Source organism: Gossypium arboreum, chromosome 8 (assembly GCF_025698485.1).
Source record: "Gossypium arboreum isolate Shixiya-1 chromosome 8, ASM2569848v2, whole genome shotgun sequence".
Classification (NCBI taxonomy): Eukaryota; Viridiplantae; Streptophyta; class Magnoliopsida; order Malvales; family Malvaceae; genus Gossypium; species Gossypium arboreum.
Genome location: NC_069077.1, coordinates 36,277,234 through 36,349,322, shown reverse-complemented (window position 1 = coordinate 36,349,322; position 72,089 = coordinate 36,277,234).

Genomic DNA, 72,089 nt, shown 5'->3' with positions numbered 1-72,089 from the left:
AAAAAGTAGAGCTTCGCCAACTTCTGAAGAGAATAATTGGTCCTAACCAGAATGAAGTGTGCAGACTTGGTTAATTGGTCCAGGATGACCCCAAACAGAATCCTTCTTTTTGGGTTTTAGAGGCAACCCACTAACGAAGTCCATCGTTACTCGCTCCCACTTCCATAGTGGAATTTTAACCGGCTGCAGCAAACTCAAAGGTAACTGATACTTAGCCTTAACCTACTGGCACGTTAGACATCATGCCACAAAATAAGTAACCTCCCGTTTCAACCCAGGCCACCAGTACAGTTCTCAAAGATCTCGGTACATCTTATTCCCACTAGGATGCATAACATAAGGCTACTATACGCCTCTCTCAGAATAGACTGCGTCAGATCAGTATCATTCAGTATACAAATCTGACCACTGAAATAGAGTAACCCCATCATTATTCAGCCCAAAGTCCGTAGTGCTGCCACTTTCAACCTGACTGTTTCAAAGACCCAACGATTCATCCTCTAATTGCTGATCGCGTGATTTCATGATAGGTTTTAAATATTTATAATTAATCATTCTTGAAACTAACTATTATCGCGATGTAGGCAAGTGTACCTATCGAACAGTAGTAAAGTTTTAGCAAGACCAGATTGTCGAACCCAAAAGAATTGTCGAACTCATAGAGAATAGAATTGGGGAATTGCTTTTGGGAAAATCGATTGAATTAAGACAATACCTAAGGAAAAATCCACCTAGACTGTACTTGTTATTCTGTCTTCGAATCAGACGATTTATTCGTTTAACTTGTTCTGTAGAGATCCCTAAGTTATGTTATTATCCCTATTCAAGACTAATAACGTCTAATCCCTAGATTGAATAATTGAGACCTTTCTCTAATTAACACCCTAGGGTTACATTAACTCAATTTAGGGATCCCCTTATTAGGTTTCACCCTGATCCGGCAAAATCTTGTCACCCTATGTCTAGGCGCGCAATCAACTCCGCTTAATTATGACAAATGTACTCTTAGACAGGGTCTATTCCTCCTCTGAATAAGAGTTTATCTTGAATCAGTATCTTGGGATATCAAAACAATAATTAAGAACACATAATTAAGATCAAGTTAAATATTTATCATACAATTCAGAAAATAATAACAAGATTCGTTTTAGGTTTCATTCCCCTTAGGTATTTAGGGGTTTTAGTTCATAACTAAATAAGAAAACATCTCAGAAAAATAAATAATACTAAACATAAAGAAAACCCAAAACTCCTGAAGGGGAAATTGAGGAGAGATCTTCAGTCTTGATAGTGAATCCGGCTTCTGAGATGGATCAATTGGCTTTATTGGAGTAATTCCTTACTCCCTATTATGTGCTCCCCTTTCTTTCCTCCTCTAGGGTGTATTTATAGGCTTTGGAATGCCTAAGAGCCCTCAAAATTAGCATTTTTTGAATTATACTAAACTTGGACTCAGCAGGAACACGCCCGTGTGACACGCCCGTGTGCGATTGCTTAAGGCCGTGGTCAAGCCTGTTAAATAGGCACGGGCGTGTGGTCCACCTATGTGAGTCGTGCTTTGATTCTGCCAAATTGACAGGGCCGTGTGGTTTGCCCGTGTGAGGAGGTCCAGGCCGTGTTGATTTCGTACTTTGGCCTATTTTCTCTAGTTTTGGCCCGTTTCTCGTTCCTTTCGCTCTCCTATGCTCTCCTAAGTATAAAACATGAAATTAAACCATTAGGAGCATCGAATTCACCAATTCTAATAGGAAATCATCCATAAAATGCGTTAAACATGGGGTAAAAATATGTATAAATTACGGTTTATCAACTGCCTATCCCGAATTTGTCCTATCCAAGTCGGTTTAACCTGCAGCTCAACCAACAAACTTTTATCATCGAACAAACTAAGTCGAGAGAACATTGCTCTTAGATTGGTCATTGCCCTACGGCTCAACGCATTGGACACCAGATTGGCCTTGTTAGGATGGTACTTAATAGTATAGTCATAGTTTTTAAGCACCTCAATCCATCTACACTGCCTAAGATTCAACTCCTTTTGAGTCAGGAGGTACTTGAGGCTTTTGTGATCAGTGTAGATAATGCACTTCTCACCGTACAGATAGTGCCTCTAGATTTTCAAGGCAAAAACTACTGCAGCCAACTTGAGATCATGTGTCAGATAGTTTACCTTATACATCATGAACTGATGAGACACATATGCCACAACCTTACCATCCTGTATCAGAACACAACCCAAACCCACATGTGACGCATCATAGTAAACCACAAACTCCTTTCCAGGTTTAGGCTGTATCAGAACAGGAGCTTTAGTCAGAATAGTCTTGAGCTTCTCGAAGCTCTCCTACTACACATCAGTCCAAACAAATGGAACACCCTTATGTAGCAGTATAGTTAAGGGCGCTACAATCTGTGAGAAACCTTCCACAAACCGTCGATAATAACCCGCTAGACCTAGAAAACTATGGATCTCAAACACATTTTTAAGCTATTTCCAATCTAGTACAGCCTTGATCTTTCGAGGATCAACTCGAATCCCCTCAGCAGAAACTACGTGCCGCAGGAAAGTGGCTTCACGAATCCAGAACTCACACTTACTAGATTTAGCGTAGAACTACTTCTTATGCAGAATCTGAAGCACAACTCTAAGATACTCATCATGCTCATCTTTAGTCTTAGAGTATACCAGAATGTCGTCGATGAAGACCACGATGAACTGATCCAGATAAGGCTGAAATACTCGGTTCATCAGATCTATAAATGCAGCCGGAGTATTAGCCAACCCGAAAGGCATGACCAGGAACTCATAATGTCCATAACAAGTCCTAAATACTACCTTATGCACATCCACCTCCTTAACCCTCAACTGGTGATACCCTGAATAAAGATCGATCTTAAAGAACACAGAATCCCTTTGGAACTGATCAAATAAGTCATCGATCCTTGGAAGCAAATACTTGTTCTTAATAGTCAGCTTGTTCACCTACCGATAGTCTATACACATCCTCATGGTTCCATCTTTTTTCTTAACGAACAGCACTGGTGCTCCCCACGGATGGATGAAACCACGGTCCAAAAGTTCCTGTAGTTGAGCCTTAAGCTCTGTAAGCTCGTTCGGTGCCATACGGTAGAGGCGATAGACACCAAAGTTCTACCAGGAAGAAGCTTAATCCCAAATTCCACTTCTCGATTCGGAGGTAAACCTGGTAGCTCCTTAGGAAAAATGTCTAGAAAATCCCTTACAGTTCTGATATCCTTTATAGTAGAGTCCCTATAAACAGAAACACTTGCCCTGATGAACCACTTTCTCAGCCACCATTGTAGAGATCACATTAGCCAAATAATTTTGACATTCTCCAATCATGACTACCTCAATATCCTCTTCTGTTCTCAAGTCGACCCTTTTAGTCATACAGTCTACACTGACATGGTGCTTGACCAACCAGTCCATACCTAGAATCAGGTAGAACTCCCCAAACGGTAGCTCTATCAGATTAGCCAGAAATACCGACCCTTGAACCTCTAGCGAAACATCTTTATACAGTTTGCTAACCCGAACCGATTGCCCCAGTGGAATCAGTACAGTCACCTTACTAGAAGTACTCTCAATCGAAATCCCCAAGTTTTTAGACACAGTACTAGCTACATAGGAATGTGTGGAACCCATGTCTATCAAAGCAAAGTAAGGTACATCATAAATTAAGAATGTACCGATAATGACGTCAGGAGTATCTCTGTCCAATCGACGGCGAGCAGTATAAACAAGAGTAGGCTACCTTTCCTCAGTTTGTCCAACACCTCTGCCAAGTGCCCTTTGTCTGCGGCCTATATCGTTACCACCTCTAGCCTGACCACGACCCCTAGGTGGCTGTTGAACTACCCTCTATGGCTATGCAGCACCAGAACCTGAAACTTGCACCTGATCGGCCCTCAACAGATACTCTCGAATGCAGTGTTCTAATGACCCACACCTTAGACACGTCTTAGTGCTCCTCCAACACTTGCCCTGATGGTATCTATCACAATTTCTACATAGCTGTAATCCAGTAGGAGCAACAGGGGGCCCAACTCTAATCGGCCATCAGTCTTGGCCTTTTTCTTAGGCCTCTATACTAAACTCAAAGGCTTCGACTCCCTCTTGTTCCTACTCCTCTCACAATCTCTATTTTTGCGCTCAGCGCACTTAACCTCTTCGACGATCTTCGCCTTCTCTACCAGAACAGAGAACTCTCTCTCCCTCTACGGAGCTATCAATACCCTTAAATTATCTCTAAGGTTATCCTCAAAATAGACACATCTCTCATATTCAGACGCCACTATACATCGCTTATAGCGGCCCAGTCTTAGAAATTCGGCCTCACACACGGCCACTGATCGGTCTCCCTAGGTGGGGCTCAAAAACTCACGCCTACGAGCATCAATGTAACTGACTCCCACATACTTCCCTTGAAAAGCAGACTTAAAGAACTCCCAAGACAGACAATCGGGCTGTGTGCCCTCCTTAATAGTCAGCCACCACTGATAGGCTTCATCGCTAAGCAATAAGACTGCACCTTTCAATTTTTTCTCAGGGGTACATTCTAAATCATCCATTATCCTCTCAGTAGCCTCTATCTAGTACCTAGCCACATTAGGGGCGAGTCCAGTGACACCTCTAAAAATTTTAGCTCCATTGGACCGGAGTCATTTCGTAAGTGACCCTTGGCCCCCGGATCCAGTGTTGGGCCCAACGATTCTCTCTAGTATCCTTAACATAGCCTAGGGCAATGCGTCGTCCCCAGCCATGCGATCTTGAGACCTAGTCTCAATAGCGGGTGACACCGGTGTCTTACTCGTATCAAAGCTCGGCATGCTACCCAGAGAAGAGGATTTAGCTCGAACCCCTCTACGACCTCTACCTCGGCCTCTAGTACCACGTCCATAGATACCTTGTGTGCTCTTATCTATTCGGATTTATCTATACTATGAATTTTATAAATAAGTTATAGTTTTAGTATTTATTAATAGATGTTTTATATGAAGTAGTAGCATAAATTCAGAGCTTGTTTTTCGCACATACAGTCTCTATCAGTTTTAGTTTCACTACAGTTTCAGTATACCCTAACTACAGTGTTTTTATAACAAACTACCAATATTATCACAGCAGTTTATTAGAATACTTACAGGATCGACGTCGAAGACTCGGCGTAGCACATTCTTAGTCAAATCATTTCAATCATTTGAAAATCACTCTTAAAAGCCAAGTTTTGAAAACCCTAAATCCACAGTCGAGTTTTGTAACTCTACTCTGATACCAATAAATATAACACCCTAAACCTGATGATCTGTCTAAGTTTGGGGATTAACTGCACAGATAAACAAAAAGGGGTGAGTTTACATAAACTTAGTGTGTAATCCCCATAGATGGCATGCATACAGTCAAACAATAGTGATCGGTCAAATGTAGTCTAGGACTAAGCCTATTACAGATTCAGATGCAATTTAGGCCTTAGCCCATTCAGATACAGTTTCAAATATAAATTAGGGCCTTAGCCCATCTCAGATACAGTTGCATACAGTAACAGAAATCAGTATCCTACCCACTAGCCTCTACACACCATCTCAGACCATCCCTACACACCATGTGGTGTTTAAAACTCCCACCCAGCCCTACACACCAAGTCGTACCGAATGTGACACATATTAGTAACATTGTAGCTGAGCTGCCAGATAATAGGCATGAAAGCCTTTCAGTACACTTCCTCCAATAACCAATCATCCCACCCCAATGTAGATGCAACTAAACATGCTTACTGCAAACATACCAAAATACATGCTTACATGTTAAAATTCAATTATAAGTCATACATATAGATCAGTAAACATGCTTAATTCATACATTGTATATTCAGATCACACACTTTAGGGTCTATGTAGCACTTACCGACCCTACAGTAGGTTTATAGTCTAAACAATTTTTGCCAAAATGATTAATGAAAAGAGAAAAAATACTGTGTTAGAAAAAGAAAAAGAAGAAAAACGGCAAAGGGAAAGAAAGAACGTAAAAAATTCTAAGCAGAATTTTGATAGGAGAGAAAAACAGGATTTTTTTGAAACAAAAGATAAAAACTAATTTTGATTAGTCCCCATTAATCACTCATCCTCAACCACCCACTACTCAGAATCCTACTACCACTAGAACTCCTAAACAAAGCTGAACAAAAATATAACTCCCTTGCTTGCGAAGGAATTCAAGCCCAGAACCTCCAACAAACCAACACTCCACCTAACCACCAAACCAGCAGGCCCATTCTGATATGTTTCTACAATTAATTTATTATAGGCCCATTGAATAGGTATATGGCTTAAGTCAGAAAAATACCAAAATTTTCCATAGATAAGGCTTGAACTTGGGGTCTCTCACACATGCCCAGAACACTTAACCATTGAAGAAAACAAATATTTGTCACATCTTAAGAGAATCAAAAATAAGAATTTTGGGGCGTTACATATAAATTTTCTCATTGTTAACCAAACATCTTTTATTTTAGCAGTTTGTAAGAATTTTAAGTCAAACATACTCTAGTCATCATTAAAACAAGCTAAACACTCATCAATCGAACTTAAAACAAAAGTTAAACATGCTTTTAAATCACAAAAAAAATTGAATTAATCATGTAGGTAACGATACTGAACCAATGGTATCGATAATACTCATGGATGGTATCGATTCCACTGTGAAAAGTGGTACCAAATTAGCATTCTATTTTTCGCTTAAAACCAAATCCCAATAATTTATCGATACATTTCAAAAAGTGTCTATTTTATTTCCTCGAGTATCAATACTGGTGATATGGTATCGATACCAAATTATGTTACTAACTGCCTATATATTCGAAATATCAAAATGTATCATTTTTAAATCCCGAATATCGATACCTCTGCTCCAGACAACAAAAATACAACATAATAAGGCATTTAGTTCATTCTAACTAATAACTATTCACCATTCATCGATTACCTCATCAAACCATCGACAAAATGACCAAAATGACCAAAATGACACTTCAAAACATCAAAAATATATCTGAGCAATAATCAACCTGACAGGGTCCAAGTCCTTAAATCCCAAGAGCAAATAAGTTTCAAAAATATTCAATACATCATGGCAAAGTTCAGCTAAAGCATCATGGTAGTGAACAACCTACAATTCTACCACATTATCATAATCCCACAATTCAAAATAATAATTATAATTCACCTATTCAAATTCTAACTACTTAGATCAGTTCCTTGGAATACTCTACACCATTCACATTACAACACTATCAACCTGCAAAGGTTTAAAAAAAAATGGATGAGTTTTACAAGCTTTGTGAATGGTCAGAATAACCACCATGTAAACATGAAGTCATACATTAAAAGAACATGACAAAGGCACATTCACATACTAAGACCATATCAATATACTATAGAATTCATGCAATATCTAATACCTTATTCAACATTATGACCACACATTTATGCATACATCACATTTTATAGTATTACATTTAATGATACATTAACACTTGAGGTTATGAAACATAAGAGTGGACTCTATCACCACACATCAGATACACAGATATCCAACACACCAAATGCCTCATTGAGTCGAAGATATCCCAAAAGTGTAGCACATAGCTAACACTTTCCAACACACCATACATGTTCCAGCGAATAGAGCTTAGTTAACATTCCTTTATCTCTCGAAACTATCCAGGGCCTTAGCACCCCAAAACAAGACACAAATATGAGTACTCATAATACTATGGCATGCAAACTATATACAATGGTCCCATAGAATCACAAGGCCAAAGTATCCACAATAAACCACAAAATCAGTTACCATTTTTTTGCACATTCTCATTACCTATTCACATTATAAACATAACATTATCTCTATCAATTGACAAGTACAACTATAACATCCTGGTTTTAGAGGTTAGAAGGATTTAGGTTGCAAATAAGTCAATCATTTCATATAAAATTTTTATGTTTTCTTTGCTGTTTGGGAATAGATTAAGTTTGTTGGTTCAGTGGTTGTGGCTTCGTTAATTTTCCTTTGAGTTCCGGGTTTGATTCCTCATGTGTATTAATGAGGAATTGATTTCATTCTTGTTTTGTTTTGTTTTGTTTTACAATTTTAATTAATTACTTTTATTTTTATTTTTATTTTTATTTAAAAATATAAAGTTTTTGAAATTCTGATCTTTTGCTTCTGAAAATTTTGTTCTCTTCTTGCCAATTTAGTGTCATTTGCGGTACTCAATTTTTGTTTCTTGTTCGCCAATTTGTTTTACACTTTCATTCCAATGTACTACAAACATTATGTTCTAATGGGTTTTTTTGTGCGTGTTATATTGAGGTTCAAATTGAGGTTATTGTGGTGCATCGGTCAATTTTTGGTTGTTTTATATCGCGTATCAGGTGTTTGTCTGAATTTAAAGTGGTTAGGGGTTGATTAGATGGTAAAATGCATGATCTCTAATTAATTTTGGTGTGTGTTTTTAGTACTATTGATGTTAGAAATTGATTCGTTTGGGAAATTTACGATTTTTAGCCTATATTGGTGTGGTCTTATGGCTACACACGCGGCCTTGTGACACTGTAAAATTAGGGTTTTTGACATTTTCCAGTGCCATATGGGCGTGTACCATGGACATGCGATTGTGTTTCTTAGCACACAGGTGTGTGAGATTGCTACACGGTCGTGTCAACACTGCTTCTTAATTTTTCTAATTTTTGCACAATTACATAGTGAGTTACATGGGCTATTCACACGGCTATGTAACTCATTCACACAGGTGTGTGCCTCTTTTTCATATTCGTGTAGACCCCCACATGGTTTGAATTCTTCCACACGGCCTAGGCACACAGTCATGTGGCTCTATTTTGCAGATTTTTGTTTTGTGTTGTAAATTGACTCATTTTATATTTTTGTGTAATCTGACTCTCGATTAAGCCTTGGTAAGTGTGTTTGGGACTCCGTTATAACTTGGATTCAAGTACGTGTGTGTTTGTGTGAGATGCGTTTAAATAATAGGGAAATGTACTAATATGAGATGATGAATGAGCTTGAAATACTTCCTTATTCGTACTTATTAAATGTGTACAAGCGTTGTTAATTCTAAATCTGTCCGACTGAGTATGAATCACTGTTTCTTTGAGTCTGTTAGTGAACTATGTGTATTCCTCATTGCATAAAATTTTAGGATATTGGCTGTGAAGAAAAGGAAGACTGAATTGGCAATTTAACTGCATTGTTTCTGTACAGCAGTTTACCACACTAATTTATACATATGTGTATTCCTCATTGCATAAAATTTTAGGATATTGTTATCGGAGTGACTTAGTTCCACATATTATGGTGTGCAGGGTGGTTGAAGTGTGTTTAGTTGGTTGGGTAGGTTTTTCATTCGTTGCATTCATTACATAACTAAGTATATGTTTGTCTAACGAAATGTTGGAATAATATAATTGTGTTGTTAATGTAAAAACTTAGTATATCATATTACCGGTTTGTGATTTTCGTATGTTATTTGTGTACATATACTTTTCTAGAATATTCGATGTGCTACTCCGACTTTTTCCATTTGCTTATGTTTCAGACTCACACTAAGCTCGCGTAGCTCACCCCCTCTCAGTTTCTTTCCTTTCAAGTAAAAAACATGGTTAAGCTCTAGATTTGGTACATTAGAAGTCTCAGAAAGTTTTGGTTTGGTTCATTTTAGTTAAAATTTTCATAAGTTTAATACGATTGGTTTTAAGATTATGTGTAAAGCGATTATATAAACCGTGGTATGGGTTAGGGTTTGAACTCTTCGTTAAACTATGTGTTTTCAATTTTCAACAACATTTCAAAAGTTTCACACATGGTTTTTAATAGGTTTTTTGCTATTGTTTCAAAGTTCATACGTATTTGAGAAAACAATAAATTTTTCGCACAATTTCTTATTTAAAATTTCGAGTTACAATTGACAAAATTGATATATTTTGAAACTGTACAACAAACGTCAATTTGATTTATTTCTAATTATTTTTAACACAAATTAAATACAGTTTGAAAATATAACTAAGATTTAGCTAACTTACTAAGATTATGGCATATTAGTTTAGCAAAAAAAAATTTCTATGATTATATCTGACTGTATATTTCCACCATTTTGGGTGGCCAATGTAACCTCCAAAATTTGGTCTAAACTTCTAGGTCGAGTTTTGAGGTGTTTCATTTAGTGGTATCAGAGCTAGATTTGCAAAAACTCGGCCAGTGTTTTTACGTGTCCAAATACGTACGTGTTAAAAATATTTTTGACAAAACATACACAGTCCTTTGAAAATAATTTGTGTTTTGGAAATGTGTTATGAAAATGAAATGTCTGAGACTTTGATGCTAGTCCATGTGAAACTCTGAGATTGTAATATTAGTTCTGTAAGAATAAAACTGTGATGTTTATATATTTATTTTTGTGTTCGATTTTGGAATTGTAGATATTTTAAGTTTAGTTAAAAGACCGATATGGATTCTATAAATAAGCAAGGTCGTGAAGATCAGCCTAGTGTGACTCTTAATAGGTCATCTGCTTCTCTGGGACTTGTGTCTACTCAGGAGTCAGAGGGTGCCGTACTGATGCCAACTATGGGTAACGATAACTTGGAGGTTGGAACGAAGGTGTTGACTCGGGTAGTGAGATAAGTTTTAGAGAAATTTTTTGAGGCTAGTTTAGAGAGAACCAGAGTAATGGTGTTAGGTAGGTGTGTGGAGTGGGAAGAAAAGGGATCGTAGTCCTTCGATTTTAGAGCCTCAAACTGCAAAGCGTGTGACATCTCAGCTGAATGTTAACAAAGGTGGGGTTATAGGTTCTGTTAGTGCCGTGGATGATTTAATTTATGGGCATTGTAAGAAAAGCTATCCGAACGATTGTCAGAAAAATTCGGAAGCGTGTTACAGATGTGGGTCCTTGGAGCATTGGATTAGGGAGTGTCCTTGTCGACATTGAGACAGGTTTGTAGGGTAATTGGATTTTTGTGTTGTGTTGCCTTTGTTGTGATTGGATTTTTCGTAGATAGTGTGGTGATCGCATGGTAATAGAATGGATTATAAGCGTAAGGTTAGGAATTTATTCGATAAGTGCTATGTGTATGTGATAGAAAAGTAAATTGATTTGGTCTAATAGTTAAGTGTATGTGTATGTGTATGCGTCAAGACGCGCAGCGGAAGCATGGTAGCGAGTCCGATGTTTAGGCAACTGTTCAGTTAGTAGGAAATTTTAGGGATTAAATTTCTTTAAGGAGGGGTGAGTTGTAACATCTCGGTTTTAGGGGTTAGAAGGATTTAGGTTTGCAAATAAGGCAATGGTTTCGTATAGAATTTTTATGTTTTCCTTGTTGTTTGGGAATAGATTGAGTCTGTTGGTTCAGTGGTTGTGGGTGTGTTAGTTTACCTTTGAGCCCAGGTTCGAGTCCTCATGTGTGTTAATGAGGAATTGATTTTATTCTTTTTTTGTTTTGCTTTACATTTTTAAATAATTAATTTTTTATTTTTTTTTATTTTTATTTGAAAATAGGAAGTTTTCTCAAAAGGAAAAAAATTATCACGTTCTATTTTTCTCACATCTCCTATTCTTACGTTTCTGTTTTCTCTCCATCAATTTGAAATTCTGGTCTTTTTCCTCTAAAAATTTTGTTCCCTTGTTGCCAATTTAGTGTCCTTTGCGATACTCAATTTCTGTTTCTTGTTCGTTAATTTGTTTTACACTTTCATCGACAAAAGTTTTTCTGGTAAGCATGGCTTTGAGTTATGTATCGCTTTACTTTCATTCCAATTGGTACTGTAAACTTTATATTCTGATGAGTTTTTGTGTGCATGTTAGACTGAGGTTCAGATTGAGGTTATTGTGACGCATCGGTTGATTTTTAGGTGCTTTATATCATAAATCAGGTGTGTTTCTAAAATTAAAGTGGTTAGGGTTTGATTAGATGCTGAAATGCATTATCTCCAATTAATTTCAGTGTGTGTTTTCAATATTATTGATGTTAGGAATAAATTTGTTAGGGAAATTCATGATGTTCAACCTGTATCGGTGTGGTCTCGTGACCACACGGGTGGCAACACGGGCGTGTGCATCACACAGGTGGTCCACACGGTCGTGTGACACTGTGAAATTAGCATTTTTGACATTTTTCAGTGCCACATGGTTGTGGGGCTACTATTTGGGGATTTTGTCAATTTTCACATGAGCATGTGCCTTGGACACACAACCATGTTTCTTAGCCCCACGGGTGTGTGAGTTTACCACACGGCCGTGTCAACACTACTTTTTAATTTTGCTAATTTTTGCACAATTGAACTGTGAATTACACGGGCTACTCACACGGCAATGCAACTCCGTCACACAGGCATGTATCTCTGCCACACTGCCATGTACCTCTTTCACACAGCTATGTAGATCTCCTCACAGTTTGAACTCTTCCACACAGCTCTGTGGCTCTATTTTGCATATTTTTGTTCTGTGTTGTAAATTGACTCGTTTTATGTTTTTGTGTAATTCGACTATAGGTTAAGCCTTGGTAAGTGTGTTTGGGACTCTGCTACAACTTGGATTCAAGTACATGTGTGTTTGTGTGAAATGAGTTTAAATAATTGAGAAATGTACTAATATGAGATGATGAATTAGCTTGAAATGCCGCATTGTTCGTACTTGTTAAATATGTACAATTGTTATTAATTCTAAATCTGTCCGACTAAGTATGAATCACTGTTTCTATGAGTCTGTTAGCGAATTGTGTGCATTCCTTCATTTGCATAAAATTTTAGGATATTGGCTGTGAAAAGAAGGAAGACTAAATTGGCAGTTTAACTGTATTGTTTCTGTACAGCAATTTACCGCACTAATTTGGGTGGCCAATGTAACCTCCGAAATTCAATCTAAACTTATAGGTCGGGTTTGGAGGTGTTACAACAACATGCCCACAATTATCACTTTCGCAATAGCTATCACAATCATATTTCACATGTCACAATATCACATTATAATTCTTATTACACAACACATAATTAGGAAATATAAGAAAGCTTTTACTCGAAACTTAGAGTAGGGCTTTAGGCTACTCTTGAGTTCCCAATTAACATAATTATCTGCGTCTACAAGTAGCGATTCCAAACACTCACCGTTCACCCTTTCTCCTAGTCGCCAAAAGCTCGAACTAACATTTCCTTACCTTTTTCTTTACTCGTAGAAGGTCTTAACGAATCTGAAGCTTCAACAAAGTAAATCACACAATAACACAATCAACATTCAATCAAAGACTCTCCTAAATCAGTAAAAAACACAAGTCTAAGCTAAATTCTCTTGAAATTGAAACTTTCGACATAGCAAAATTAAAACCCCATTATATCAGTCTAGACTTAATATTTTTGCCTAAAACAGATTTCGTTCATCTAATTATTCACCTACGACTGATTCTCAACCTTTTAAGTTATGCAATTCATGATATTAAAATTTTTAGACATGTTATGGCAATTTTCACGAAAATTCATTAAATCCTTAAAAAAAATTCAATTAAACTTGAAAGTGAGTTTAGAATCCTTCTAACCACTTCAAAATTAATTAAAAACTACTTTGAAACCATATTTTTACACAATATCCCTAAATCCACCATTAACGACCCAAATTTTGGCTTTTATTCAAAACATGTGATTTAATGGCTAAATACTCAGTTTAAAAGACTAGATAACATCTAAAACTAATATAAAGATGAATTGTTATTTTTGATGGAAGAAAAACAGAGGTTTAGTCAGAAATCCGAAAATCCCACAAGCTTGAAAGATAACAAATTCAATGGTGTCTTGGGTGTTTTTCTTAAAATTCTATGAAAGTTTAATGTTGTGAGAGTGAAAGAAATCAAGGGAATTGAGTTTGGGAATCAAAATTTGAATAGAAAGAGCTTGGGAGAGCAAGGGACGACAAACAAAATAAAAGAGAGAAAACTATCACGAAATCTACAGATGGGGGGAAGATATTAGGATTTTAATGTTTTGGTTTAACTGCCTTTTAAACACTCAAAATTTGGCCCCTTTTACAGATAAATTATTATTTAAAAATTAATTATATTTTACATACCATTTTCAAAAATTGATTTAATTTTATAAAAGCCGTAGATGAAAACATTTTTGGTTACCATGCCTACAAAATTCTCGAGCACACTAAAGTTAAAACCCCTAAAATTTTTGGTCACTTATTGATACTAGGGAAAGCTCACATGAAGTGTGCCTTTACATATAATCGTAACTTTTCCTTTACATCATTTCTCACACGAGCTGTGAAATGGGCCTGTTCACAGGAGCTGTGGGTTGGAATGTAAGCTACACGATGCTGCACACACAAGCTATGGAGAACCTGCAACAAATGCAAGACCTCAGCCATCAGTAGGGCATTCAAAACCAGCACCCGAAACATGAAATTCCTAATGATATGTCATTCATATCTTAAGAATTCCTAAGGGTCAACCAAGACTCGATATCCGTAAATTCTTCATAGTATTGATAGGTTTATGATCGATCATTTACATTATAAATAACATAGAAACTAATCAATTTAGCTAACATAAAAACGATCATAGTTCATACGAACTTACCTCGATAACTAAAGGCGTAGAAGTTAAATCAAGCTAAGTCTGAACCTTTTGCCTTTCCTCAATTTAGGTCCAGTTCAGATTTATCTTGACCTAAATAGATAATTATATTCAATTAAATACTTCAACTGACCTGAAACGTACAATTCAATCCATATTTCTTATTTATGCAAAATTACCAATTTGCCCCTAACATTTTAATTTTTTCGCAATTTAGTCCTTAAGCTTATAACTTAAAATCTAACCATTTTAATCTAATTCCATATTTACCAAACATGCAAGGGACCTTGAAAATTCTCATATTTATCATCATGTTACAATAAAACCCTAGAATTTATACCTTTAACAGTTTAGTCCCTAATTTCGAAATTTACTAAAAACCACTTAACAAACTTATTTATTTTTCAACAAAAGTTCATAATCTATCATTTAACATGAAAAACCATTTAATAACATTCATAGCATAACCCTCAACCTTTAACAATTTTACAAATTAACCCTTGGGCTAGCTAGATTAAGCTATAACGAACTCAACAACATAAAAATCATTAAAAACGAAACGAAAAACACATACCATGTACTATAAGCCAAATGAAGCATTCATCTATGGAGGTTTTCTTCCCTAAAATCGATTTAGGGATAAAAAAATAAAAAGATGATACCTTGTAACACCCCAAACCCGGCCTAGACGTTATGGTTGAATCTAGTGTGTCACATTGAAATGTTTTTAGAAAACCATCTCAGAATCAATATCAGTTAGGCCTAGCCCATTTTAGAATCAATATCAGTTGGGCCTAGCCCATTTCAGAATCAATATCTGTTGGGCCTAGCCCATTTCCATATCAAACCCATATAAATAATGCTTGAGAACTCATCAAACCCTGCACTTGCCTCCGTCAAACCCTGCACTACCTATAGGGAATAAATCACCCACGCCATCCCTACACTTATAGTGTTAGCACCAATTGCGGCACTAACTAGAATCGCAACAAAGCTGCTAATATCAGAATATGTGGCATAGCCAGCAATACGGTTTCTTCCTCCATAAAAATATCCCAATCCCAAGTGGTATGTCATGTATGTAGAATGTCATACACAAAATCCGTCATACAAATACAGACAAATCAATCATTTACCATTGAGAGGCAAAATAGTCATTTTACCCTTTAGGGGTATTTTGATCATTTTACTAATTTTGGGCTCCCAGTACAGATTACGACCTCATAGATGGTCTGCTGTCGCCTTGAGTGACTCAAGTAACCTAGATTTCCAAAACGGTGAAAATGGGCCCATGGCCCATAACTCGGCCCAAGTGGGCCCATACGCTCGTGTGGCCCATTTAGCCCAATTTCAGTCACGACTATGCGAACACCGTAGCCTAGTTTATTATTTACTTATCGCAGATTTTATCAATGTGGGGCCCACAAGCCCATTGGGCCCACACGGCCCACTTCGGCCCAATGTACCTAGAACGGCCTATACCATGTACACAACATGACAAACCCAACTACTTCTCACATATAGTTAAATTTTCACAAGCGGGCCCACATGCCCATCAGGCCCATTCGGCCCATCGAGGTCCAAGTCCATAAGAGCCCTCGTGGCGGCCTCTACAGCCTATCGCCCAGGCTTTGTGGGTTCAGATTGTAACACCCCTATCCTGTAACCGTCGCCAGAATAGGATGAGGCGTTACCAGAAATTAGGAATAAGATCGGAAGAATAAAATTTTAAACTCCCTTCTTTAATGTTGTTTTTTTTTTTTTTGAAATAACGAACATTCATTTAGATAAGTACTAAACACAGCCAGGGATAAAATCTAAACTTCTATAAGTAAGCGTCCAACAGATGCCATTTTCGTATGGCTTATATACAATAGTCATAATATCATTCTCTTGTATTGTCTATCCTATACATGCCATAAGCTAAGTCTAATTACATAGTTGCCGCATAATGGTAGATAGTGTGACGAAGTCTTGATGATCCCCGAGCTGGTAGTCAGAATCCACAACCTATAACCAAAACATGATTGAACAGAGTAAGCTTTTGCGAGCTTAGTAAGTTTTAAGCAAAACAAAGTGTTCTCATTCACTATCATTGGTCATTCATTTCAACTGTTCGATGAAGTTAATCTAGAGCTTCATCTCGAACCATAATATCAATAGATTTAATTACTTGGTTGTCTTATATATATATATATATATATACCTTCGAATAATAGTGACCTAGATGGTCGAATATTTCCAAAGCACATTCTTCGTCAATTTTCAACTTTCCATGTTCCTTTCCACTTATTCATAATCACACCCTTATTTTTAAGTATTTCAACATGACAAATACTGAATTACCGTAGGCACATAAAGAAACAAACATATTCGTTATCACATATACGTAAATGTGAAAACATAATTCTTACCTTGTCTTTGGTACATTTAGCCCAACCCATACTCAAATCATAAGGCTTTTGGGCAGAATATGCTCTAATACATAAGAACATTTCATCACATACTTCATTATACAGCATACCATTACCAATTAGATCATTCACATATTTGGAGTCATAATATTAATCACATTTACTTACCTCTTCGATCTCGATAATTCACCTCGAAATCACTCCACCGATGAGTAAGTAATACGACTTTTGAACATCTTAAATACATAACACTTATTTGATGGTAACTTATTGCAGATACTCAATATCAAAGTCTTACTTGAATCCTAGCATTTAGCCGTCGGGTCTTTAAAGCTCGAATATAGTACAAGCACGAAGCCTATGGACGTTAATCAAGATAATATTCTCGCATAAGGCCTGCGGGGTTTTAACCCGGATATAGTACTGACATAAATGCCCTTCGGGACTTATCACATTTATACACTTTCACATCCATCACGTTGGCCACTCGGCCCTATCACATATATACACCTTCACATTCATCACATTGGCCATTCGGCCTTATCACATATATACACCTTCACATTCATCACATCTGCCATTAGGCCTTATCACATATATATACACTTTCACATTCATCACATCGGCCATTAGGCCTTATCACATATATACACACTTTCACATTCATCACATTGGCCATTCGGCCTTATCACATATATACACCTTCACATTCATCACATCGGCCATTAGGCCTTATCACATATATACACATTCACATTCATCGCAGAAAATCTTAAACCAAAATATAAATTTTCATGTATTCACATCACAATTATTCAAATATGCTTCACATACCACATATACTATCATGTACATACTTGGGCTTGGTTGAATCTACATCAATCACTTTTCCAATGAATAATTCAATTTCACGCCATACTATCATTTCATATTCGAATACTCATAAACTTACAATTTCACAAATTTTAATATCAAAGATCCATCTAACACTCATATATCATTTTACAATATCACAATTAGAATTCAAGTATGGGTTTAATCAATAGCTTATGAGCAACTAAAACAAGTTTTATCCATGTTTACAACAAAAATCACATATTCACTACAAGCTGTTTTCCTAACCAATGGTCACTAAATTATTTATAACCGGAGCTACAAGGCTCCAAATCACTTGCCGTTAATTTTCCCTGAATATAGACTCGTATATCTTCCATCCATAAAATTTTCAGAATTTTAGGTTTGGCCAATCAATACCAGATTTTTCTTAAAGTTTCCCTGTTTCACTGTTTGACTAACCTGACCAGTCTTCACTACGAATCAAAATTCTCATTGTACAGAATTCAAAGTATGTTCTATTTGATTTCATTTGAAACTAGACTCATTAAGGAGTCTAAGCATATAAATTTTATCTTGTAACCATTTTTGTACAAATAATAGTGATTTTCTTAAAACAAAATAGGGATTTTGAGTCATTCTGACCCTATCCCACACAACTTTAAATATCTCTTTATAGGAAATTTCTTTGCTTCCACGGTCTCTTTTATACGAAACTAGACCAACTAAGATTTGATTACATATATTATTCAGCCTATAATTCCACACCAACAATTTATAGTGATTTTCTAAAATCACATTACTGTTGCTGTCCAAGCAAATTATTACAATTTGCTCTTAAATTTCCAAGTCCAAACACATATGAACTTACCATTTGAGTTTAAGACATATCATGGCCACATCATATCTTATTAAATCAACTCATTATGTCCTATTATGGTTGAATTTACTCAACGTTTAATCGCTTAAAACTTACCTCGGAAGTGGTCGACGACTAGATATCCACGGCTATTCGTTTACTTTCTCTTTTCTCCTATCCGACTTTGATCCTCTTTGCTCTTAAGCTTAAGTAAAACAATAGATTTGCTTAAGTACTTAACTAATATTATTCACTCAACAATCACATTTGGAAATAACTTATCATTTAATCTATATCTAAAACAATACATTTCAATATGTATCATATTTAATAAAACATGCCATGACTCAATTTCATGCTTATTTAATTTATATCTAATTCACATTCACAAGCAAAGAGTCACTTAATTTATCATGCTTCTTATACATGAATCTAATCATATCGCCGAATGTCCTCGTGTGTACATGGTACATACATAAGGCATATATATATATGTTCGTACCTATATATGACTATCATCATTTAACCATTTACTCCTAATTATGCACAACCGCATACACACATGCATATATGTATAATACATGCCTTAATATTATATACTTTTATTTTCAAATTACAGCATAGTTCCAAAACATATAGCTAATTTCATTGTCATCTTATCAACATTTACCACAATACCAATTTCCATTTATCTTCAATGCTGTACACACGAATACTTACACTCTCATATGCATACAATCCATTTAAGATCATTATATGCCCCATTTAGCCCTAACCATTCAAGCTTAAACTTTCCTACACTCTTATCCAATGTCATACGTAATGCCGAATGTCCAATTTAACCAAACTTCAAAATTTAACCTTCATCACTTTAATTGACCATTACCTACTCTCCACAGACTTTAAATCTAAGTAATTAACACCCATACTTTTATACCGAATTAACTAACACTTATAGTCCTTAGCCAAATGTTATTAAACTTTTGTCATCATAGTATTTCTACTTATCACTTTACACAATATTATCAAAGCGAAACCTATGCATAACCCTACTCACATTATTCAAATTATACCCTTAAAATTCATATACAATGCCAAACCTCTAATTCATTCACTTCTATAACCCAAACGGCAATAGCTTACATTTTAACATTTAAATACCAAGCATTTGTTCAAGTAAATATAATTACTAACAACTAAGTATTAACTAACTCAAACTTCATTAAAACATGAGAACAACAATCTATCCTCTTCAATTTCTCCCATGGTCGAATGCTCAAATCCTTTCCAAAAATCAAAATTTTAATATGGGTTGAATAAAGAGCTTGGTAGCTAACTTAAAATTAACAAGAATTTTAAGAATTGATTAGAAGTCTTACCTTGATTCAAGCCTAAAGTGACCGAATGGAGCTCCCCCCCTTTCCTCTCTTACAATTCGGTCATGAATAACAAAGATGAAGCTTTTTTTTTTCTTCACCCAAATTCTCACTTATTTCTTCATTCAATAATATTATAAAATTATAAAACCATTTAGTTGCCTTAAAACTAGTAAATAATACATATATATTGTCATAAACATCAACATGGCGGCCACTATCATGAAAAATGGGGACTTTGACATGCAAGTCCCCATATTTAATCCATGCAACAATTTGGCCATTTTAAAATTAACCAACACATTTTCAATGTTTCTCACATAAGCCCTTTTGATTAAATTCGCATTCAATTGACAAAATCAAAGCATCAAAATTTCACACACAAATTGTAACATAATATAGACATGAAATTTAACAATCAATTTCTTGTGTGACTCGGTTTTGGGGTCTTGAAACCACTTCCGACTAGAGTCAAATTAGGGATGTCACAACTCTCCCCTCTTTAGGGATTTTCATCCCTGAAAATCTTACTAGCGACTAGGTTAGGATAATGTCCTCTTATTACATCATGTCCATATAAACATTAACTCATCGATAGCAATTGTAATTCATTATTGATTTAGCATCGATCTATAAAATCATTTTCTTATCTTAAAACAAATACATAAACATTTCTACAAGTAGGCACATATATCTCATTTTCTTGATTTCATAAGCAATAATCACTTAATTTAATTCACAAATGCGTTTCAAACACATATTAAGCACATATTAACATGTATAATTCACATCATCAACCCACATATTTGTAACCCACATTTTCATTCATGTATAAGTGTAACTTTGACCGAACGCATACATATATTCAAACATCCCAATAAATATCCTTTATAACTCCATCATCTCTCACTATTCAACTTAACTTATTTCCAACAAAAATCAACTTCCACATACGGTATCGCTTATTCTAATCTTACTTAATTTATCATCTTAAATATACCCGTTGAATCATTCGAAATCATTACGGATACTCATTAAGCACATATAGCTCTTACAATGCCATATCCTAGATATGGTCTTACATATTCTCACATATCGAGCCGATGCCATGTCCCAGACATGGTCTTACACACTATCTCAAATCAATGCCTTCGTCCCAGACGAGGTCTTACATGAATTCCACTTCACACACTTAGTGCCCACTGACCGATCTCGCACTCGTAGTGCTCGGTTAAAGGAATTCGCACACACACAGTGCCTCTAATCATTCACACACATAGTGCTCTTATTCATTCGTTATTACACATTGAAAACAAACTTAACCAAGTCTATAAAACATCATATATGTACACTTTAAACGTATTCTTTCATTTAACTTTGAATTCATACGGTAATGAACACTTAAACCTTGCTCGAATCACGGCATTAAGCACGCTAAGCACGAAGACCGAATACATATCACCGCACAAAGCACGCTAGGCTCAAGGCGAATACATATCACCGGCACAAAGCCTGCTAGGCTCGAAGACCGAATACATATCACCGGCACAAAGCCTGCTAGGCACGAAGGCCCGAATACATATCACCGGCACAAAGCCTGCTAGGCACGAAGGCCCGAATACATATCACCAGCATGACTGCTCTTCGGAACCTGGTCCGGATACATCACTAGCATGAATGCTCTTCGGGATTTAGCCCGGATATATCACTAGCATGAATGCTCTTCGGGATTTAGCCCGGATGTAACACCAGCACGAATGCTCTACGGGACTTAACCCGGATATATATCGCCAGCACGAATGCTCTTCGGGACTTAGCCCGGATCATCGTCGAGACCTTTAGCTCGAATGAAATCTCCATATAAAGCCAGCGGATCTTAATCCAGACATAATCTCCACACATATAGTCATCGGGTCTTTAAGCCCGGATTCACATCGTTGAGTCTCGTACATATTTATTCACATGTTACCACGATTCACATAGCAAAATCACATTTGAAATTCAAGTCCACTAATTCGCACATAGGCATATAACATGCTCATTGACTTTGTGTTGTGAACATCATTCAAATCTAATACATGTATACCTCTTTTACCAAACTTCCAGCTCAATGAGCAAACACACATAAGAATATATACATATCCCCAATTTTGTTCTTTGTTAAATTCTCTAATAGCCATTCGGCTACACAAACAACATGTTTATGATTTCTTTCTCAATAACCTTATTATGGTAAGGACAATAGGATATCATTCATCTATCATACATGTATATCATGGCATTTTAAATTAAATACCAAATTCACTTTCTCAAAACTTACTCATATCATACCTTTCTCAATATTGACGCATCATAAGCATGTCTCAGTACTCTCAATACCATCTGCTACAGCTCGATTGGGATCGGAATTCATTACAATATGAGAAACACTTTTAACTGTCAGAAATCATCACACTATCTTATTATCACTCTATGGCATGTATAACTAGACTGACATGTGCTACGTTAGTCCTAGAATCGACTAAACCGTAGCTCGATACCACTAAAATGTAACACCCTATCCTCAGAATCACGCCGAGAATAGGATGAGGCGTTACGAAATTAGGAATAAGATCGGAAGAATAAAATTTTAAACTCCCTTCTTTAATGTTGTTTTTTTTTTTGAAATAACGAACATTCATTTAGATAAGTACTAAACACGACCAGGATAAAATCTAAACTTCTATAAGTAAACGTCCAACAGATGCCATTTTCGTATGGCTTATATACAATAGTCATAATATCATTCTACTGTATTGTCTATCCTATACATGCCATAAGCTAAGTCTAATTACATAGTTGCCGCAATGGTAGATAGTGTGACGAAGTCTTGATGATCCCCAGTTGGTAGTCGAATCCACAACCTATAACCAAAACATGATTGAACAGAGTAAGCTTTTGCGAGCTTAGTAAGTTTTAAGCAAAACAAAGTGTTCTCATTCACTATCATTGGTCATTCATTTCAATTGTTCGATGAAGTTAATCTAGAGCTTCATCTCGAACCATAATATCAATAGACTAATTACTTGGTTGTCTTATATATATATATATATATATACCTTGAATAATAGTGACCTAGATGGTGAATATTTCCAAAGCACATTCTTCGTCAATTTTCAACTTTCCATGTTCCTTTCCACTTATTCATAATCACACCCTTATTTTTAAGTATTTCAACATGACAAATCTTGAATTACCAGAGGCACATAAAGAAACAAACATATTAGTTATCACATATACGTAAATGTGAAAACATAATTCTTACCTTGTTTGGTACATTTAGCCCAACCCATACTCAAATCATAAGGCTTTTGGGCAGAATATGCTCTAATACATAAGAACATTTCATCACATACTTCATTATACAGGCATACCATTACCAATTAGATCATTCACATATTTGGAGTCATAATATTAATCACATTTACTTACCTCTTCGATACTGATAATTCACCTCGAAATCACTCCACCGATGAGTAAGTAATACGCACCTGAACATCTTAAATACATAACACTTATTTGATGGTAACTTATTGCAGATACTCAATATCAAAGTCTTACTTGAATCCTAGCATTTAGCCGTCGGGTCTTTAAAGCTCGAATATAGTACAAGCACGAAGCCTATGGACGTTAATCAAGATAATATTCTCGCATAAGGCTCGGGGTTTTAACCCGGATATAGTATCGACATAAATGCCTTCGGGACTTATCACATTTATACACTTTCACATCCATCACGTTGGCCACTCTACCTATCACATATATACACCTTCACATTCATCACATTGGCCATTCTACCTTATCACATATATACACCTTCACATTCATCACATCGCCATTAGGCCTTATCACATATATATACACTTTCACATTCATCACATCGGCCATTAGGCCTTATCACATATATACACACTTTCACATTCATCACATTGGCCATTCGGCCTTATCACATATATACACCTTCACATTCATCACATCGGCCATTAGGCCTTATCACATATATACACATTCACATTCATCGTAAAATCTTAAACCAAAATATAAATTTTCATGTATTCACATCACAATTATTCAAATATGCTTCACATACCACATATACTATCATGTACATACTTGGGCTTGGTTGAATCTACATCAATCACTTTTCCAATGAATAATTCAATTTCACGCCATACTATCATTTCATATTCGAATACTCATAAACTTACAATTTCACAAATTTTAATATCAAAGATCCATCTAACACTCATATATCATTTTACAATATCACAATTAGAATTCAAGTATGGGTTTAATCAATAGCTTATGAGCAACTAAAACAAGTTTTATCCATGTTTACAACAAAAATCACATATTCACTACAAGCTGTTTTCCTAACCAATGGTCACTAAATTATTTATAACCGGAGCTACAAGGCTCCAAATCACTTGCCGTTAATTTTCCTGAATATAGACTCGTATATCTTCCATCCATAAAATTTTCAGAATTTTAGGTTTGGCCAATCAATACCAGATTTTTCTTAAAGTTTCCCTGTTTCACTGTTTGACTAACCTGACCAGTCTTCACTACGAATCAAAATTCTCATTGTACAGAATTCAAAGTATGTTCTATTTGATTTCATTTGAAACTAGACTCATTAAGGAGTCTAAGCATATAAATTTTATCTTGTAACCATTTTGTACAAATAATAGTGATTTTCTTAAAACAAAATAGGGATTTGAGTCATTCTGACCCTATCCCACACAACTTTAAATATCTCTTTATAGGAAATTTCTTTGCTTCCACGGTCTCTTTTATACGAAACTAGACCAACTAAGATTTGATTACATATATTATTCAGCCTATAATTCCACACCAACAATTTATAGTGATTTTCTAAAATCACATTACTGCTGCTGTCCAAGCAAATTATTACAATTTGCTCTTAAATTTCCAAGTCCAAACACATATGAACTTACCATTTGAGTTTAAGACATATCATGGCCACATCATATCTTATTAAATCAACTCATTATGTCCTATTATGGTTGAATTTACTCAACGCTTAATCGCTTAAAACTTACCTCGGAAGTGGTCGACGACTAGATATCCACGGCTATTCGCTTACTTTCTCTTTTCTCCTATCCGACTTTGATCCTCTTTGCTCTTAAGCTTAAGTAAAACAATAGATTTGCTTAAGTACTTAACTAATATTATTCACTCAACAATCACATTTGGAAATAACTTATCATTTAATCTATATCTAAAACAATACATTTCAATATGTATCATATTTAATAAAACATGCCATGACTCAATTTCATGCTTATTTAATTTATATCTAATTCACATTCACAAGCAAAGAGTCACTTAATTTATCATGCTTCTTATACATGAATCTAATCATATCGCGAATGTCCTCGTGTGTACATGGTACATACATAAGGCATATATATATATGTTCGTACCTATATATGACTATCATCATTTAACCATTTACTCCTAATTATGCACAACCGCATACACACATGCATATATGTATAATACATGCCTTAATATTATATACTTTTATTTTCAAATTACAGCATAGTTCCAAAACATATAGCTAATTTCGACTGTCATCTTATCAACATTTACCACAATACCAATTTCCATTTATCTTCAATGCTGTACACACGAATACTTACACTCTCATATGCATACAATCCATTTAAGATCATTATATGCCCCATTTAGCCCTAACCATTCAAGCTTAAACTTTCCTACACTCTTATCCAATGTCATACGTAATGCCGAATGTCCAATTTAACCAAACTTCAAAATTTAACCTTCATCACTTTAATTGACCATTACCTACTCTCCACACTTTAAATACTGAAGTAATTAACACCCATACTTTTATACCGAATTAACTAACACTTATAGTCCTTAGCCAAATGTTATTAAACTTTTGTCATCATAGTATTTCTACTTATCACTTTACACAATATTATCAAAGCCAAACCTATGCATAACCCTACTCACATTATTCAAATTATACCCTTAAAATTCATATACAATGCCAAACCTCTAATTCATTCACTTCTATAACCCAAACGGCAATAGCTTACATTTTAACATTTAAATACCAAGCATTTGTTCAAGTAAATATAATTACTAACAACTAAGTATTAACTAACTCAAACTTCATTAAAACATGAGAACAACAATCTATCCTCTTCAATTTCTCCCATGGTCGAATGCTCAAATCCTTTCCAAAAATCAAAATTTTAATATGGGTTGAATAAAGAGCTTGGTAGCTAACTTAAAATTAACAAGAATTTTAAGAATTGATTAGAAGTCTTACCTTGATTCAAGCCTAAAGTGACCGAATGGAGCTCCCCCCTTTCCTCTCTTACAATTCGGTCATGAATAACAAAGATGAAGCTTTTTTTTTTCTTCACCCAAATTCTCACTTATTTCTTCATTCAATAATATTATAAAATTATAAAACCATTTAGTTGCCTTAAAACTAGTAAATAATACATATATATTGTCATAAACATCAACATGGCGGCCACTATCATGAAAAATGGGGACTTTGACATGCAAGTCCCCATATTTAATCCATGCAACAATTTGGCCATTTTAAAAATTAACCAACACATTTTCAATGTTTCTCACATAAGCCCTTTTTGATTAAATTCGCATTCAATTGACAAAATCAAAGCATCAAAATTTCACACACAAATTGTAACATAATATAGACATGAAATTTAACAATCAATTTCTTGTGTGACTCGGTTTTGGGGTCTTGAAACCACTTCCCGACTAGAGTCAAATTAGGGATGTCACACAGATAGCCCCACGTGCATTCAAACGTTCGTGAGGCCTTAAATACCGGCGTTTCAGCATTTTGACTTTTTGACTTTTGTCGATCTGTAGTAAGGAAAGGTGTGGTTACCCACATTTTTTTGGCTTTTGATAGTAATGGTTTACGGTGTACAGTTACACACCTTTTTCGGAATAGCGCGGAAATCTCCCAGTACCAACCCTATATTAATCAATGTTTTTGGTTAATGTCAATACCTTAATCCCTAGAGGTAGCCACCCTCTTATGAACACTAAATCCCCAATAGGACATAACACTTACCTTAATTAAACAAGTAGGGTTTAATCCTCTTTTAACCAGTGATCACCCACTTCTTGGAAAATATCTGGATGCACACCTAACTATGTTAAATAAATCCTAAATGTAAACCATTTTGAACCAAGTGAACCACTTACCGAAATGAAGAACTATGAGTGGAGAGTAGTCGCAATCGGCCCACAAATAGTACACCCTAACCCGAGGCACAAGGTCGTTCAGTTACCCCTGACAGTACCCGATAGCGAAAAGCCAATGTTAGAGAGGAAGAGAAGAACTATTAATAGGGAACAAAGAGAACAACCCTTGCACTTACACCTGAAATGGGGTGTACACCTAACCCCAGACAATGAATAGATAAGAAAGCCGAAGAAGAACGAGATGAGAGGAAAGGAGAAGTTTTGAGTACTTACCCCAACACCTAGAAACAAGAAATGGACAGATGGATAGAGTGGTGAGATGTTTGGCAACCAGAGAGAAAAGAAAGGTTACTCGGCACAAACAATGTCGGAGACAAGCTAGAAGAAAAATCGAAAGGGTAGAGGAACAAGAAGGGAGGGAACCTATTTAGTCAAAAGAAAACAACGGAAAAAATATTACCAAGTTGCAGAGAGAACAGAAGAAGTCGGCTACCAAAAAGACCCCAAAACCGAAAGAGAAAACTATCAAATGAAACGACAGTTTTCAAGAGTGGGAACAAAAAACCTAACAAATTCAGCACCTCAAAGGCCTATAGCCGAATTTTCATGACCAAAACACTTCCCAAATTCGGCTAGCTCCTCCCCCAATCAAACTCCACTCTTTTCTCCATATAATCCCCCCTATATCTCTCCATGATCCATTCCCAAGATCACTCCCCAATTCTCTCCTCAACAACCTCCTCCATCAGAATTCCACTACAACTCAACCACTGGTCGAACCCAATTACAAAATAAATACCTCATCTGTGCTGTGCCACACTCGAACCTCAGGCTTTAAGGTTCCCTTACATGCCACCTTGCCACCACACCACAGGCTCCTCTTGTATCACATTTTATCTTTAATTAACTATAAGACATATGAGCTAGTCTCTAGATTCACTTAAGATAAAAACTTAAAATAAATTACAAGAGCCAAGACTTGAACCCAAGCTCCCTTGCAACCTTAATGACACCCCAACCACTAGGCTACATGCTTCCTTGTGTCATTTATTTAACACAATAATTTAAAAGGCCTTCATCCCAGCATCTAGGGTTTTATTCACTTAAAACCAAAATTTTTACTAAAGCCCAGGTTTGAACCCAAGATTTCTCTAACACTTCTCAGGGCCATTAACCACCAACGTAGACATTTAATTGTGTCATTCCCTTGCACAATTAAATAATTATATACAACCTCCTCATGGGCCTATACTCAAGGCCCAATACTTCTAGGCCCAAATTCAGGCCGTTACATACCTTGTTTATTTTGTTTAAATTTAATTACCTGATTACCATATTAACCTTTAAAAGCTAACAAAATTTTAATAAAACTATGCCATAGACATCCACTAACCTTATGAATGGTATAATTACATTTAAGTCCATTTAATTCCATTTCCATAGTCATTTAACCTTTTAACTAATAGAACTCAACTTTTACATTTTTTACAATTCAGTCCTTTTCACTTAATTAACTATGTAAACATCAAAGCTTCTTAATGAAATTTTAACACGACCTTAATATGTTCCTGTAGACATTAAAATAATAATAAAATATTAATTTACTCATCAAAATTATGGTCTTGAAACCATTGTTTCGATATCACTGAAATTGGGTTGTTACACTCCTTTTCATTAGCCAATAGATATACCCAAACAACACGAGAGGAATCATCAAGCAATGTCAAAAATAATGAGATCCACAAGATGGAGTGTCATAAAACTCTCATAAATAACAATGAATTAAATAAAAATTACAAGTGGCTTTCTGTTCACTAATTGGAAAGTTATTTCTAGTTTGGTTAGCACAATGACAAATTTCACTTGCTTTATTCAGATGATCTCTGGAGTTACTAAAGTAACTTTACTACTTTCTCAGAAGGGTGAGCCAATCTTCTATGCCAAAGTTCCAAAAAGGATGAAGCTTCAACCAAAACTATTTTTACCATCGAAACTTGCCGAAAATAGTAAAGTCCATCCCATCTCTCACCCATTCTAATCAACTCGCTTGAATGAAGGTCCTGAATAGCACTATGTTAGTAGAAAATTGGACAAAACAATTCTTATCATCATTGAACTAGGAAACTGAAATTAAATTGCAGTTTAATTTAGGAACGTAAAGCATTTGTTTTAAGTGAATTTTGTTTATCAATTTAACCATTCCTTCTTGGGTAGCCACCATTATTTGGCCATCAGGGTGTCTTACAAGACATGTTACAACATCTCTCACATTCATTAAATAGATAAGATCACCAGTAACATGATAAACCCCTTATCAACAATCCAAACACAGCCAAAAGAGACTATCATTGCTCAGTGGTAAAACCAAGAAATGTCACCACTCAGTGATGGTAGAGTAGGAGAAGACTCACAACCAGCCATTTAGAATGATGAAAGAATTTTTTGTGTGTGAAAAACCTTGCTCATATGCCATGACAAGAATAGGGTAATCTATTGAATTTTATTGATAGACCTCAAAGGTATATATATCAATACAGTAGTAGTTATGTAGTAATCAAATTGCTAAAAGATAATATCTCATAACAGTATCCTATAATATCCCATTAGGAATCAAGTTGCTAAGAAAATAATATCCTATAATCATATTCTATAATATCCCATTAGGAATCAAATTGCTAAAAGATAATATCCCATAATAATATCCTTACAGAAGAAAATGTATTTTTTAATTGAACATGCTATTTTTTATGGTTTAAGGAGAAACTAAACCAAAATGGTAAAAAAGTGTCAGGTTGGAAAATACCAAGAGGTGGGATAAATCGTTATTTTGAAAAGTTCTTACAAACTATTTTAAATGATAAGATCAAGGGAGAATAACTTAACACAATGAATTTATAGTGGTACAACCCCAATTGCCTACCTCCACTACCTTAGCTTTCCACCACTAAGGATTTTCCCATTCACTATTAGAATTGATACATTTTAAGGAGAAAGTATACCATTACAACACTATTTCTTTCTTAATGCTTAAATAGAACTTTTCCCCTAACTTTAATGGCTAAATTAAAACCTTCTCAATTTACAATTGGTGAAATGAAAAATAAACAAAAACAACTAAGAAGGTCAATGTTTACAAATATGTGAATGGTAAAAGATTTGACACAAAGCTCCTAAAGGTTACAAACAAAAGAAATGAAATAATGAAGTTTTTAAGACTCTGAACTTTAAGCTTGGATGTTTCTCTTATATGTCTTGAAGTATTCTTGAAGAGTATTTGTACCAAAGAACAAGTTTATGGACGTTTCTGGTTGTTAAGGGTGAAATAGAATCATTGGAAACATTAATTTTAGGCTAAAAAAGTGTCCCTGCAACTTATGTCTCAAAACTTAGTTGAAAATAGGAATTATATATTTGTTAGAAGTATGCATCTTGAGACTTTGAAGGGTTGTCTTGAGACATTACATCCTTGAAGCAAAACTTTGGTTTGAAACTTGCATGTCTTGAGACAACCAATTTGCACCCCTAAGGTAGTATTTGACTACTAATTTGCTCTTTTCAAGATTTAGAGTCTTATGTCTTGAGACTTGACTACCAAAGTGCCTTAAAGTATATTGACTCAAAAGCAATTGATACACTATGAAACACATCTAAAACATGTTTTTTAGTATTTGCAAGTCATTGGAAATGTTTAATCACTAAATGACTTAGTAATAAAATTTATATTAAATATTATTATATCAAAAGCTTGGGAGATTAAAGCCAAAAAAGAGAATGAAAACTTTATCCTTGAACATGTTATTTCTATTTTAATAAAAAAAATTTAATTCATTTTACTTAGAATAAAATGAAATAGGATGTAGAAACCCAAACAATTAACTTCAAGTAAATTGAATGATAAACAATCTTTCTTAGAAAGTAAGAAAGTCATTGCAACAAGGACTTTTGAACATTCAGTACATTAAGAACCAAACAATAATTGTTAGAATTAAATAAAAGAAACAAAGATGGAAGAATAGAATGATGAAACCGAAGGTAGAAGATGATAGGTGAAGGGCAACAAGATAGATAGATAAGTAGCCTAGCCTCCTTTGATGAACTTGCAAAACCAAAGAACTATAATGACTTTTAATCAGTCTTCCCAATTAACTTGAATTAGGCTAACTGAAGATATGGTAAACTCCCTCAAGAATCCTTGAAGAATTGAAGCAATAGCTTATTAACAAAATCACAAGAAACTATTCTTGAAAGAAAAATTCCCTTGGAGCCATTTTATTAATAAAAAGATCAAACATATAATATATATATATGGTAGTTATAGAAAACATAATTTCATATACATAGACCTAAACTATGTGGAAAACAAGGAAACAACCTTTCATTTGTCTCAAAGCAATTAATCTAGTCATAAACCCAGCTCTAAGCCAACCTTGCACTGCTTGTTCCATCATTTTTGTTATCTGAATAAGCAGTCTGCTTCTCTAATGGTCTCATTTGTTGTCATTTACTATTGTTGCAAGCCTTGATCTTCTGAAGAAATTGATGTTGCACTGTCGGGTTTGTTGGTAAAATTTCCCATTTTATTTTTGATATTAATGTTGATTGTTGGTTTAATGTTTATATGATGTATAGGTGGTCATTATTAAGATATAGTATGATGATATTGTTAGGTTTATAGTAGTAAAATATATTTTTTATATGTAGTAGTATACATGCCCTAATGCTATCCTGATGTGGCCTTATTGGGTTATAATATAGAGTATAGTTATTGAATTTAGCATTTTTGTCTATTTTTTTATTTAGCTTAGTAGCATGTATGTATTAATGAAATTAGAAAAATTTTAAAATTTGTTAGGAAAATGTGATGTCATTTAGTAAAACTTAGATTTGTTGTACTTGATTTATATTAGTGTTGATGTTTAGTCGTTTCAATTTTGATGATTTGAGCACAATTTCCATTAATTCATGCGAATGCATGACATGTTTTAAGTAATTTTAATAATAAGGTAATTGACAAAATTGTTATTAAAATATATAAAAATAATCTCATTAATTATTAAATGCCCTTTCCAAATTTAAGTGAATAAAATTTTGTTATTAGAATAAAAAATTGTATTTAAAATATTTCAAGTTTTAGAATTATTATTCACTTAGTTAATAAAGTGTATTCGTTATTTTTATTAAAGAATTATAATTACAATTTGTTTAAGATTAAAATTAGATTAATTGCAATGAATTTGGTAATTTAGGTTTAGTTTTAATAAGTTTGTATATTTTTCTACATTGAAGTGAAAGAGGTAACCAAATCATCGAAAGCTAAGGTCATTAAGGGTTGGTTGCTTCTAAGTAATAAACGTTTAGAAATTTAGTTTGTGATATTTGATATTTGATTGTCTTACATTATGGTTAATTTAATTGCTTGATGTGTTAAAATTACTTTGTAAAACTGATGAAATAAATTTTTATGTGTTCATAAAATTGCTTTTAAATGATTCCTAAATGCCTAGTAACATTGTCGTAAAGCTTTCGGATATAATTAGAATCCATAGGGTATAGAGAACCCCATATTATTTATTTAATGCAAATTGCCTTATGCGTCCGGAAGTTGCTTATAACATGTATTGAAGTATTGTTATTGTTATAAAAAGTGTCTTGTACCTTTTTCATTGATTGTTAGGTGTTCAATTGGGCAGTTGTGTATTTAAATGCATTTTCTACATGTGTTATTACTTGATATAATTTTAAACTATAAATTATTTATATATCGACATGTTATGAAAATTGATAAAAATAATAAGAATAATGTTATTGAAAAATTACAATTTGTCATTAAAAATATTTTATGAAATTGTACTAATAGTAGAAATCTTATTTTTACATTGTTTTAAAATGTTTCATGGATTTTACTAAAACCTTATTCAAAGTGTCTACATTTGTTTTTATATTACATTTTAATTAACTCTAATATATGGTAAAGTTAGAATTTAGAGATTACCATTGAGCTGTGAAAAGCTAAATGTTTGGGTTTTTAATTTCATGTGCAAGTTATAAATAGTTCGTGGCCGAGCATCATTGCCAAAGAGTCTCCACAATCCATAATCTATAAATTGGCATGTACTTAGAACTATTATATTGGTTGGTTATATTGGTTAATTGTTTGACTCTTTGACTAAGCTGTGTTAAATGATTTTAATCTTTTTTAAATTTTTTACAAGTAGAATTTTGTTAAATGATTTATTATTTGTATGTTTTATTGTGTAATAATTGAATGATTAATCGAGCGAGTGGCACAGACAACCATTATGATGCTCCAGATCCAACTGGACTTCAGGAGTGAGTTTGGGGTGTTACAAAAAGAAATGTATTGACCCCATCCAAAAATGCATTGCAAATCGATTGATCTTTTAGACTTGAAAACGAGTAGCTTTGGTGAAATTAATTTTGAGTTTCAACCCATTTGTGCATGTATCAAAATAAGAATGTGAGAATGCTATCTCAAAATAATATTTGAAACTCAAACATGAAAATCCTATGTCGGAATCTTACATTACCCTAGGAATTTTACAATCTTGGAACCATAGAATTTTACATTCTTGATGATATTGTAAAATTTCAGAATTACATTCCCTTGTTTGATTTTGAAAATCAACGTTTTAAGAACTATATTAGTGGTCGAATCAACCAAATCATCGATTTTCGATTCAACCGTCGGTTCAACTAGTTTAAAATTGAAAATTTTAAAAAATTGCAAACATTCAGAAATGCGTAGAAAAATCATAAAAATAATAAAAAACAAAAAATACAAATAAATAATAATATAAGTAAACATTCATTTTATAAATTGTAAATAATTAAATACTTAAACTAATTTAAATTCGATTCAACTGATTTTTAACCAATTTTTTACTCGGTTCAATTAATTTTTTATCGGTTCATCCGTTTTTGTGTTGGTTCAATCTTCCTCCAATTTTTTGGTATTGGTTGGGATACCAATTCAAGATTCAATTGGCCAGTTCAGTCCAATTCCAGAACGATTCTAAAAACTACATTGAGTTAGTTGTTGGTAAATCAGGTTTGGAATACGCAACGAAAAATAAATTTAAGGGAAAATCGAAGTTTTAATTTTTTTTCCAAAACAAGAACTTGGTTGTGATATCTAAAGTAATAAACATTTAACCAAAATTGTACATTTTCAATTCGTCTAGAATGAACGATTCGACTGAGTAGTCTTCTCCGCTATCCTCAAGCTCAAGTCTGTCGAGTATAGGCTCGCTTCGAATCAGAAAATTTTTCACAAAAATAACCAGTGGTGTAATTTCATAATTTCTCTAGACTTTTAGGCCAAGTTGTAAATAAGAAAAATATGTAACAACCCAGTTTAGACCCTAATCGAAATAGTAGTTTCGGGACCACAAATCTGAGTTAGAAAAATATTTTAAAATTATTTTTGGTGTTTATAGTATGTGAATTGATATGTGTGAAAGTTTCGTGTGAAAATTTTATCGTTTGTGTGCTCAATTTAATAAAAAGGACTTAATCGCATAAAATGGAAAAGTTAGCTACTAATTGTTTAAGTGCCGAATTGTTATGTGCTTTATATTATGGGGTCCATACATTGCAATTAGACCATTGGAAATATGCATGGACGGTAATAGGCTTATATTATAAGGTTTTATCATTAAAATCATTAAGGTTAGTTTTGTAAATTAGTTAAATATATTAATATAATAAAACATAACATAAAAAAATATATATGCTTGTTCATCTTTTGCATGATCGAAACTTGAGAAAGACAAAAAGGAGTTTATAAGCTTTTGTGTATTTGGCCTTGTCCAAGCTCGATTAAGGTAAGTGTTTTTCTATGTTTTTGATAATTTTTACGTTTTTGATATCGTTGCTTCGAGTACTAGCTAGTCCATGCTTGAATTTTTGAATTTGATGATGAATTTGAGATTTCCATTGTTGATAGCTTGATGATTTTTGTGTTTAATGATGAAAAATAAATATATGTTGTTAGATTGTCAAGTTTAATTAACTGATTTTTAGTAAAAATGCTTATTTAGGATTAAATTGTGAATTTTGTAAATGAAGGGGTCAAAATGTGAAATAAATAAAATAAATGGGCTGATAGGGACCTTAGTGAAATTCTTCCAAGCATGAGTGTGGTGAAATTTTGAATATTTTGTGTTTCGTGAAATAGGGACTAAATTGTGAAAAATGTGAAATATTAGGGGCAAAAGTGTAATTTACTCATTTATGTGTTTTTGGATGAATTTGAATAAATATATGATTAAATAAGTCAAATTTGTATTAATTTAGATCAAGAAAAGAGGAAATCAGATTTGGATCGGGGGAAATCTAAAGTTGTCGAATAGTCACTCCGGGTCGTTCGTCTTTGACCGAGGTAAGTTCATAAGTAAATAATTGTTGTTAAATTCATATGAAAATGCATTTAACTGTGTCGAATTGAATTTTAGTAACTATATATGTGTGACAAATTGATTTATAATAAATATATGTGTATATGCTGAAGTGAATTAAGCACAGACGAATTAATTACGAGCTTGAATCGATCTAATTATGACGTCTGTAAGCCCCGTACAAAACCTAGGAATAGTTAGGATACATATGTCATGACATAGGATTACGATATGTGATTTCGTGTAAGACCACGTCTGGGACGTTGGCATCGATTTGTGATTTATGTGAAAGACTATGTCTGGGACATTGGCATCATATATGATTTTGTTCAAGACCCTGTCTGGGATAGTGGCATCGATAGTTGATTACATGTAAAACCTCGTTTGGAATGTAGGCATTGTACCAGCTTTTCGAGCTATCCGAGTATCCTTATTGATTCCGAATGGTTCAACGGGCAATGTTAAGTTAAGATCGAATGTGAAATCGAGTTAAATGGTTCAGGTACGTGTGAAGTTATGTTCAAGAAATTAAAGTAAGTTTAGTACTTGAAATGTTTATATAAATTATGCATGTTATAAAAGGTGATTTATATGTACATGTGATTGTTTAAATTCAGCCAAGTGATATTATAATGTTAATATTCATGTGTTGATATATTTGCTTATGACTTACTAAGCTATTCAAGCTTACTGTGTGTATTTGTTCATTTTTTTATAGATTTTGGAAAGCTAGTTACGAGCTCGGGGATCATCAAGGAAGTCCGTCACACTATCAATCGTTATTTTGGTATTTTATATCCATCACACTATCAATTGTTATTTTGGTATTTTGTAAGTTTGAAACTTTGAACATATGGCATGTATAGGCTTGTTATATTATGTTTGATTTTGAGTTGTATATATTAGGCCATGTGAAAATGACTTAATCATTATGCTTAAGTAATATGTTTGATGTGTTCGGCTTTGGTGATTCGATAATGAGTAATGCAAGGCATGATTCATATTAGGCCATGAAATTAGCTTAATTTAGAAGGTGTGTTTTTCTTTGATATGTTTGGTGTGATGTTTGGACTTATAATTCGGCTTGGTAATGAGATAGTGGATGAATGTATGCTCGGTATATGGTATGTATTAAATTGGTTAAGTAATGTATATGTCATTGTTGGTATTTGGCTATTAGGTTCCGTTAGTGAAGGTAAGAAATGAATATGCTACTTGACTATTTTGGTTAAGTGTTTTAGTATAATTTCAAATGGTAATTGAGGATTATGATTTAGGTATGTTTTGGTTAGCTTATAATGAAATATTTAAAAGTGTAAAATATGATGTTTATATTCGGCTAATGATAGGAAAACTATGCATAAATAAATATATGATATGTTTTGTTTGTGATTCGGTTTTTAACGTCAATTTGATTAGTTTAAGGTTTGATTATAATTATGTGTAAAGTACTAGACGAATTAGTACTAATATGGTCCCATGGAATCGGTTATTTATTAATGAAATGATAAATGATGCACATTCATATTTTGCTACAGATAAGTAATTGAATATATTTATAAATGATGCATATGAAATGTTTGCATATGGTTCAGTTTGTAATGACAAGGAAAATATTTGTGCCATGAATGATTGGTTGATTATTTGAACTATTATAATGTACGTGTATAGGTATATATTTGGTTATGGAATAAGATGATTTGGTTTGATTACATGAATGATATTTATTATAGGAGTTTTAATGCCATAATATTTAGATAATAAGTTCGGCTAATAGAACTATAATGTACTTGTAAAGTGATGTGTTTAAGTTAGGAGTTCGAATATGGTTCAATTGATAAGTACATATGTGCAAAAAAATTTTGTAATGAGAAAATGGGTACATTTGTTCATATTGACTATTGCTAATGCTGCATATGTGAGTGGATATTAAGTGTTGTAATATGGCTTATTTGGTTTTAAAATGTGCATGTGTATTGATTTCGAAGTGATATGTCTAATATTTAGCTATTGAAATAAATATCTTGTCACATGCTCAGTATATGTTAATTAACTATACATGTTTGATTATTTTTAAGTATCAAATGATAAAATTTGTAATGGTATTAACGTTTCTATTTTTTTTTGAATGAGATAAGTGTTTTAAATGTGGATGAATTTCGAAGTATGGAATGTAATGAATGCCTGTTTGAGTTGTGATATGACTGGTAATGCCTCGTAACCTTATTCCGAGGACGGGTAAGGGTTAGGGGTGTTACAAAATATCTCTAGAAATTTTCTGAAATAATTTCTTCAGAGAATTTTCTCTCTACAACTTTCTTTTGAATTCAAGTGTGTGTTAAATAATGACTCAAAACTCTCATATAAGTAAAGTTTAGAAAGTTCAACTATTATTAAACTTAATCACTTTAAGTATTAAATTAAATTTAATATTAAATCTATTAAAATAATATTATTTTTAGAATATTTAATCTGAAATCAAATTCTCTAGTAGAGTCTCAGTAGGAGTGTAATTCTTCCACTACTCAATTACCAAAGATCCACTGTCGCCGACCATTTGCCGGCCACCAAAAAGCCACTGCCATAGTCGCCGACACCCCAAGCTGGTTTGGTTGCTATCAGTTTGGTCCCAACCAATGACACCTGATCGATCCGATTTAGCCACCAATTGGACTATTGGCCTGGTTTTACATACCAGACCCAATTTGACCAGTTTTTGGGTCTTGGTCTCGTTTTTGGGCTCTCGGGCCCAATTTATGATCTCAAGCCCAATTTTCAATTTTAATTACCTATTTGGCCAATTGTCTGACTTCAAAATTAATTTCCAAAAATACCATATTAATTTTAATAATTTAATTTTACTTGATCAGAAGTAATTTTCCCAAAAATCACTTAGATTTGAAATTAACTTTTCAAGAAATTTCTTTAATCAAATTCTCTAGTTGAACAATTCTTACAACCACCAACTTTAATTCCACATCAAACAAATCAACTCAATTAAATTACTTCTAAAGTCGTATAATTTTCTTCTGATTCGAATATAGTTCGATCGAGTTTTTGTTGAGCTAGCGGAGGGACCAATTAGACATATACAAGTGGAATCTAGTAATTGCAATTATACTTAGAAGCATTGTTTCGATAATTCACAATTATTTAACCATGTAGTCAGTCCACAAGAAGTACCATGATTGAGAAAGCCATTCATCCAACTGTTTTGTCCAATGACCTCGTCACGTGTGTTACCCTCATAAGATATCCTTGATTTCTTTGAGTTAAATTTGTTCACCCAATACAATCATATTTTATCTCATTTTCACTATTGTGTCTGCAACACCCTTAACCCGTATCCATCGTTGAAACAAGGTTTTATAGCATTACTAGAACTTTCAGAACATTTTTCAAATAAATTATGTAAATACTATTCATTAGCAGAGAACATTCAAAATGTCCCTTGATTGGACTCTCGAGACCCAATACGAGCATTAGAATCAAGTCGGGACTTAATCGGGAACTCTAAGAAATTTTTTCTCGACTTTTCAATTTTTTTTCAAGGTGCAGGGCTCACACGCCCTTGTGGTCCAAGGGACACGCCTGTGTGACCCTGGGACACGCTCATGCTAGAGGTCGTGTTTGACCCCATGTAACTCTCTGACTTGTGCATACGGCTATGCCACACACCCATGTGCAAGGTCGTGTGGTTAATTAATTTAATTAAAAATTAGGTGCAGGTTTCACACGGCCGAGACACACGCCCGTGTTCTAGGCCGTGTGGCACACACGGTTGTGACACACGCCTGTGTCTTTCCCCGTGTGCTCAATTTTGAACATTCTGTTTCTCAAAATTAAGGTGCAGGGGACACACGGCCTAACCACATGCCTATGTTACCAGGCCGTGTGTCACACACGGTCTAGACACACGCCCGTGTCTCTACCTTGTGGACAAAATAAAGCTATTTCTAGCTTCATTTCTCACCCTAAATTTCACCTAAGACCTGCACTTGAAACACACATCCAATACCAACCATTTCAAGCATTCAAATTAAACAATTCCATCATTCATCATGGCATACCATTACATGCATATAAGTTTATAAACTTACCTTGGATTAACTTATGCATCAATATCATTTGATCACACATACTTAACTTATCAGATATGAACATATCATAATAACCAACTTAATCATACCAAAATAACCATTACTAGCCACTACGTTGGCTTTTCTCGCAAAGTATACAGGGATTTTCTGCTCAAAACATCTGCCACTAAGTTGGCTTTTCCCGGATGGTAGTCAACAACAAGATCATAATCTTTCAATAACTCAAGCCATCTACGTTGTCTCAAATTCAAATATTTCTGTGACATTAAATATTTCAGACTTTTATGATCAGTGAATATGTGACATTTTTCACCAAACAGGTAATGCCGCCAGATTTTCAATGCAAACACTATGACTACCAATTCAAGATCATGTGTCGGATAGTTCTTTTTATGTGGCTTTAGTTGTTGTGAAGCATAGGCTACTACTTTACCTTCTTGCATCAAAATACAACCTAAACCATTTAACGATGCATCACTGTCAATTATGAATTCCTTACCCGATTCAGGCTGAACTAACACTAGTGCTTCTGTCAATAAAGCTTTTAATCTATCAAAACTCTACTGGCATTCATCAATCCACTCAAATATTTACATATTTTTGCAATGAACAGGTCATCGGGGAAGCTATCATTTAATTTTTTTTTACAAACCTTTGATAATAACCAGCTAGTCCTAGAAAAATTCAGACTTCTGAAACATTCCTCGGTGGCTTTCAATTAACAATGGATGAAATTTTATTCGGGTTTACTTTGACACCTTCAGCAGATAGTATATGCCTGAGAAAACTAACTTCCCATAAGCCAAAATTAACATTTACTAAATTTGGTGTAGAATTGTTTCTCTTGCAGGGTTTGCAACACTATTCTCAAATGCTCAGCAAGTTCATTTTCATCTCGAGAGTAAACCAAAATATCATCTATAAATACCACAATTTTCGTCAAAGTCAGGAGATATCACACTATCGCAGGTTAAATATGGCATGTACAACTAGACTCACATAAGCTATGGTAGTCCTAGAACCAACTAAACCATAGCTTTGATACCAATCAAATGTAACACCCCTAACCCGTACCCGTCACCGGAAAGGGTTAATGAGGCATTACTAATCATAAAACAATTTAGAACAGACTTTCAATTCTAAGTTAATCCTCTAGTAATAATTTTTTTTTAAAAGCAACTAACATGCTTCCATTCTATAATTCATATAATTACCAAGATTTTATTTAATCAATACAACAAAGAATCATGAAAATCGGATGCTAAATTCATAACCAAGTATATGTCGTTCACATACCAATCATACATGCATACTATAAGAATTATGGCACTCAGATAATTTAAATATAAAATATATATTATCTTTCTATTTTTTATACACATACTAATTAGTAAGCAAACATACATCATTCCATCTTATAAAAAGATATATTCCATTATAGCATTTGTTTACCTAAATACAACACTTGTATATCATAAATACATGTAAGTAATAATGCACTTTGCATATGCCAAAATATATCATCAACTTAACCAATTGAACCATTCAAATAAATTATTCAAAATGTTCTATTAATGTGTCATTGAAAATGATACATAATCATATTCAGCTCATGTCTATTCGGCAACCAAAATCTACTTATGCATATTAATCGATCTTCAAATAAATATCAAATCCATGTAATATATCAAACATATCATTATTTTATAACATAAGCATATCCTAATGTACTACAAATAAATGACATTCATTTTACTAATTAACGCATTACATATTATAACTCAAACACAAACATCATTTACTCCATAATTGAAACACCTCCTTTTATCAATATACATATATATCTTGAGTTAATAAATATGTCATACCATTTCTTCATGTGCAAAAATTATATATATATACAGGTGTCGAATCACCAAGTTGTGCATAAACCTTTCACATATTTTCACCATATAACCGAGAACGCAAGTACATTATACTAACTTCCAAATCAATTCATGTTACAATTTATACTTCACAAGAAAAAATCAATAACCAAATATAAACATATATTCAAAGCATGAATTTTACATACCATGTAATGAGCATATCAAACAAACTTATATCATGTTCGGATATAATCAAACAACCTTTGATACCAAATCCCATTTAACACATGACTAAATACAATAATCAAATTCACATATACCTTTACCTATGCATACCATAGTCGAATCAACCACATTTTCATCCATAATTATTAACCATTTCAAAGCATATAATACCTACTGCAAATACTATACATTCATAGAATGTAACATTATAACCATGATGTTCATAATCCATAAGCAACATAACCAAATTCAAACATAAAAGTTACGCCATTTTTGTATGGCTTAGATTACACATAACCATAATTCAACATATCAAAACGTAATCCAACCTATACATGCCATAGATTCGAAAATTCAATTATAAACATACCGAAGACAGTCGATAGTGTAATAAGCTTCTATGACGATTCCCAAGCTCGTAACTTGAATCCATAATCTATGAAACAAAGGTAAATATGAACACACACAGAGTAAGCTTTCATAGTTTAGTAAGTCATAAGCAAGTAAACATCTAAATGACATAATCAAATTCTTTATGCTAAACCAAATTTCACTATCATAATTACTTTAAATCTTAAGCTTACAATTTCATGTATTTTATTTATATTTTCACATAGAAACTATTCATGGCCGAATGTACATATACATATTTTGATAAACCATTATTCGATTTCCAAGCCAAAATATATTTATCATACCTACTACATATACACTTATGTGCATATATTCATAAATCAAAGGATAACAATCACATACATATTTATATTATATAGCCGAATACACACACATATATATAAGCAAAATATCTTTCAATTTCGAAGCTAAATATCATTATGTGAACACATATACATATACTCCTGCATCAAAATATAACATCATATGCATATACGTAGCAAAGGCCAAATATACTTCACAAGGCACACATGTTCACCTTAGTAACTTACCTGATTTCAAGTAGGTAATAAACCAATTCATACCTAATCATTTTAGCTCATTTTGCACATTCAATCACAACCTGTCGTTGCCCGATGAACCATTCAAAATTCGATAGGATACTCGAATAATCACACATATCGTACAATGCCAATGTCCCAGACGTGGTCTTATATGTAATCACATATCGATGCCACTGTCTTAGACAGGGTCTTACTCGTACACATATATCGGAGTTACATATCGATGCCAATGTATAAAACGTGGTCTTACTCGCACACATATATCGATGCCATGGTCTTACTAGCACATCACATATCGGAATCCTATGTCATGACATATATATCCTAGTTATTCCTAAGGTTCATACGTGGCTTTCGGACGTCGTAACTCAGTCGAAACAAATTCATAGTCATGGTTGCCAAACTTCAACACATTCGGCTATTAGGTATATATACTCACATATTTAATTTCAGCATGTATAATTTGCATTTAATTAAAATTAACAACGTCTACTCGCTTATAAACTTACCTCGGACGATATAAAACGGAACGAGACGGCTAGTCACGACTTTAGTTTTCTCCCAATCCAAATTCGATTTCTTTGGTTCTTAATCTAAACATATTCACATTAAACTCGTTAAAACATATTTTCATTCAATTTAGCCCAAAAACAAATAAATGGGCAAATTATCATTTTACCCCTAACATATTACACTTTTTACAATTTAGTCCCTATTACACAAAACAAAAAAATATGCAAAATTTCAATATACCCATGTTTGGCCGAATGTTCCTAGTGTCCATAAAAGTCCATATATTTCATTTATTTCACATTTTAGTCCCTTAATTTATTATTTTTGCAATTTAGTCCTAATTACTCAAAATTATCAAAAACTCCAATACAAAATATGTTAACCCAAAACATATCTTTCATATTTCATCATCAAAAACAAAAATTACAAGCTTTCAATAATGAGATAACTCAAATTATTCACCAAAATAAAAAATTAAAGCATGGGTCTTGTACATAACTTAGCAACGATCTCAAAAACGTAAAAATTATCAAAAATAGGCTAGTTACGTACCTTAATCAAGATCAACCATGGCCGAAACCTAAGCTTCCTTTTCTTTTCTTTATGTTTTCATATTCGATCACTAAGAAAGATAATGAACATGGTCTTTTAATTATGATCTAATATATCATATATAAGTTATTAATTATTTTACAAATTTAACCTTTTAAAATTAATTAGAAAGCTATATTTAACATGTCCAAAATCGTCCACTTGTAAAACCAATGGTATAATTGCATTATAAATACCCCGCATTAAAAGAACAAAGTAATTAGACACTTCAACAATTAGCATTCAAATTTTGCATTTTACGCGATTAGGTCCTTTTATTTAATTGAACACTCAAACGACAAAATTAAATTACGAAAATTTCACACATGCTAATTCACACATAATAAACACAGAAAATCATTTTTAAATATTTTTTTGACTCAGATTCGTGGTCTTAAAACCACCGTTTCGACTAGGGTCTATATCAGGCTGTTACAACTCTCCCCCTTAGAGATTTTCGTCCCCGAAAATCTTTCCGGTGAATAGGTTCGGATAAAACTCTTTCATTACATCCTCTGGCTCTCACATTGCTTCCTCAAACCTGTGTTTATGGCACAGTACCTTAACTAATGAAATTTTCTTATTTCGCAATTCTTTAATCTTGCGAGCCAGAATGCGAATCAATTCTTAATCTCAACCTCAGATGGACTAATCACATGTGAGGGATCTGTGACAGCCTTAAAATGACCCTAGTCGGAATGTGGTTTCGGGACCACAAAAACCGAGGCATAAAAATAATTTGATATTTATTTTGATGCCTATAATATGTGTTAACTCATGTGTGACATTTTTGATGCTTTAATTTAGAGTTATAAATGTGAATTTCACTAGAAAGGACCTAGTAGAAAACTTTGAAAGTATGATGGGGAATGTGTGATGATTAATTAAAGCATGCATGCAAAACAATGGCCTTGCATGTCAAATACCCTCTTTTACAAGTGATGGCCGCCATGACAAAGAATATGGGCAAAACATGTCATAGACATGTTTTGTTGGTGAATCATGGGTGAAAAAATAAATTAATGAGCATGGGTAATAAAGAAATGGAAAAGAAAAAATGGTCTCATGCATGCCCCATTTTGTGTATTGAGGAAGAGAAAAGAAAAAAAATTTGTTCATCCATTTTCATTCTCTCTTGACCGAAAATACTAGAGGGAAGGAGGAATTTTGCTTCATGCTTGGTTTGGAAGAGGATTAGGAAGAGGTTTGGCTATACTTGCATCAAGATTAAGGTATGTTTGAGGTTGTGCCATGAGATTCATGCAAGTTTTAGTTGATAGCTTGATGCTCTTGTTAGCCCATGGTTCAAACCTTTGTTATATCATGGGAATGGTATTTGGCCAAGGTGGATTTTGTGTTAATGCCATTGCATGTTAAATATGAAGCTTGCTAATGATATATGTGATGGTGGATTGATGGCTCTTGGACTTTCTTTTTAGTATTTTTGAGTAAGACATTAAGTTCTTTGTTTAATCATGACCAAAATTATGGTGTTGTGATGTATTCGCCATGGTACATCCAAAAGTGTGATTTATGCTCATTGCATGGAAAGTAAGATTTGTGTTTTGAAATTATGTTCATGTTTAGTTACAATCAACTTGAGATTGGCTCTAGCATATATATATGTATATATGTTTGTACATGATGTATTGGTATGACATATATACTATTTCAAGGTGTATATTTGCTTGTGATGATGTTTCGGTTATGAAGTAAATGAGAGATGTGTATTGAGCTACGATATGTAATCGTTAGTTAGTAAAATGTATGCTGTTTTTGTGTGGTATTAAGTGTATAATTGGCCTCAACATGGACATGCATATTCGCCACATGAGGGAAATTGGTGTGCATGCATTCGGTTAGAGGCAAGCATATTGATGCCTATTCTTGGCTTAGAAAATTGACTAAGAGGAATATTAACTAATGTGTTGAGTTCGATTCATGATTTCGTACACATGCGACTTTGATGCCTAATGAGTATATATATTGGCTAAGTACCTTGTATTCCTCTTTTGATGCTCAAATGATTAAATCGATTTATTTGTTAAATTAAGCTCAAGAGCAAAGGGAACTAGATCCGACAAAGGGAAGGAAAAAGTGGTCGAATAGCCATTGAAATCAATCGACGACATCCTAGGTAAGTTCTTGAGTAATAGAGCTTAAATTCGAATTGATTAGATCATGTTTAAAGCAAATTAAAATCATGCTCTTTGTGTGTGGCTATTGAGCGAAATTGCAAGTGTGAAAAGTGCCTTGTGTTTGAGTTTTGCTAATGAAAATGAAATACTGAATGTGTCATAATTTATTGATAATTGTGCTCGGTTATTCAATGATGTCCGGCTAAGTCCCAAGGCTTTGTGCTAAGTGACTATATCCGGACTAGGATCCAAGGCATTCGTGCGAGTTAATAAATCGGGCTAAGCCCAAGGCATTTGTGCAAGTTACTAAACTCGGTTAAGTCCCGAAGGCATTCGTGCGAAGTCACTATAACCAAGCTTCATTCCAAGGCATTTGAGCGAGTCGTTATATCTGGTTAAATTCAAGGTACGTGATTCGAGAATGAGCGATCTTGCTGTAAAATTTTCAGTTAATACGCTTGAAAAATTCCAGCAATGAGGTATGTTCGTATGTGCTTGAATTAGTTGATTCCTTGAATAATATTCGCTCGATCGAGTAATGAGTTTCGGTATTTGGCTAAGATGATCCCTTATGTATGAACATAGGGGTTGGAATGTGAAATGAGTAGGATATTGAGCATTTGTGCATATGAAATTATCCGTTAGCTTTATGAATGCTATGCTTTTGTTGTGTTGGAATTTCTTGCTCAAACTTACTAAGCATAAATTGCTTATTCCGTTTTCTCTGTTTCTTTGTTTATAGATTTTGGCTCGTCACTATCGGACTGGATTTTTGGAAGTCGAAGTCTCCCACACTATCAAAGCCCCCATTTTGGTACAATTTTGGTTGAACTTTGAAATGGCATGTATAGGACTACCCTTTTGTTGAAGGTCATGTACCTTTCGGTTTTGTGTAAACTTGGATAGCCATGCGAAAATGGCTTAGATCGTTTTAGCATAGTACCATAATCGTTTGTATGTTGATCATTATGAGGTATGGAATTGTTTTGAAATGATTAGCCATTGGAATGGTTAATCATGATCACACTTTGTGCTATGTATGCAAAAAGGGCCAATTGAATCATGGAAATCATGAAATAGGTAAAGCCTACCTTAAAGGCAGATGCTGACAGCAGCAGTGATGTGGATGTGAAAAATCACTAAAAATAGTAGGAATGGTATTAAATAGTGAATAAATTATGTAAATTAAATTTGATGAATCTACTTTCATATGGAAGAAACGAAACGATCATATGAGTTATATGTTAAGAGATATTAAAGTTCTCGTGAAACAGGGCCAGAACGGTTTCTGGATCCCCTGTTTCGACTTTGGAAATTCATTGTAAATTAACCAGAGATAATTAGGAGTCATGCCATATATGTATAGATTCCTCTCTGAGTCTATCTTCTATAGAAACAAACGACATCAGTATTAAAGCCCTTTACAAGGAGATATTCAATTCGTAACACACGAAGGTCAGTGTAGTCGAACCCTGGAATAGGGGAGACTTTAACTAATAAACTGTACTAATTGGCTCAACCAAAAATTCTAGAAAAAAATCTGTAGATGGACATATGATTCTAGTTTCAGGGAGAAATTATGAAACAAATTTTCGAACTTTGAAACTCAAGATATGATTTTTTAGGCGACAGTGATGCAAATGACCACTAGTCTGGAAATTTCTAAATGGATTGTGAAAATAGTTAAGTCTATGTGCACCTTGTGTCCGATTCGATGTAACGGACTCAGTGCACGGGTGTTACAATTTATTGGTATCGAGCTACGGTTTAGGCGATTCTAGGAGTACCGTAATACGTTTGGGTCTAGCTATACATGCCATTATGTGATTAATTGATAGTGTGGTGATTTCGGCGTTTGAATTTGTGTTTAATTATAGTAATGGATCCCGATCCCAACCGAGCGATAGCGATGATGTGGAGAGTGTGGCGCTGCTCCTTTGACAAGGGACGCGCCGGCGGACTCTCAACTTGTTGCTAGCAATCCGATTGATGAGGCTAGGCAAGCTTTCTATAGCGTGATGAATGATTGGTTCAACCAATACATTCAAACTAACACATTGTTCCACAACCTCCATTCCGACTCATACGACCCCGCACCTACAATGCCTCCGTAACCGACCAAATAAGGTCGAATAAGCCCCAGTTGTGAATCCGAAAACATGGGGCTCTGAATTTAAAGCTACGGATAGCGGCGATGCCGAGCAAGCTGAATTTTGGTTGGACAACACTATCCAAGATACTCGATGAGCTATCTTGTACACCCGATGAATGCCTAAAGTGTACTATCTCCTTGCTACGTGATTACGCCTACTATTGGTGGTGTACTCGACTTGTTGTGCCCGAGAGCAAGTAACTTGGGAGTTTTCCAAAGCGAGTTTGGAAAAAGTATATCGGTCGAGATTTATGGATCAAAAGCGGAAGGAATTTCTCGAACTTAAACAAGGTTCCATGTCGGTTCTGACTATGAACGAAAATTTGTGAGGCTCGGCCGATGCAGCGAGAATGCATTTCTTGAAGTCGTGATGTGTAAACGCTTCAAAGATGGACTGAATGATGATATAAAGCTATATGTTGGCATTTTGGAAATCAGAGTTTGTGGCTCTTGTCGAGCGGCGTGCAAAGCCGAGGAGCTTAGTATGGAGAAAAGAAAAGTGAAGTGGGAGCAAGGGAGTTTCAGTAAGAGGTCTTGGGAAGCCCTTCCCGATCATCAAAGAAATTTAGAGATGGCTTAGGCCGGTCTAGAGACACTTGGGCTTTTCTAGACGAGATCGCGATCGACCCCTGTGACCACACGAGTCACTTCGATCGCTTGATGGTGGAAATGATCGTCGAGAGAGAGCGAGTGCCGATATTGTGGCAAATGGCATTCTAGAAGTTGTAGATTCCGTGACCGCTCCTGTTACAAGTGCGGATTAGTTGACCACTTCATTAAAGATTGCGAGGTTGTGCGAGCAGAATGTAGATCGAGTGGGAAGCGGGTGCTACCATCGCCGAGGTAGACCGTCTAGAAATACGGGCAATGCTAGTGGTGGTCGAGAGGATCTAGAGATGTTACGACCGGATCCAAGGCTCGCGCTCTGCTAGGGCTTATGCTATCGCGCACGCGAGGATGCTTCCTCTCCGGATGTTATTACGGTACTTTCACTCTCTTTGATACTAATGTGATTGCTTTGATTGACCACGGTTCTACTTATTCTTATATATGCAAAACCTTAGCATCCGGTAATACTTTACCTATTGAGTCTCTTGAGTTCGTAATTGGTGTCAAATCCCTTGGGTCGTTACGTCTTTGGTCGACAAAGTGTGTAAGAAATGTCCCTAGTAATTCGAGGTTCTTTTTCCGCGGACTTGATTCTTTTTCCGTTCGATGAATTTAATGTTATTCTTGGGTTGGATTGGTTGACCGTGCATGATGCGGTTGTGAATTGCAAAAGCAAGACTATTGATTTGAGGTGCGCAAATAACGAGATGATCCGAGTTGAGTCTACGGACTTAAAGGGTTGCCGGTGTAATATCATCAATGTTGGCCCAAAATATGTAAGAAAGGGTGCGAAGCATACCTTGCGTATGTACTTGATGATAAGGAGTTAGAAATAAAACCGAATCTGTGCGGTGGTTTATGATTACCGGATGTTTTTCGAAGAATTACGGGTTTGCCACCTATTCGGAGATAGAGTTTGGTATTGAGCTTGTACAGGACCACACCGATTTCGATAGCTCGTATCGTATGGCACCAACGAATTAAAGGAGTTGAAAGCTCGGTTGCAAGAGTTGGTGGATAGAGGTTTTGCTCGCTTGAGTTTTTCACCTTGGGGTGCACCGGTGTTGTTTGTGAAAAGAAAGACGGAACCATGAGGTTGTGCATCGACTATCGTCGACTTAATAAGGTGACAATAAAGAACAAATATCCGTTACAGCGTATCGATGATTTGTTCGATCAACTGAAGGAGCCTCGGTGGTCTCAAAAATAGATTTGAGATCGGGCTATTATCGATTCTTGAATCCGAGATTCGGATATACCCAAAAGCGCCTTGAACAAGATATGGTCACTACGAGTTCTTAGTGATGCCGTTTGGGCTCACTAATGCCCTGCGGTATTTATGGATTTGATGAATCGGATCTTGGACCGTATTTGGATCGGTTAAGTAGTTGTGTTCATTGGCGACATCTTGGTCTATTCAAGAGATGAGACCGAACATGCGAGCACCGAGATTAGTGTTGCAAATTTTACGGGATAAGCGACTATATGCTAAGTTGACAAGTGTGAGTTACGGTTAGCGAGGTTAGCTTCTTGGGCCATGTGGTATCTGCATCGGGTATTCGAGTCGACCGAGTAAAATTTTAGCTATACTTAACCGGAAGCCTCAGAAATATTACTGAGGTTTGGAGCTTTTTGGGACTTGCCGGTTACTACCGACGGTTTGTAAAAGGATTCTCAATGATAGCCACACCCATGACGAAACTGCTTCAGAAAGATGTCAAGTTTGAATGGACGGAAAAGTGTCGAAAAGTTTCGACCAATTGAAAACTCATTTGTGGAAGCTCCAAGATACTAGTCTGACCGAATCGGCAAAGAGTTTGTCATCTATAGTGACGCCTCCTACTTGGGTTAGGTTGCGTCTTGATGCAAGAAGGTCGAGTTGTGGCCTATCGTCGAGACAATTAAAGCCACATGAGAAAAATTATCCGACCCATGATCTCGAATTGGTTGCCATCGTATTCGCCTTAAAGATATGACGACATTACTTATTTGGTGAGAAGTGCCATGTGTATTCGGATCACAAAAGTCTCAAATATTTGATGACTCAAAGAGACTTAAATCTGCGACAAAGATATTGGCTCGAGTTGTTAAAAGATTATGAGCTTGTCATTGATTATCACCCAGGAAAGGCTAATGTGGTTGCGGACGCCTTGAGCCGGAAATCATTGTTTGCTTTACGAGTAATGAATGTACACTTGTCTATTCTACCCGACAATGTGTTAGTAGCCGAATTAAAGGCCAAACCATTATTGACTCATCAAATTCGTGAAGCTCGAAAAGTCGACGATGAGTTGGTTGCAAAAGCGAAATTTGAGTGTGTTCGAACAAGGAATCGAGTTTCAAATTGATGATGACGATTGTTTGAGGTTGAAGCGTCTGTGTGTTCCAAAGAATTGAACTTATTTGATAATTCGAACGAAGCCCATTGTAGCCGAATGGCAATCCACCCGGGAGTCGAAGATGTACAACGATTTGAAACGTCGGTTTTGGTGGCATGGTATGAAGCGAGACATCTCCGACTTTGTTTGAGATGTTTAATATGTCAACAAGTGAAAGCGGAACATCAAGTGCCTTCAAGATTACTTCACCGATTACGATACCGAGTGGAAATGGGATCGAGTCACAATGGACTTTGTGTCCGGACCGCCATTGTCGACAAGTAAGAAGGATGCGATTTGGGTTGTTGTTGATAGACCGACTAAGTCGGCTCACTTTATCCTGTGCGTCTGGATTTTTCATTGGATAAACTAGCTGAATTGTACGTTTCTCAGATTGTGAGATTACACGGGGTACCGATTTTTGTTGTGTCGGATAGAGATCCGAGGTTCACCTCGCGATTTTGGAAGAAATTGCAAGAAGCTTTGGGTACCAAGTTGCATTTCATCACCGCCTTTCACCCTCAAACCGATGGTCAATCCGGCGGATAATTCAGATACTTGAGGATATGTTGAGATGTTGCATCCTCGAATTCGGTGGTTCATGGGAGCGGTATCTACCTTTGATTGAATTCGCCACAACAATAGTTTTCAATCAAGTATTAAGATGGCGCTTACGAGGCTTTATGCGGGCGTAAATGCCATACACCATTGTTTTGGACCGAGCTCGGTGAAAACAAAATTTTGAGTGGATTTGATTAAAGATCTTGAGCGGAAGGTAAAGGTAATCCGTGAAAGTCCGAAGGCGCCACGGATCGTCGAAATCGAAACGCGATTTGAAACGAAAGGACATTGAGTATCGGTGGGAGATAAAGTGTTTCTTAAAGTTTTGCCTTGGAAAAGATACTCAGATTCGGCCGTAAGGGCAAGTTGAGCCGAGATTCATTGGGCGTCTGAAATCTCGAACGAGTTGGCCCGATTCGCGTATCGTTTGATTTTGCCCCGAACTCAAAAGATTCACAACGTCTTCCATGTTTCAATGCTTCGACGCTATAGATCGATCCATCGCACGTAATTAGTCCATCGAGGTTGAAATTCAAGCCGATATGAGTTATGAAGAAGAACCGATTCGTATCCTAGCTCGTGAAGTAAAAGAGTTGCGAAACAAAAGGGTTCCGCTAGTGAAAGTATTATGGCTCAAACACGGAATAGAAGAAGCTACTTGGGAACCGAGAACTCTATGAAAGAGCGATACCCAAATCTATTTACGGTAAGATTTTCGGGACGAAAATTTCTTAAGTGGGGAGAGTTGTGATGACCTTAAAAACGACCCTAGTCGGAATGTGGTTTCGGGACCACAAAACCGAGGCATAAAAATAATTTGATATTTATTTTGATGCTTATAATATGTGTTAACTCATGTGCGACATTTTGATGCTTTAATTTAGAGTTATAAATGTGAATTTCACTAGAAAGGACCTAGTAGAAAACTTTGAAAGTATGATGGGGAATGTGTGATGACTAATTAAAGCATGCATGCAAAACAATGGCCTTGCATGTCAAATACCCTCTTTTACAAGTGATGGCCGCCATGACAAAGAAATATGGGTAAAACATGTCATAGACATGTTTTGTTGGTGAATCATGGGTGAAAAAATAAATTAATGAGCATGGTTAATAAAGAAATGGAAAAAGAAAAAATGGTCTCATGCATGCCCCATTGCAGTGTATTGAGGAAGAGAAAAGAAAAAAATTTGTTCATCCATTTTCATTCTCTCTTGACCGAAAATACTAGAGGGAAGGAGGAATTTTGCTTCATGCTTGGTTTGAAAGAGGATTAGGAAGAGGTTTGGCTATACTTGCATCAAGATTAAGGTATGTTTGAGGTTGTGCCATGAGATTCATGCATGTTTTTAGTTGATAGCTTGATGCTCTTGTTAGCCCATGGTTCAAACCTTTGTTATATCATGGGGATGGTATTTGGCCAAGGTGGATTTTGTGTTAATGCCATTGCATGTTAAATATGAAGCTTGCTAATGATATATGTGATGGTGGATTGATGGCTCTTGGACTTTCTTTTTAGTATTTTGAGTAAGACATTAAGTTCTTTGTTTAATCATGACCAAAATTATGGTGTTGTGATGTATTCGGCCATGGTACATCCAAAAGTGTGATTTATGCTCATTGCATGGAAAGTAAGATTTGTGTTTTGAAATTATGTTCATGTTTAGTTACAATCAACTTGAGATTCGGCTCTAGCATATATATATGTATATATGTTTGTACATGATGTATTGGTATGACATATATACTATTTCAAGGTGTATATTTGCTTGTGATGATGTTTGGTTATGAAGTAAATGAGAGATGTGTATTGAGCTACGATATGTAATCGTTAGTTAGTAAAATGTATGCTGTTTTTGTGTGGTATTAAGTGTATAATTGGCCTCAACATGGACATGCATATTCGGCCACATGAGGGAAATTGGTGTGCATGCATTGGTTAGAGGCAAGCATATTGATGCCTATTCTTGGCTTAGAAAATTGGCTAAGAGGAATATTAACTAATGTGTTGAGTTCGATTCATGATTTCGTACACATGCGACTTTGATGCCTAATGAGTATATATATTGCCTAAGTACCTTGTATTCCTCTTCGATGCTCAAATGATTAAATCGATTTATTTGTTAAATTAAGCTCAAGAGCAAAGGGGAACTAGATCCGACAAAGGGAAGGAAAAAGTGGTCGAATAGCCATTGAAATCGTTCGACGACATCCTAGGTAAGTTCTTGAGTAATAGAGCTTAAATTCTGAATTGATTAGATCATGTTTAAAGCAAATTAAAATCATGCTCTTTGTGTGTGGCTATTGAGCCGAAAAATTGCAAGTGTGAAAAGTGCCTTGTGTTTGAGTTTTGCTAATGAAAATGAAATGCGAATTTGTCATAATTTATTGATAATTGTGCTCGGTTATTCGAATGATGTCCGGGCTAAGTCCCGAAGGCTTTGTGCTAAGTGACTATATCCGGACTAGGATCCGAAGGCATTCGTGCGAGTTAATAAATCCGGGCTAAGGCGAAGGCATTTGTGCAAGTTACTAAACCGGGTTAAGTCCGAAGGCATTAAATGCGAGTCACTATAACCCAAGCTTCGTCACGAAGGCATTTGAGCGAGTCGTTATATCTGGTTAAATTCCGAAGGTACGTGATTCGAGAATGAGCGATCTTGCTGTAAAATTTTCAGTTAATACGCTTGAAAAATTCCAGCAAAGAGGTATGTTCGTATGTGCTTGAATTAGTTGATTCCTTGAATAATATTCGCTCGATCGAGTAATGAGTTTCCGGTATTTGGCTAAGATGATCCCTTATGTATGAACATAGGGGTTGAAATGTGAAATGAGTAGGATATTGAGCATTTGTGCATATGAAATTATCCGTTAGCTTTATGAATGCTATGCTTTTGTTGTGCTGGAATTTCTTGCTCAAACTTACTAAGCATAAATTGCTTATTCCGTTTTCTCTGTTTCTTTGTTTATAGATTTTGGCTCGTCACTATCGGACTCGGGATTTTTGGAAGTCGAAGTCTCCCACACTATCAAAGCCCCATTTTGGTACAATTTTGGTTGAACTTTGAAATGGCATGTATAGGACTACCCTTTTGTTGAAGGTCATGTACCTTTCGGTTTGTGTAAACTTGGATAGCCATGCGAAAATGGCTTATATCGTTTTAGCATAGTACCATAATCGTTTGTATGTTGATCATTATGAAGTATGGAATTGTTTTGAAACGATTAGCCATTGGAATGGTTAATCATGATCACACTTTGTGCTATGTATGCAAAAAGGGCCAATTGAATCATGGAAATCATGAAATAGGTAAAGCCAACCTTAAAGGCAGATGCTGACAGCAGCAGTGATGTGGATGTGAAAAATCACTAAAAATAGTAGGAATGGTATTAAATAGTGAATAAATTATGTAAATTAACTTTGATGAATCTACTTTCATATGGAAGAAACGAAACGGTTATATGAGTTATATGTTAAGAGATATTAAAGTTCTCGTGAAACAGGGCCAGAACAGTTTCTGGATCCCCTGTTCCGACTTTGGAAATTCATTGTAAATTAACCAGAGATAATTAGGAGTCATGCCATATATGTATAGATTCCTTTCTGAGTCTAGCTTCTATAGAAACAAACGGCATCAGTATTAAATCCCTTTACAAGGAGATATTCAATTCGTAACACACGAAGGTCAGTGTAGTCGAACCCTGGAATAGGGGAGACTTTAACTAATAAACTGTACTAATTGGCTCGACCAAAAATTCTAGAAAAAAATCTGTAGATGGACATATGATTCTAGTTTCAGGGAAAAATAACGAAACAAATTTTCGAACTTTGAAACTCAAGATATGATTTTTAAGGCGACAGCGACGCAGTGACCAGCTAGTCTGGAAATTTCTAAATGGACTGTGAAAATAGTTAAGTCTGTGTGCACCTTGTGTCCGATTCCGGTAATGGACTCGGGTACGGGGTGTTACAGGATCAGATTAATATCTACAAAGCATTGAAACATGAAACAAATTATGGATCTTTTTTAACTCAGGTAGTATCAACAGTCTATAAGCAACCGACCCGATACACTCTATTATCTCATACGGTCTAATAAATCTCGGGCTCAATTTGTCTTTTTGACCAAATCTGAATATTTTCTTCCACGGTGAGATTTTCAAAAAATACTTTGTCTCTGATCTGAAACTCTATATCTTTTCATTTCAAACTCGCATACAATTTCTGGCAGTCTGACGTTGCTTGCAAACTTTCACGGATCACTTTTACTGTAACGCCCCAATTTTAGGGATTTTCGGGATTTCTGTGATTTTCAATGAATTTTAGAAATTCTGTGTTTTAACTGTCTGTAGTGGGTCTGAGTATGATAGTGGGCCTTTAAAAGACCCAAGAGTAAATCCAATTCGAGGCAATTTCTAAATTCCCAATTTTAAAAAGAGAGAGTACTAGCATTGAGGGCTTTTAAATTAAAGATTGTTAAAATAGGGCACAAGGGACCAGTGGTAAATTGGCATGTGACGCCACATAAGGTATAGGGGGAGTGGCGTGTACATGTTTATGGGGAGCCAAGGTTTAAGCCTCAAGGTAAGCAAATAGGGTATTTATTTTTGTGAACAAAAAGGGGATGTGATGGAACTCAAGGGGGAACTTTGTTAGGGAGAGTTTAAGCTGGTAAGGGGATTAAGTAAGGATAAGATAAGGGAGAAAATTTAGGAGCTGATCAGGGAGCAAGAGTTGGCCGGCCAAGGGTTTCTGTAGAGGGCAAAATTCGGCTAGGTCTATTGATAGTTGTAATTTCGGCACTTGGGGAAAAGTTGTGCCATTTCTGACAATTCTTTTCTCTTCTTCTTTTCTCCTCTCTTCATCTATTTCTTCTTCTTCTTCTTCTTTTCCTCTATAGCAGAATCTTTCTATCATTCTACTCAACTCCACTTCCTTACCATTTGTTTCTAAGCCTTATAGCCGATTGCCATAAAAGCCGAAATCCCGAAAGCCTGTTTTTCTTCTGTGCCGATTTCTCCTAGCCAAACCCTCTGATTCTTTTCCATCTTTTTGGCCGATTCTCTCATCCTCTGATCCCCAAAGTCCTACTGACAAAACCACTGCAAAACCCTCATATTTCATCTTTCTCTTCACTATTTCAAGAAGCCGAAAACCCTATAGTCTTAGGGGCATAGCCGAATCTTTAGACCTTTAAATATTTGTTTTCTGCTAACATTCGAGGGGTTATATCTACATCAAAATCGAATAGGAACTAAGAGGAATCATTGACTGAAGGAACCGATGGTAAGTTTTCGAATCTATTCTTTATTTCGGGTTTTAGAAAAAGTCGAAACCCCTAAAGGCTTAGGGAGGCTGTTGATTGGGCCCTATGGCTCTTAAGGTTGTGACAATTGTTTTATTGTGATGATAGTATGATCTAGAGGCTGCTGGTTGGAGGCTTGGACAAGTGGAACGACTGGATCTAAACCTAGCCGCTAGATTCAGAAAAAGGTAGGATCTCTAATGCCTAAAGTGTTAATGGCCGACTTTTGGGTAAGGAATTTTGTATACAAGTTGTTATGGATTCATAGTTAACGTATTGGTAACTGAATGTAGGCAACTGGTGTGTGCAACTCGTCAGTGTTTCGTCGCAAATAGGTGTGTAAATGACACTCACTCATAGACTAGATCGGCAAAAGTCGAAAAGCCGGTATTTTGTAGACTTGCGAGCGTGCGAGCGCTCATGAGATGGGTTGGTTGTAATCCTGGTAATCTCAAGTGATATGATTGCAGAGTGCGCAACTTCGTGCACTTCGATATATTTGGGCTTAATAGGCCAAAAACGGGATAATGGGCCAACGGGCCTAATTCGGTAAGGACGCTCGGTAAGTGTTTCTGTTGATGCGTTAATGGATGTAATATGTATGTAAACCCTAAAATAGGTCAATCTACTAAAGTACCCTAAGTATGAAAATGACCATTATACCCCTAGGTGCAAAATGACCATTATACCCCTAGGGTTGATTTTGACTGAAATGCATGATACTCTGATTCTATTTTGTTGTATGCCATGACATGTATATCGGTTGCATGGGATATGGGTTATAATGATGGAGGAAGCGTTCTGGTGGCTCTTCCACAAATATCGGTTTCTAGTGGCTCTGCCACAAATATCTATTTCTGGTGGCCCTGCCACAATTATCTGTATCTGGTGACTCTGTCACAATATCATTCAGCGACCATCTGCATACTTGTGGCGTGTGAGCGGATGGGTGGGTCGAGTAGTCTCCCACATGGTGTAAGGGGCACGGGGTGTATCTGGATGGATATGGGTTGGGTTTTCTGCATACATGATATATCTGTTCTGTTTCTATTATGGGCCTATGGGCTTCATTCTGAATTCTATATAGGGCTAAGGCCCAACTTAATCTATTTCTATGGTTTGTACTGGTTTAGACTATGGTTGGGTTATTTTACACACTGAGTTTCCCAAACTCATCCCTTATTTTCATCCACGCAGGTAATCCCCAACCATAGTGGGCATGGAGCTGTGAGGGATTCGGAGTGGCCACACGTACTACAAACTTGATTTTCTTCTTATAATTTAATTAGTTTTTATTTACTTTAATTATTTTGGGTTTTAAGTTGTAATAAGGCCGTTTCAATTATTTTAAATGGTTTTAATATGTTTTACTAGAATAGGTATCATATTATCTCAATCGCTGAAACTGATTAGTTTTAGGGCGCGTTTTCAAAAACAGTAATTGATTTTAAAATATCACGACAACAAAGCAAAACTTCCACAACGAAAACGTTTTTCCAAAATTAATCACTTTTCCTTAAACTGGACTTAATTGAATCGATTTCCTAAGAACATACACTAAGTTAAAGTGTGGCAATGGTGGTATGCATGTCTAGGATTGGATCCGAAGGGAGCTTGGTACTTAAGCAATCCGATGGACTCACCTCCTCTTTTCTAGTTTCCTACTTGGTGCTCAGCTTCCATTCACTTTAACCTATAATGAAATCAACCTTTGATCACTAAGTACGATTTCCTAGATTAAAAATAGAAATTGTTTTTAACGTTTCGATGTGGCACGTCAGATCCAGCCGTAATGTCTGGGCCGGGTTTGGGGTGTTACATTTACTTTCTTATCAGTCTCTCTAGTTGAATTGACCCCATGTATCTTATTTTCACTAAATTTAGTCCAATACTATGGTGTACGACATTTACGACCGTACAAAGCCTCATAAGGTGCCATTTTGATTCTCAATTGAAAGCTATTATTGTACACAATTTCGATCAGAGGTAAGCATCGTTCCCATGCACCTTCGAATTTGAGAATACAACATCTCAACATATCGTCAAGTATCTGAATGATTCGCTCAGACTGACCTTCTACTGGCGGATGGAAAGTAGGGCTAAAATGTAATTTCATACCCAATGCATCACGCAGTTTCTTCCAAAACCGCGATGTAACCCTCAGATCTCTTTCAGAAAAAATAGAAATAGGCACACCGTATAATTTCAAAATCTGAGAAACATATAACTCAGCAAGCTTATCAAGCGAGTAATCTGTACGAACCGGAACAAAATGAACTGATTTAGTCAATCTATCCACAATAACCTAGATTTCATCTTTCTTTCCCGATGTCAACGATAATCTGTTTACAAATCCATCGTTACTCTACCCTATTTCCACTTAGGTATCATAATCGGCTGAAACAACCCAGAAGGTACCTGATGTTCGTCTCTTACTTGCTGACAGACTAAACATTTCAAAACAAAGTCAGAAATGTCTCGTTTCATACCATGCCACCAATATAGCTGTTTCAAATCATTATATAGTTTTGTACTACCTGGTGAACAGATAATCGATTACTGTAAGCTTCGTTCAAAATCATCTGAATCAACTCTGAATTTCTCGGGGCACACATTGATTTTTGAACCTCAAACAACCTTCAACATTAACTCTGAACTCTAAATCAACATTTGAATCGCATTGAGCTCGTTTTGCTATCAAATCATCATCAACTTTCTGAGCATCACAAATTTGTTAAACAAATAACGGTCTTGCTTTTAATTCAGCTACTATCGAACCATCATCAGACATAACCAAATATGTATTCATTACATGCAAAGTAAACAGTGATTTTCGGCTTAGAGCATTAGCAACAACATTAGCCTTTCCCGGAAGATAGTCAATCACAAACTTGTACTCTTTTAGCAATTCTAACAATCGGCGTTGTCTCAAATTTAGATCTTTCTAAGTCATCAAATATTTTAGGCTTTTGTGATCAGAATAAACATGACATTTCTCACTGAATGGTTAGTGACACCATATCTTCATTGCAAACACAATTACTACCAATTCTAGATCGTGCGTCGGGTAATTCTTTTCATACGGATTTAATCGTATGGATTCATACAATATCCCTGTACACTGTAATATTAGAACACACTTCAAATCGTTCATGGACACATGACTGAAGATTATAAACTTTTTCTTCAAATTAAACTGAACCAGTACTGAATATTTCAGTTAACAATATCTTCGTGCAAAAAGGCAAGCTTCCACAATTAAACTAACTTTAATTTACCACAACATTTCTCAAATAGAATTGTTCTAATAAACATAATTCTGTATCAAATCCTCAAGAATAAAAATTCTTCTTCCAGACTATTCCTCAGATCACACATGTACATTCAAAATTTATTACCAGTTCGGTGAATAGAATCAAACACATATAACCCAATCTTCTTTTAAATCAAATAATTCAGATCAGACTAAGCCACTAGATCAGTCTTTTCGAAGAAATTATTTATTCTCGTTAAAAGAATAACTCAGACATATCATTATATAAAAGCCACAGTCATCAAATAAAAATCATAATATCATAATGAGACTGACGTCTTAACCGAAATAATAGATAATATCCTAGTTGTTAATAAAGTATCTGAACCTAGAAGAAAATCAGATATGATTTGAACAGCAACCATTGCAGAATCACAACTTTTATAACTCTATTAATAGTACTGCAGTGCTTCCCACATTTTTAGAACAGAAATTATAATTATAACAGATATAGTCATTTCCGTCAAATAAATATCCCATATAAAACAATATCAACTCCGATGATATCCCAGAAAATATCCAGAAAGAACAATGTCACTCATAACTACTAGAATCCACAATAACAGAAGCAATATAATCTTTACATGTTTTTAACATAACAATATCTAGTAGAAATAGAAAATTAGCATTATACAGATTTTACCGTCGATTTTAATATCCACACAATGGAATAAATATCAGAGAAAGACAGAGCAATGGTGAACATAACACAAACAGATCAACGATGCTTTCGTCTATAAACATGTTTAGCTAATATTCTCTTACTGTAAGAATTCCTTCTAAAATTAAACAATTAGATATATTTCTAAAGATAAATGTACACGTAGAATGCCCAGATGAAGTCATAGTAACTGCTTGACTAAAACCATTGCACTCAGCCATCAGTATAGTTCAAACATTATTCAACTGTCAAATTCTATCATCATTAAGTTCATATTATCCCATCAATAATAAAAATAAATCCAGAGATGCTTCTAATTAATACTTTCTTTAGATAACATACCTGAACAGGTCATTTTTTCGGAGTTAACTTCTTCTGTAATAGTGATTTTATACAATCTGAATAGTTTTTAGAACTATTCAATATCTCTTTTAATACTGTATTTATTTGCTGATTCATTCACTTTTCTGATCGCATTATTAATCTTCCGAACACGAACTTCTGTAACTCCACACTTATGGACTTTTTCAATCCAAATCTTACAGATTTCATAGTAACATTTCACTAATAAAAGGGGTAAGGGTAGTAAAGCCTCAAATTTAACTTCCTCTTACATATGCCTGACACATACTATCACAAATAGTCAATTCATTATTAATTTCACATTCTAAAAACATTTAATAAATACTTGTTTTTAATCACTTTTGTTCTTAACACATGGTCCATATGCCGACTCAAATCATTAATTCACAATCAAAACATTTTAGATAACAATCATGACTCAAATATCATAATCTATATACTCATATAATTATAACATTTATCAACATCAATATATCATACTCATTGATCCATACCTTTATGAGTTTCAACTCATCATCAACACATTTCCATTCAAACATTTGAGTACACATTCCGTACTATCAAAATTAGCTCGGTTGAAAAACTTATCTGTCTCAACAAAACAATTTTCGTCAGAGTCAGGAGATATCACACTATCGCAGGTTAAATATGGCATGGGCTAGACTCACATACGCTATGGTAGTCCTAGAACCGACTAAACCATAGCTCTGATACCAATCAAATGTAACACCCCTAACCCGTACCCATCGTCGGAATAGGTTTACGAGGCATTACTAATCATAAAACAATTTAGAACAAACTTTCATTTCAAAGTTAATCCTCTAGTAATAAATTTTTTTAAAGCAACTAACATGCTTCCATTCTATAATTCATATAATTACCAAGATTTTATTTAATCAATACAATAGAGAATCATGAAAATCGGATGTTAAATTCATAACCAAGTATATGTTGTTCACATGCCAATCATACATGTATACTATGACAATTATGGCACTTCGGATAACTTAAATATAAAATATCTATTATCTTACTCTTTTTTTATACACATACTAATTAGTAAGCAAACATACATCATCCCATCTTATAAAATGATATATTCCATTATAGCATTTGTTTACCTAAATACAACACCTTTATATCATAAATACATGTAAGTAATAATTCACTTTGCATATGCCAAAATATATCATCAACTTAACCAATTGAACCACTCAAATAAATTATTCAAAATGTTCCATTAATGTGTCATTGAAAACGATACATAATCATATTCAGCTCATGTCTATTCGGTAACCAAAATCTACTTATGCATATTAATCGATCTTCAAATAATTATCAAATCCATGTAATCAAACATATCATTATTTTATAACATAAGCATATCCCAATGTACTACAAATAAATGACATTCATTTTACTAATGAATGCATTACATATTATAACTCAAACACAAACATCATTACTCCATAACCAAAACACCTCCTTTTATCAATATACGTATATATCTTGAGTTAATAAATATGTCATACAATTTCTTCATGTGCAAAAATTATATATATATGCAAGTGTCGAATCACCAAGTTGTGCATAAACCTTTCACATATTTTCACCATATAACCGAGAACACAAGTACATTATACTAACTTCCAAATCAATTCATGTTACAATTTATACTTCAAATGAATAAATCAATAACCAAATATAAACAAATATTCAAAGCATGAATTTTACATACCATGTAATAAACATATCAAACAAACTTATATCATGTTCGAATATAATCAAACAACCTTTGATACCAAATCACATTTAACACATTGACTAAATACAACAATCAAATTCACATATGCCTTTACCTATGCATACCATAGCCGAATCAGCCACATTTTCATCCATAATCATTAACCATTTCAAAGCATATAATACCTACCGCAAATACTAGACATTCATAGAATGTAACATTATAACCATGATGTACATAATCCATAAGCAACATAACCAAATTCAAACATCAAAGTTAAGCCATTTTGGCATGGCTTAGATTACACATAACCATAATTAAACATATCAAAACATAATCCAGCCTATAAATGCCATAGATTCAAAAATTCAATTATAAACATACCAACAACAGTCGATAGTGTGATAAGCTTCTCTGTAGATTCCCAAGCTCGTAACTTGAATCCATAATCTATGAAACAAAGGTAAATATGAACACACACAAGCTTTCATAGCTTAGTAAGTCATAAGCAAGTAAACATCTAAATGACATAATCAAATTCTTTATGCTAAACCAAATTTTACTATCATAATTACTTTAAATCTTAAACTTACAATTTCATATATTTTATATATACTTTCACATATAAACTATTCATGGCCGAATGTACATATACATATTTTGATACATATACATATTTTGATAAACCATCATTCGATTTCCAAGCCAAAATATCTTTACCATAGCTAGTACATATACACTTATGTGCATATATTCATAAATCAAAGGATAACAATCACGTACATTGTAACACCCCAAACCCGAGACCATCGCGATTATGGGACACGAGGGTTAACGAGACAAATCCTCTTAAAGTACCGACCAATTTGGCATTTCTGGACAGGCTGGAAAACTGCGTCACTGTCGCCTTTAAAATCATATCTCGAGTTTCAAAACTCGGAAACTGGTTTCGTAAATTTTCCTGAATTTAGACTCATATACCCATCCATGGATTTATTTTAGAATTTTTGGTTGGGCCAATTGGTACAGTTTATTAGTTAAAGTCACCCATGTTACAGGGATCGACTGCTCTGACCTTCGCGCGTTACAACTTGAATATCTCTCTGTACAGGGCTTTAATACTGGTGCCGTTTGTTTCTAATGAAACTAGACTCAAAATGGAATCTGTACATATAAGGCATGACTCCTAATTATTTCTGGATAATTTATGGTAAATTTTCAAAGTCGCGACAGGGGACCCAGAAACCGTTCTGGCCCTGTCTCACGAGAACTTTAATATTTCTCAGTATACTGCTCATATGGTCGTTTCGTTTCGTCCATATAAAAATAGATTCATCAAGGTTCAGTTCCATAATTTACTCACTATTTAATTCTACTTTTACTATTTTTAGTGATTTTTCAATCTCATCTCACTGCTGCTGTCCGCAACAGTTACTGCGGTGAACTATGCCAATTTCATGAATTTTTCCTTGGCCTTAATCATCCATCATACATGACACAAATTATGGCCACCTTATCAAAATTTGAGTTTCTAAGACTCGTGGCTATAGGTTCTAGCATCCCACTCGGCGACCACATAGGCCATTTTCACATGGCTTAAAGTTTACAACCCACAATTCGACAAAATATAATAGCCTATACATGCCAAATGTTCTTCAACAACAAAAACAATACCACAAGATTTCAGCGGTGTGATGACTTCAACGACGGTTCCGAGCACGCATAACAATACGAGTCCAAGAGACCTAAAATGGGTGACAAGAAAACACCGAGTGAGTTTACAACTCAGTAAGTCATAAGCATTCATCAATCCACTGATAAAGTTACTACTACATGTACAACAAATGAGGCTAGGTACTCGTCCATATCGAATCTATACCATAATACCTCGGACCTTTCGGTCCAATCTCGTACCAATTCATACATCCACATTTCATATTCTACACAACAAGATAATCGAAGCATTTTTACACATTAACTCATTTTCCAGCACAACCATACAATTTCAATCATCACATAGATTTAAGGCTTACCAAATTCAACCCCAAGCATGAGCGTATTCTCTATTCGTCATGAGCTCGAGGTACTTACCGATCCGCTGTCCATACTCAATTCAATGGAGACACACCTCCATATATATAGAGTACCTTTTACGGTGCTTACTACTCGATTTCGCACACTTAGTGCACGTAATTTAAGCCCTTTTACGAGTGCCATACCCTCCGAGCTCGCACACCCGGTCAGTATTTTTCCAGCTTGCACACTTAGTGCCATATATTTCCAGCACGCACACTTAGTGCCATATATTTCCAGCATGCACACTTAGTGCCGATCTAAATCACCGTACACACGTATTGCCCGACACTTAGTGCCGAAAGCAAACTTTCTACACATTTCACTATTTCTTTTACATTCAACAAATGTCATCACTCCATACACATACATTTTCATTTATATATATATATATCATCCCATTAAACACAATTGCATAAATTTTACAATCATTTAAGCAATATCAAATACGTGCTTAATGACTTACCTCGTGTTGGGTAAAATAGTTCCAAGTCGGCTACTCGATGACCTTCGTCTTTCCCTTGCTTGATTCTCCTTCTTTAACTCCTTGAGCTTAATCAATAAATCACTAGTTTAACCATCTTGCTAAACATTCATAATTCAACTACACATGCATATGTATGCTTGTATATTCGGCAACCATTCTTACTAATCGCCCATTTGGTCGATTATACACCTAACCGAATATGCACCAAAACTTGATTCAACATTACCTACATACTCACTTTAATGGCGAATATATATATGTATATATGTACAATGTCAACTAACATCTTTTAATCACCTAATTTCATCTCATGAACATTTAATCAAATTTTCCCAATCTAGCATATATTTTCACATCCATTTGTAACATCATGTACAAACACATATACACATATATCAAAACACAAATTTTTACCTATCATGCAACAAGCATAAATCGCACTTATGAGCATGCCATGGCCGAATACATCCCACACCATCCCCCTTTCAATTTTTGGTCATGGTTAAACAAAGAAAACTCCATGTCTTACTCAAGAATGCTAAAAGAAATTTCAAGAGTAGTCAATCCATCATTACATGTATCATCAACAAGCTTCACATTTAGCATGCAATGGCTTTAACACAATATCAACCTTGGCCAAATACCATTTCCATGGCATAACAAGGATTTGAACCATGGGCTAACATGAACATCAAGTTAGCAACTAAAACATGCATGAATCTCATGACACAACCTCAAACATACCTTAATCTTGACACAAGTATGACCAAATCTCCTTCTAGTTCTCTTCTAAACCAAGCATGAAGCAAAAATCCTTCCTTTTCCCTTAGTATTTTCAGCCAAGATTTGAGAATGGATGAACAAATTTTTCCTTTCTTTTCCTCTACTCACGGCAACAAAGGGGGGCATCCATGCTCATTTTTTTTCATTTCTTTATTTTTTCTACATAATCCACTAACTAAACATGTTGGAAACATGTTCCTTGCTTATATTCTTGTCATGGCGGCCACTCTTCCCTTTTTTGGGCAAATTGACATGCAAAACCACTCTTTTGCATGCATGTACTATTAGACCATTGTAAGATTAGCCTATCACCTTTCAACAATGTTTCATACAAGTCCATTTTAATAAATTCACATAGAAATGATCAAATTAATGCATGAAACTTTCACATGCATTTACTAACATCATAAACATAGAATATAACTTTTAATTACTTATAAGACTCGATTTAGTGGTCCCGAAACCACTTTCCGACTAGGGTCAAATTAGGGATGTCACATACATATTTATATTATATGGCCGAATACACAACCATATATATAAGCAAAATATCTTCAATTTCAAAGCTAAATATCATTATGTGAACACATATATATATACTCGTGCATCAAAATATAACATCATATGCATATATGTAGCAAAGGTCGAATATACTTCACAAGGCACACATGTTCACCTTAGTAACTTACTTACCTGACTTCAAGTAGGTAATAAACCAGTTCATACCTGATCATTTTAGCTCATTTTGCACATTCAATCACAACCTGTCGTTGCCCGATGAACCATTCAGAATTCGATAGGACACTCGAATAATCACACATATCATACAATGCCAACATCCTAGATGTGTTCTTACATGTAATCACATATCGATGCCATTATCTCAGATAGGGTCTTACTCGCACACATATATCAGAGTCACATATCGATGCCAATGTATAAAACGTGATCTTACTCGCACACATATATCGATGCCATAGTCTTACTCGCACATCACATATCGGAATCCTATGTCATGACATTTGTATCCTAGTTATTCCTAAGGTTCATATGGGGCTTTCGGACATCATAACTTGGTCGAAACGAATTCATAATCATGGTTGCCAAACTTGAACACATTCGTCTATTAGGCATTTATATTCACATATTTAATATTAGCATTTATAATTTGCATTTAATTAAAACTAACAACGTTTACTCGCTTATAAACTTACTTCAGACGATGTAAAACGAAATGGGACGACTAGTCGACGACTTTAGTTTTCTCCCGATCCAAATCCGATTTCTTTGGTTCTTAATCTAAACATATTCAAATTAAACTCGTTCAAACATATTTTCATTCAATTTAGTCCAAAAACACATAATTAGGCAAATTACCATTTTACCCCTAACATATTACACTTTTTACAATTTAGTCCCTATTGCACAAAACACAAAATATGCAAAATTTCAATATACCCATGTTTGGCTGAATGTTCCTAGTGTCCATACAAGTCAATATTTTTCATTTATTGCACATTTTATTCCCTCAATTTATTATTTTTGCAATTTAGTTCTTATCACTCAAAATCATCAAAAACTCCAATACATGTTAACCCAAAACATATCTTTCATATTTCATCATAAAACAACAAAAATCACAGGCTTTCAACAATGGCATAACTCAAAATATTCACCAAAATAAAAAATTCAAGCATGGGTCTTGTAGATAACTTAGCAATGATCTCAAAAATGTAAAAATTATCAAAAATCGGGCTAGTTACGTACCTTAATCAAGATCAACCATGGCCGAAGCCCAAGCTTCCTTTTCTTTTCTTTATGTTTTCATATTCGATCACTAAGAAAGATAATGAACATGGTCTTTTAATTATGATCTAATATATCATTTATAAGTTTTTAATTATTTTACAAATTTAACCTTTTAAAATTAATTAGAAAACTATATTTAACATGTCCAAAACCGTCCACTTATAAAATCAATGGCATGATTGCATTATAAATACCCCACATTAAAAGAACAAAAAAATTAGACACTTCAACAATTAGTATTCAAATTTTTCATTTTACGGGATTAGGTCCTTTTATTTAATTGAACACTCAAACGACAAAATTAAATTACGAAAATTTCACACATGCTAATTCACACATAATAAACATAAAAAATAATTTTTAAATATTTTTTTGACTCAAATTTGTGGTCCTGAAACCACCGTTTCGACTAGGATCTATATCGGGCTGTTACAAACTACATCCAAAACAAGCTCCACTTTAAGACCGACATTCCCCGTGATGAAATTTGTTACAATGTTTGCATTTTGATTTGGGATTACCGACACTACCCACACTGGTCACAGATGGAGATAAAGACCTCGAGTTAGAATGTTGAGAGCCCTGCTCTCTTCCAAAATATCTCGTAGAGGTGGTAACACAATCATAATACCTCTTTAATTTCTTAGAAGCAAATGACTGTGACTTACTCATAGTTCTTTTTCCAAAAAATCGAGCCTCTCTTTCATCTTGCTTCTTTTCTTTGCTCAATTTCTTAGCTTTGTGGGCTCGACTGGCTAACATCGCAAATTCCCTTGTTTTGAGAATTCTAATCAATGACTTGATATCTTCATTTAAACCCTCCTCAAAGCGTTTACACATCTCAGCCTCGGTTAGAACCCATTCTCTAGCATATTTGCTCAATCGAACAAATTCTCGTTCATATTCAGATACAGTCATGTTTCCTTGTGTAAGCTTTAAAAATTCTTTCTTTTTCTGATCCATGAATCTCTGACTAACATATTTCTTTCTAAATTCAGCTTGGAAGAATTTCCATGTAACGTTCTCTCAGTACAACCGAATTTATGGTGTTCCACCAATAATAAGTTGTATCCTTCAATAGAGATACTGCACATTTCATACATTAGGCAGGTGTATAGGATAATTCATCAAAAACCCGAATAGTATTTTTTAGCCAAAACTTAACCCTTTCCGGATCATCATCCGCGGTAGCTCTAAACTCTTCCACCCTATGCTTGTAGATTTTGTCTATCGGAGGCTTACCAATTCTAACAAGTTCAGCACCCTATGGTACCTCAGGAATCCGTTAGGGAACAGGTGGAGGAGGTCCTTGTACAGTAGGGTTTGTTCTCAGGTATTGTGTAAACCATTCATTCATCATTTGAAAGAAGGCTTGTTTTGCCTCCTCACTTCGGTCCTCAGACATGGGCCTTTCACTACTAGACACAAACGTAACTCTTTTAACCGAAGCTGAAGCATTGCTCTTAGCTTCCTTGGATTCAGCTCTAGCTCAGTTGGATGACATTACTATATGAAAAACACATTTTAAATGATCAAGAGTCATCACACTATCACAATTTATATAATAGCATGTATAGCTAAACTCGTGTTTGTTACGAAAAATCCGAGAATCAACTAAATTGTAGCTTTGATACCACTAAATGTAACACCTCTAACCCGTATCTGTCGTCGAAACAGGGTTTCGAAGCATTACAAGAACTTTCAAAACATTTTTCAAACAAATTATGTAAATTACTATTCATTAGTCGCGAACATTCAAAACGTCCCTTGATTGGACCCTTCAGGCCCAATACGAGCATTAAAATCGAGTCGGGACTTAATCAGGAGCTCTAAGAATTTTTATCACGACTTTTCAAAATTTTTTCAAGGTGCAGGGCTCACACGCCTATGTGGTCCAAGGGAAATGCTCGTGTGACCCTGGGACACACCCGTGCTAGAGGCCGTGTTCGACCTCGTGTAACTCTCTGACTTGTGCACATGGCCATGCCACATGCCCGTGTGCTAGGTCATGTGGTTAATTAATTTAATTCGAAATTAGGTGTAGGTTTCACACGGCCAAGATACACGCCCGTGTCTCTTCTCGTGTACTTAATTCTGAGCATTCTGTTTCTCAAAATTAAGGTGCACAGGACACACAGCCTAACCACAGGCCCATGTTACCAGCTGTGTGTCACACACAGTTTAGACACACGCCCGTGTGTTTGCCCGTGTGGACAAAATAAAGCCATTTCTAGCTTCATTTCTCACCCAAAATTTCACCCAAGACCTACACTTGAAACAAACATCCAATACCAACCATTCCAAGCATTCAAATTAAACAATTCTATCATTCATCATGGCATACCATTTGTAACAGCCCGTTTTTGGGTCAAATAGGAACAGTGGTTTTGGGACCATAAATCTAAAGTCAAAATATTTATTTTATTATTTTAATAAGGTCTACAACATGATAGATTAATTACATGGAAGTTCCGTAAAGAAATTTTATCGTTTAAATGCTTAATTTGGTAAAAAGGACTAAATCATGTAAAGCGTAAAATTTGAGTTCTATTAGGTAAAAGTGTTTAAATACTATAGAATTTAAAGGAGGAGGTCCTTATATATAAATTAGCCCATTATTGAGTTAGTGGAATGTGATGGCTTGGTATAATGGAAATTTTAAATGTTATTAAAGGTTAAAATGGTAAAATGGTTAATAAATGATAAAATAATTAAAACAAAGCCAAACTATCATCTTTATTCATTCATCATCAACTGAATATTGAAGGAAAGGAAACCATTTTTATTCTTTTAAGGTTCGTCCAAGTTCCTTTAAGCATGTAAGCATTTTCTGACTCAATTTTTAATAATTTCTACGTTTTTGAGATCCTTGCAGCTTAATCTAGCTAGCCCGTATCTCCGATTTCAAAATTATTAAAGTATTTGAATGTTGCCATTGTTGAATGCATGAGTATTTTGTTAGTTGATGATGGAAAATAAATCATTGTTGTTAGATGTACTAGTTTTGTAAAGTGATTTTTGACAAAAATGTCAACACAGTCGTTATCAAGTAATAAGTAAGTATTGAGTTATCATCTCCACAGGGATTGTATTTGTGTTAAGTCACTTAATTTGTAAAATTATATTAACAATTTGGTAAATAAAAACACAATTTAGTTGAGAAGTGATGATTAAAATATATTAAACTAAATGCAAAGATCCCTAATGCAAATTAACCTAAGTATGCAAACTATATTAATAAAATAGATTTTAGCAAAATTAAACACACTTTGTAACAATTGTAACATAAATAAACTAGGACAATTACATTAATTAAACTCAATTTATTATCAACATGCTTAATAATATTCGGAAAAACATCCCATAGCAACTCGGTCTTTCATGAGTTTGGAAACCACGTTATGTAACACCCCGTACCCGAGACCGTTGCCGGAGTCGAACACGAGGTGTTAACGGACTTAATTCATTAATTAAACAGCTCATACAATTCATTTTAAAATTTCCAGACAAGCTGGCTAACTGCATCACAGTCGCTTTAAAAATCATATCTCGAGTTACGAAACTCGAAATCCAATTCCGTAAATTTTTCCTGAAACTAGACTCATATATATATCTACTAATTT